Source organism: Ostrea edulis, chromosome 8 (assembly GCF_947568905.1).
Source record: "Ostrea edulis chromosome 8, xbOstEdul1.1, whole genome shotgun sequence".
Lineage (NCBI taxonomy): Eukaryota > Metazoa > Mollusca > Bivalvia > Ostreida > Ostreidae > Ostrea > Ostrea edulis.
The window spans coordinates 30,883,607-30,955,695 of NC_079171.1; the positions used below are offsets into that span (position 1 = coordinate 30,883,607).

At 35.5% G+C, this 72,089-nt stretch overlaps 2 protein-coding genes across 3 annotated transcripts; both read left to right on the top strand.

Annotated features, from left to right (window-relative positions):
• Positions 1 to 13,208: 13,208 nt before the first annotated feature.
• On the top strand, positions 13,209 to 20,576 carry LOC125661526 (E3 ubiquitin-protein ligase TRIM36-like). 2 transcript variants are annotated; one of them, XM_056147347.1, is made up of 3 exons: positions 13,209 to 13,254; positions 15,045 to 15,176; positions 16,201 to 20,576. In XM_056147347.1, the coding sequence occupies exon 3, from the start codon at positions 16,231 to 16,233 to the stop codon at positions 17,887 to 17,889; it is 1,659 nt and encodes a 552-aa protein (XP_056003322.1). In that variant the 5' UTR covers positions 13,209 to 13,254; positions 15,045 to 15,176; positions 16,201 to 16,230; the 3' UTR covers positions 17,890 to 20,576. The 2 variants fall into 2 exon arrangements, with proteins under 2 accessions (XP_056003322.1, XP_048749521.1); XM_048893564.2 differs by having other exon boundaries at positions 13,209 to 15,176.
• Positions 20,577 to 34,996: 14,420 nt separating this feature from the next.
• On the top strand, positions 34,997 to 60,510 carry LOC125661525 (E3 ubiquitin-protein ligase TRIM36-like). Its single transcript, XM_048893563.2, has 2 exons — positions 34,997 to 35,126; positions 57,815 to 60,510. Exon 2 carries the CDS (start codon positions 57,846 to 57,848, stop codon positions 59,505 to 59,507), a length of 1,662 nt encoding a protein of 553 aa, XP_048749520.1. The 5' UTR covers positions 34,997 to 35,126; positions 57,815 to 57,845; the 3' UTR covers positions 59,508 to 60,510.
• Positions 60,511 to 72,089: the final 11,579 nt, after the last annotated feature.

A 72,089-nucleotide genomic window follows, 5' to 3' on the forward strand; every position in this document is an offset into this window, starting at 1 on the left:
AGAATTTGCACTACCTAATAAAGCTTATCTATAAATTTCATCTTTTCTGGCCCAGTGGTTCTTCAGAAGAAGATTTTTTAATGACCCTACCCTATTTTTACCTTTTCTTGATTATCTCCCCTTGGAAGGTGGCCTAGCCCTTTATTTTAACAATTTAGAATTCCCTTTACCTTAGGATGTTTTGTGCCAACTTTGGTTGAAATTGGCCCAGTGGTTCTTGAGAAGAAGTTGAAAATGTGAAAAGTTTACAGACGGACGGACGGACGCCGGAATACGGGTGATCAGAAAAGCTCACTTGAGCTTTCAGCTCAGGTGAGCTAAAAACGCGATTAAACAGCTTAACAGTTGTATTAAAAAGGTGATTTTAAGACCTTCTATATACATATAATATTGCTCAGCATCTCATATTCTTTGCCGACTTCCATTCCCGGGGAACTTTTGCGAATAAAGCTTCAAAATATTTTGTTTGACCCTCTATTGAATTAATTTTAATTATAAAACACAATATTTACTTTAGAAGTTATGAATAATCAATTATAAATGAAATCTTAAAGAATTAGTGTCAATTTACAAGGGGGAATTACGGTTGTTAAAAAAGAAAGTATGGAAAGCCATTCGGGTTAAAAGTTTCAGTTATTTTGTATCTTCATCATTTGAGCAAGCGTTTTGTATTAAAATTTTTTATAAAACTAAGTAAGTAAAGTATTTTTGCTTTTCTTTTTCAAATTCAGGTTTGGGGAGTCATTCATGGGTAATGATAATGATAATAAAACATTGATAATATAAATAATAAAAATCAAATGTAAGTAAACACTTGCGCATAGTATCATGATTTGATGTAAAATTGAGTAGTTACTCTTTCCATTAGTCTTGGGCTCACGACCTGCGGAACCACATCTCCTAGCAGCATGCGAACAGCGCGCTAGACCGCCCGGCCATCTATTCAAGACAAAACTTGTTTTCGATGACGATGGAATTCTCGCCACGCTGGCACACGATCATTGAGAATGGAAATGGGATACAGTTATTTATCGTAAATTTTAGAGGATCATACAAAATGCACATTGTGTTTGAAATGTCTATATATAAAGCACAGAAATAGCAACGAACTCTGAAATAAACATAACTGCCCTAAGGGACGAAATCAATGTCGGATGAAAATTTAAATTCAATTAGTTAGGGGGAGGGGAATAAAAACTCCCGCAAGTTTCTGTCATCCGACATCGATTACACTTTAGTGGAAAAAGGAAAAAGACAAGCGACTGTTGAATACCACATAATATTTAAAACATATTAATGAACATTTAATAGATTTAATGTACACTTTCATTTGTGAATAAACAGTAGAAAAGGTATACAGAGTGTTATTTATAATCGTACGTTTCTTTTCTTGTTATTCGATTAGTTTCAACATTTGTCATATTAAGTTTTAAAGGGGGAGGGGGGGGTTATTGGTGAAAATATGTGAACTTAGTTTTTTGTGAGACATTGAATTTTTGATCTTGCCCCTAAGTGAAGAATATCGTTAAAACCAGACGTCTTTTTAGGAAACGAAGTTTGTCAATCCTTGCCCTTTCTACATGCATTCACAGGATGCGACACAACGTCAAGAATGTTCGGCATCGAAACAGGTCCAGTATAGTCAAAATGTAGACGAATCGCGAAAAAATTCTGTATATGATTAGTTTTTAAATGGAGGCAGGCTACTGACAAGCAAGTTGATGGTGAAGAGGTTTCAACTGTTTCGTTTAAAGTCAGCATTTCACGAATTATATGGTCGTTATAACAATCTACTTTGCCAATACAACCTATCATTGGGTCAAATATGTCTGACTTGTTTCATATCGATTGTTAAGCCGTTTTTGGCACAATGATATTGAATAAGGGTAACTCCGTTTGCCTTATTAAGATATAGAGCTCTCGGTGGGTGTGACCGGTCAACAGGGGTTGCTTACTCCTTATAGCCCATAGGCACCTGATCCCACTTCTGGTATATCCAGAGGTCCGTGTTTGCCCACCTCTCTATTTTGTATTGCTTATAGGAGTTACGAGATGGATCACTGTTCGTTATCTTCACCTTCCTATATGAGGATTTCATACAGAAAAAAATATATTCTGGTGTCGATGTCATATCGACTTTGTACGATGGAATACCATAGAGACACTTATAAGAGATTTGCTTTGTGAAGAATTGTCTAACACAATATCATTTTTATATGTTCAGTCATTGCCACTAACTACTAACTACAGCTGCAGAAAAGGAGCACTGCAAGAATTTTTTAAGTCATAGAGTGGACTTAAGAAATGATTAATTTGGATCCTTCGAATTGGGGCTTATCACTGCTCTCAGCAATTCTTGTATCCGTTAAAACTAAATTACGAGTCGCGCCAGATAAATTTTTGAACGTTTTTCGCTGTAAATGCAAGGCAAATTGTGACACTAGCCATTGTACTTGTAAAAACGTGGACTGAACTGTACTGCAATTACTCAAATGATCACTTATATAATTATCAGGCACGTAGCAATAATGGCTCTACACCTTTTATCATTACATGCATAGTTGATAATTTTTTGCGTACAGAGGTCGATATTTAGACAGATTGGTTGCCCTCCCTCCTCTTTTTTTTTTTTTTTTAAATAGCATTTTCGTGAACTGTACACAGTGGAAGTGTAAAATTGAACTGAGAGAACAACCTTAGCACCCCCCCCCCCCCCACCACCACCACCACACACACCATCAAGGATTTTTATAACTTTGGATTAAAATTTACTTGTCAATTTTCAGACAATATTGTGAAATTATCTTCACAACCCCCCCCCCTTTTTTTTTTACGATGCTGCGTGCCTGATTCATTTTGCTTTTAATTCTATGTGTCCATTGTTTTTAAAACAGATTACTCCTGAAATTCTCGGTATTAATTGCACAATAATTTGGATAGAACTAAACATGAAATACGGCTATAACCCACCAACCCCCTCTTTCCCAAACTCTAGAACTTGACGAAGTGCACGTATTAAAGATTTCTTTATAAAATCGAAGAAACTGAACCTTGTTTCGTCATAGATGTAGTACAAACTTTTAGAACTAAGCTTAATAAAGAATTTGGTAACGTAAGCTTTACTATACACTGTTTGTTTTAAAATACTACATGTATTTATGTGAAACATAGGACCGGAATGGTAAGCGCGCCTCCAAATTCCGATGTAAGGGGAGTAACTGCAAAAATGTAGGTCATCTTTTACAGACTTGTTTTGTGTTAACAGTTTATTTTAATGTATAAATCTTCGTGGGGTAACTCATATATGCCTAATGGACAGGAAAAAGTATTTTCTTCCAAAATCCAGTTTTTAACGATTTTTGTTGGAAAATGAAGATTTCAGCCCAAAATTCGGCAAGGGAAAATAAATTTTGGTGCAGAAAAGTTTAGTTGTGGATTTGGACGTTTTATTCTTAAATTTATAAGATCACTGTCATCTCCTCTACAAAACAGTCATTTACTATCATTTCCAGTTTTTCACTATTTTTGTTTTAGAAAAAGATAGGTTTTCCTACCTAAAATGGTATTTTTCATATATATTGCCAATAATCTATATATCTTACTTGTTGAGCAGTTTTTAAAATAAATACTAACTTCAATTCTTTATTGGTAGACTCAAATGTATGACAAAATGTGGGTTTTCTTCTTAAAATTTCAACCTTTAACAATTATATTCAAAAACGCAAGATTTTACCCAAAAATTACAGTCAAGGAAAGAATATATTCTGCTGTAAAAAAAAATTAATCGAACATTTCCAGGTTGAAATTTGAGATATGAAACTTATTTTTACTGTATGTTACATAAAATGGACATTTTCTTCAATTTCCAGTTTGTAGCGATTTTCATGAAAAAACACATCCTTTTACCCCAAAATTCCAATTTTCCCATGGAAATACAAAAGCCGATTTTTAATATGTTGTTTGCATGTGTTTTCTTGCATGAATAATCAAAATTTCATTTCTGTTGCAATTAGTTTGAGGTTTTGCTCATTTTTGAGCTAGATTGACTAGACTATTGTATGTTTTTCTGAGTGAAAAGTGTTGACAAAGGCATAATATGGTGTCTTTTACGAAAAACCATTGGGAACTTTGCAAAGCTTTGAAAGAAAAGCAAGATCAAATAAAACCCGTAAAACAGCTTGAGTGGATAAGATGTTATGTATCCAGTAGCATACATGTAGAAGTTATGGTGCATTAATGTTTTCAGGTGCATGTATTTCGAATTATGTTGAACTTTATTACCACGCATTAGATTAGATTTCACATATTTTGTTTGTGATCAGAGTAATGTACAGTTGCCAAATGTTGGTTGTAGAAAATAATACCTACTAGAATAAGCGCCGTAGTAGTATAGAATATTAAATACGTGTTATACTCATAACATGTAACCGTATACATTGTATCTGATACTCAGAAGACGGAGGGGGGGGGGGGCAATTTAATTTTCATTATTTCAAAAACTATGTTTAGATTACATTTATAATGTCTTGACACATAAAATGTATTAGGTTTGCCCTTAGTACTTTGGAATCCTGCAGGTATTTAAATTGCAAATCCACAATAAGAATATATATGTTCTACGTCACGAATGCTGGTATGGAGCTCCGATTATAGGGGAAGTCCCCGCTTGTCGTCTTTTCGCTATTTTAAGGCGAAAAAAAAGCTAATATTATCATTCTGTCGCCTTTTTGTCTTAAAATAACAATTTGAAAAGTAATAAAATTTAAAATATCACAAATCAGCCATCATACCTAGCACCTAGGCTGGCCGCTACGATCATGAACGAAGTCCTGGCCAGGCCTCTGGATGCCGAAAGTCATTTTTACCAGTTACTGTAAGGTATGATATCGACCAGTTTTAATTCCTAATTTGTATACTGATATAAGTCCAAACTTGTTGCATTAGGTAAAGGCAACAAATTAAAAGGAAACTCTAGTAGAAAGAACGTGGAGGCTGTAAGGTATATTATGACAGAAGGTCGCCAACTAAAATGTCATAGGCGGATCCAGGATTTCAGTTTAGGGGCATGATGAAAATTTGAGACCCATGGGATTTGGGGATCGCCTTAAGTTAAGTCCCCAGTGGGTTCAGGGCAAAGTCCTTTTATGTCTCGGGTGCGGAGAATAAAGGGTGATTTCTCTATGAAATGATCTACACACATTCTCAATATTAATTCATATACGCATGCTCCGCACAAATTCTGAATTAAAATGTATTCTGATAAAGGATACGAAATAACGGAAACCTTTTAAAAAATTGATGGGGGGTTTCTAAATAGAAACCTGTGACATTTACAGAGTCCCTACATATTTATTACACACGAAACGCTGGCCAGATTTCTCAATTAAATGCATTTTTAGAATACATACGTGTACATGTACATGCAAATTTGGAACACATTTTGAAACCCCTTCAATGAAGTTAGGCTTATATTCATCATGTTTGATTTTTTTTTCTATTTTAAAAACTTTTACTCTTAGTACTAAGTAGTACTACTAATTTTCAATAAAACTTTAAAAGTACTTTTTAAATATTTCAATATCAACGTCTCACAATGTACACACTATTTGTATAGACTTATCTGTTCAGTATTTTCAGTTCCTTTAAATTGTTAGTTTATAACGCCAGTCAACATTACGTTTTCCTATAGCTGTAACAGGAGTTATCTCTCTTGTCACGTAAACATTTTATCCAAAACTGCATTACTTCCACGTCAACTGTAGATCGCGTGTTCGAGACGAACAGGGGTTTAAAAAGAATCAGAATGATTTCTACTAAACCTGCAATCTTTGACTAAATGAAGATAGATTGAACACAATTTTTGTACGTCTTGATTTCAGAATAAACCTCTATATAATACAACCGACATATCATCATTAAGGAGGTACCCTACATCGTCATAATGGCTGACTTCCCTTTGAAACATGGATGAAAATAATATATCGGCAATATTTATCTATTCATTTCAAATATACATACAATGTAGCTGAGTAGCTTAACATGCACGACTGCTGATCGCGGGTTCTAGTCCAGCAGAGGTTTTAAAATACCAGAATGATTTCTATTAAAACTGCATTTTTTGACTAAATGAAGTAAATTTTAAAGTTTTCAATTTCAAATTATTGTTGCAGATATCTTCCAATTTTTATCCATATTAAATTTCTGTGATGTAACATTCCTCCTGAAATAAATCACTGAAAGATTTTTTTTTTTCTGTTGTAATTCACTAATTCAACAGACTTTCACACATTCAGGAAATAAAACTCAAAACAAGTAATAAAGGAAAACCTCGCATGCGCGAGTGCAACATAAGTTTAATCATACACATGTAAACTAAAACGAACTGTATTTTTTCACAGACTTCATTTGTTTTAATATTCATTACTAAATATTCATTTCACCCTGTAATTCTAGCTCGTCATTTGTTTTAATATTTATTAATATACATTTATTTACCCTGTAATTCAAACTTATTATTTGTTTTATCCTCTGAAAATCTTTAAGATTTCCCTTTTTTTATTGATGTAGTGAACTGCTCGTGTGATCCCGGCGTCAGAAATGCATCCCCGGGGCAGTGCTCAGGAAGTCCTACTGTGTGACCTCTGTGAAACGTTCCCCCGACAGAGTCATTGTGAAGTTTGTAACATAAATCTATGTAAGGCCTGTGTTGGGGAGCACCTCTCGGATTCCTCTAACAGACATCATGACATGCCCTATTTAGGCACAAAATCTAATCTCAACTACCCTAAATGTCCGAAACATGCCGGAAAACATTACGACCTTCAGTGTGATGAATGTGGCTTTCCTGTCTGCTCTACTTGTGTCTCCTCTGGTCAACATGAAGGTCACAAGACATAAGATATTCTGGAAAACCTCAGCTCTAAAACAAGAAGGTTACAAAAAGATTTGGAAGAACTGAAGACCAGAATTGATCCCCAATATGAAGAAATTTCGTCCAATGTCCAAACCGAAAAAAAACCGCGTTAGAAACAAAATACGGGAAACTGACAACAGCTGCCGATGAACAAGGAGACATCGTACACCGAGAGATCACCGCCATTGTCAACCAGCGGAATCTCACATTGAGGAGATGAAAAATAAACTTCTATCTGCCCTCAATAAAAATACAGATGAAATCACACAGAAAATTACTGAACTCAAACAGATCATTCCCGACTTGAAATCAATTCAAAACATGAAAGTTAGATTAAATAGTTCAAAAGATATTTTCAAAGATTTTTCCTATTTATATCAGCATACAAAACTTTGATCCCCTATTGTGGTCCCACCTCACGCCTGGAGGCCATGATTTTAACAAACTTGAATCTGCTCTATAGTGGGAAGCTTTCATCTAAGTTTACACTTTTCTGGTCCAGTGGTTCTTGAGAAGATTTTTAAAGATTTTCCCTAACTATTCGTGTGTAAAATTTCGATACCCTATTGTGGCCGGGGGTGGGGTTGGTGGTGGTGGTGGTGGGGGGGGGGGGGGGGGGGGCATCAGTTCTACAAACTAAAATTAGCACTGAGTCAGGAAGCTGTCATGTAAATTTCAATTTTTCTGGTTCAGTGGTTCTTGAGAGCCAATTTTGTAAAGATTTTTTAAATACATATATTTGCATGCAGACATCGTAAAACTTTGATCTATTCTGGCCCCACCCAGCATCCGGGTCAACAATTTTAATAAAATTGAATCTGTACTGTCAGAAAGCTTCCATGTAAATTTGAACTTGTATCACCTTTGTAGGGGACATGGCCCTTCATTTGAACAAATTTGAATCCCCTTCACCCATCGATGCTTTGTACTACATGTAAGTTTGTTTGAAATAATCCCGTTGATTCTAAAGTAGAAGAGGAAAATGCTCAAACTTTAGACGACATCACAAACGACAACGATGACAATGGAAAGTTTTGATCAGGTGATCCAAAAAACTAAAAGCATAGTGATGTAGAGCAGGAAGGCCTCTGTCAAAATTGTAAAATTCAATGGGTAGAGGTTCTGACTCCAGGGTGGGGCCAAACTTGGTATGTATAGTGTATATGTGTAAAACATTTAAATAATATCTTATTTAATGATATTGATACTTAATTGAAACTAAATAGAGATTTAGAAGGAATAGGCAGTTCATTAACATATTAATTGTAAATTTCATGATCCCAGGAGTAAGGGTTTTGGTTCAAGGGTGTGGACAAAATTATTGTAGTGATTATTGTCTTTATAAACACTAAATGCACATTTAGGAAAAGAATGTACCAAAATTGTGAATTTTGCAACCTCAGGGTTTTAACTCTGTTAAGAGCTGTGTTCAGTTTCCAGGATGTTTTGAAAAATGGTTGACAAAGTTTGAATATTGTCAGAAAATGTTGCCGAAGCTAAGTTAATTCATACATTTAATGACGCATTCAGGTGTTTCTTTGAGCGGTAGCAGGAGTTATCTCTCGTTTAACGTAAACATTTTATCCAAAATTTCAGATTGATTTTATCATTATGATAATCTATTTTTAGTACAGGTGCATTTATTTTGAATCACTATCCATAAGGAGTAAATGTTTTAAAAACTTGTTATAAAGGATTATGTATAATATCATATAGTGACCGAAATGAACTTTAAATACTTGAAAGATTAAATCGAGGCACTTGATCTTCTCTCCTTTTCCCTTTCAACATTAATCAATGCGCTAGCCCTGTCTTATGCAGCGGTGCCTAGGTAACAACTTATGTTTGATTATTCTTTTTTTCGCAGGGGAGGGGGGGGGTTATGTTATTTACTTTTAAAATATCGGGCGCGATACAAATTTTCATTATCGTGATTATTGTCGATGAGCCCTGATACCATTTGTTTTAAATTGACACGTTCACGTTGAGTTGACGCGCTTGGGAACTTGAATTGTACCCCGCCTACCCCATGGGGAGGGGAGGTCACGATTCGAACAAACTTGAATCTGCACCATAATCAGGATGACTTGTGGTACTTGTTTTAGATGGTTAGATTACTTTAGATTACACGGTTTTGTCTCTCATGGCTGCATGTTCGATCGACGAGTTCGATGACACGAGTTGCTGTCCGTAACGTAATATTAAATGAAGCGACAATTCTATCGAAGTGATTTTACACAGATATAATTTTCACTCAGTGGTCACAAAATACGTCCAGTTTAGGTTTATAGAATTAGTTTCTCATTCATAAAACACTGCTCAGAATTTCAGGTTTTCCGAGGGAGGGACATGATGTACATAGAGTCATCAAACACAATTTTTGTACGTTTTTTTTTTTTTTTTTTTTATCTTCAGAGGATTGTTGGTTTCGCTGCTTATGTATAAACCGCCATGATACAAACAACATATCATTATAAACTGGGGGGGGGGGGGTTTGTTGATTTTTTTTTTTTTGTTGGTTGTTATTGTTTTGTGTTCTAATTCATTAGTTCAACAAAGCCCTAATATTCGGGAAATAAAACTAGGACATGTAATATGGGATAAGCGAATATTTGCGAGTGCAACACACGATCAATCATACACATATCAAAGTACATAGATGGCTGAATGTCATTGCACTCACCTTAATCTACAACAGAAAAAAAATTAAGCAAATGTGTGGTGTAGTTTTTTTCTTCTATTTCATATCATTATCTTCATTCTCTCAACAGAAGGCGCATGACTAAAGCTTAGGTAGTTTACCTATTGTTTACGTAAAGGATATAAGTCTCAAATTGTCCATTCTGTACGAGAAAGAACTGATCGAGGCCCGTAGGGACCGTAATGATCAGTTCTTTCTCTCAAAGAATGGACAGTTTGAGGCTTATATCCTACTTAGAACATTACATCTTTTGTTCTAAGAATGGACAGGCGCAGGTACATGTAAACCCATTGACAATGATAATTATGAATAAAGCTATTTTTGAATAGTCTACCAATATAACCAGTCTTGTGTAGAAGTCTGTTAATTTGTTCACTTATTGAACAGTGTCAGGTAAGTAATCTTGTACTGCAGGTTTTATATTTCCTCACTCTGTAGTACTGAGCTACATATATATCAACATGTCTTCCTCTGATGGGGAGAGCATTTTCATTGCACAATCAAAATTTAAGGATTTTAATGAAAGTACTGCGAATTCTATCTTAATGAATGCAATATTCTGGATACGGAGGGTGAGAAAGTTATGGAGCCACATTTTGATTTGAAAAGCATTGTGTTTTCGAATATTTGGATGAGGAAATAATTAAAGCCAGCCAAAAAAACTCAATCCACCCATCTCGTGAAATGAAATTATTCATGAAAGCGAAAATGATAATATTTTTTTTTTTTTTTTTTTTTTTTTATTTATTATTTTTTTATTTCACAAACATTGACATAAGACAGAAGAACATTTGCCATTTTTTTTCTAACCACTTTCACACACTTTCATACTCACACTCATACATTTGTTGGTAAGTGCTTGCATTTTTAATATAATTGTAAGAGAAAAATGATAACAATACAGAGCTTGAGTAAATAGATAAAAGTACATGTGGCTTCAAAAGTAGGGGGAAAAAAAACATTGCTTGAAATAGCAAAATTATGATTTTTTATGTTGTCAAAAAGTGTTTTCCATACATGCCAGGTATTTTCAAATTTTTGTATTTCTAAATTCTGATACGCAATACATTTTTCAACCTTGTATTTGTTGTATAGATAGAACAATAGTTCCAAGAATCTTGGCAATTTGGTTTTTTTCAAACAAGAAAAAATATATTGTTTTGTATACAGGATAAGGAAGTTTACAATTCTGTTGCCTTTCGACAATGGGAGTTCACCTAATGAAATATTAAGTACATTAAAACCTATTCTTTTGGAAGTTGTTTTATAAATGTGCATGCTCAGATTGCTCCATAATATAGATACTTTTTCACAGCCAATGAAAACGTGTTGAATTGTCTCAACTTCATCATTACAAAAGGTACAACAATCAAAAGACACAACATTGATTTTTTTTAAGATAATAATTGACAGGCAGAATTCTATGAAGTAATCTATATTGTAACCATTGGATAGTAGAGTCCTTGGTAGTCTTAAAACATACAGTAACAGCATCCTTAACACATATTTCTATTCCACAAGCTACCAGGTCTAAATTCCACTTTGAAACAGAAGTAGGTATATCATGGTTTACATTTAACTGTTTGTAAACAGATTTAGTACATTTAGTTTGCAAAATCAAAGGTTTATAATATATTGGAATATAAGGTGTAAAAGATCTATTGAATAAACCTTTGTTTTCAAACAATTTCATATGAGTTGATATTGCACTCAATACACTGTTATATTGTAATATACAAACTTGGATATCAAATTTATGTTGAAAAAGGTTATGTGATAAAAGATTCCCTTTGTCATCTAGGAAATCGTCTATGATTTTTACACCTTTTTTATACCAGATTTTGATAAACAGTGTTTTCATACCCACTCTAATATTTGAATTATACCACACAGGAATGCTGGGATAGGATTCCTTGTAGAAATTTTTGTCAAAGGATTTTATTACATGGAGCATAGAATTAAAAACATCTTGCCAAAAAACATTATTTTCTGGAATAACACATTCAGAGATAAATGCATCTCCAAAATCAAGTAATTTGTGAACAAAATCATGACCATTAATTGCTTCAAAAATATCTACCCAGGATTTATTTCCCATCAATAACCTTTTCAACCATGAACATTTTAAAGACATGATAAAATTGTTGATGTCCACCATTTTTAGACCTCCATGATGGTGGTCTTGAGTTACAATAGAACGTTTTACTTTGTCACATTTTCCATTCCAAATAAATTAAAAAATATTTTTACTCAATGAATTAATTATCTCCTTTTTCGATGTTGGTAGTGATAGAAATAAATAGTTTATTTTCGGAATAATTAATGTTTTAACCACTGTAACCCGACCAATTGGTGTTAGAACTCGCCTTTTCCAATGTTGTAGCATGCTCTTTATTTTAGGAATCTGTATGTTGTAGTTTAAATCTGTAATTTGTTGTAAGTCTACTGAAAAGTTAATACCTAATAAATTGAAAGTTGTTGAACCCCAGTCAAGTTTCCATCTAGTGTGATGAAAGACCTGATTTGAAAACTTTTTAGATCCGATCCAAACAATTTTAGTTTTTGAGTTGTTTACCTTTAAACCAGAAAGTTTAGAGAAAAAATCTAAAGTATCTAATGCTGTAAAAAGTGACTTAGGTGTCCCATCAAGAGCAAGTGATGTATCATCTGCATATTGAAAATGATAATATGCTAATTTAGAGAAACATAAAACAAAGCGTTGTGAAGAAGTTTCGGAATGTGCCTCAACGAAATTCAAGTACAGCATGGAAATATGTCTTTCAAATTCCAGTTTTGATATAATAATGATCATTGTAATTTCAAAAAAGATGTGTCTTAAAGTTGGAGCAGAGAATTCTACTAAGGGGAAATATCGGTTTAAGTGTTTCAGTGATTTTTCCGAAATCTGTGATGATTCTTACTTGTAAAGAATCTAATATTAAATTTGTATCTCTTTGACCAATGTATTGTCTTTCTCTTATTTTCAGCATATATATAGACGTTTAATACATTATTGAGTTTACCTGGCACTGTCCAATTCATTTCAATTTATTCTACAAGTGAAGTTCCTATATAAAAGCCCAAAAGACAAAGGATCGCGGAACAAAAATGTTTAACCGCACATAGGTGTGCTTTTGAATTCACAGTAAATGCATAGCTTGCTTAATTCGCCCTCTTGTGAGAGGATTTTCATACAAAATAACTAGGTAGTGATAACAAAGAGAAGATCGTGGGTTTATTTTGTTGCACCCAAAAGAAGAGAAACTTTAAATGCCATTGGACAGTCACAAAGCGACGTTTTTCAAAAGGGAGGGGGGGGGGGGGGTAGCGGGGGGAGTAGATAATCTGCATGTCTCTTCTACAAGGCAAGATCATTTTTGTACACGATGTCTAATTTCAATATAATGGGTATAATCAAAGGCATTATGCATACATATCAATTGATTTTTTATCATGAAAGAAAATCGCACCTTCTGACGTAAATGTTGACATGTATACATATAGCTCTACCCAATATGAACTAGGTCAAACCAAACTTTAAAACCTATTCAAACAGGCAAGTGTATACAGGCTGACACATCGCAGAGGTATTCCATCATAGAATTAGATCGATAACACGGAGGCCATGTTGGATTTTCAGGTTAGATAAAATTATATATGTTCTTTTTAAAGAGATGATTATTTGTCAATTATTAAAAAGTATTGTTACAAATGAAGCTTCAGCAAATTCAGAATTTGATGTCATAAATTAATCACTGAAACTGGTAGATACAGATATATACATTGTATCTGTACATCTTAGACTGATTTCGCAATATCAAAATATTGGAATGATTCAGTTTTATTCATATTGCATTTTTTCGCATGAATATATCCAAAATGATACATATAGTACACAACCTTGAATACGATGTATACAGAATAATAATAATAATAATGATAATAATAATAACAATAATAATAATGATGATAATAATAATAATGATAATGATAATAATAAGGCCTTTATTTATCAATAATTTCATATTAGGTATTTAGCGATAACACTCGTTTTCAATATGGTACAATAATACTGCACTCTTTGTTTTGTTATTTTACTTACCTGTACTTGTATCTATCCGACAAAACACATTCAATACACAAATTTGACTAACATGATACACACGGTACATGAACTTGACTACGATGTATACTACAGCTCTACTATACAGTACTACGGTACTGTTTGTTTAGCCTACATCTGCACGTTACTTACTGTACGAGTTTCGCAAATGCATAAAAAGTAAAAGCAGAGAATGGTACAAAACTCATTGAAGTTTGTATACTTCATTTTTTTTTTCAAGAAAACAAAACAACGTTAGCTTAATTGACCAATACGCCACAAAATCCAGCCATACCACCTCTGTCGACAACACATACCCACCTTCTGTCGACAACACATAACTACCTTATGTTGACAACACATACACACCCTCTGTTGACAACACATAACTACCCTATGTTGATAACACATACACATCCTCTGTCGATAACACATAACTACTCTATGTCCAGTAGTTCATCAACCGTAAGCAAATGTCCATCAACAATTTTCGCTTCCCGGGGAAATTTCAGTTTTCGGCGTCAAATCCAGCACACATTTTCAGAGGGCAACAAAATCAATGATTCACTTATAGAGGGCCGAATATTTCTTCGTGCCCCCAAAAAAAATCGATTTCAAAACCAACAAAATTTGGCATTTAGGCAAAACGCCAATTAGAGTTTCAGTTTTAAAGAAATACCTAGATCAATATCCAAATAGAGCAGTGACAAACAAATTATATTTAGGATTTACCCAGGGATGTCAGTTACATTATTTGGGGCCTAGGTTACATATACAATCGGACAGCTTGATATCAGTATATGAACACCACCGGAAGGTTAAAGAAAAACTTTGTAAGGAAATCGAGTTGGGCAGGATTGGCGGTCCATACAAAGAGTTGCCCATTTCCAATCTTCGTATTTCGCCAATAGGGGTGGTATCAAAGGGGGGTAATTCAGGATGGTGGCTCATAACTCATTTATCCTTCCCTGACCACTGCAGCGTTAATGCATTCATAGACCCCAATGTGACTTCAGTCCAATATACTTTATTTGATGAAGTAGTCCAAATGATAGCTCGCTTTGGTAAGGGAGCATTTATTGCTAAATGTGACATAAAATCAGCATTTAGACTTTTACCCATATATCCTGGGAATTTTGATTTTTTGGGTTACAAATTTGACAATAACTATTACATTGATCAAAGTCTGCCCATGGAATGTTCTACATCTTAGAATACGCTCACATTGTAATTCTGGTGCTGTGGGTGATGAAATGCATTTTCTATTGTGTTATGATAAGTACTAGAAATCTTATAGTTTATAAATGAAGATATTGTTTTATTTTCAGTTGTCTATAAGACTTGGACCAATTTATATGGCTAATGAATAATGAAAACCCAAGAATTCTTCTGTCTGTTCCAAATTCATAAACTTATATTGTGACTAGTTCATGTATGGAGAGTCAACATATTTCGTACAGGTATATGGCTTTTGTATTACATACACATGCATGAAGGTCCTCTCTCTCTTTCTCTCTCTCTCTCTCTCTCTCATACAAATGATTGAATTCTTGAATTGTCGCGGTGGTCTAAAGGTCACAGCGTTCACCCCGCATGCGGAAGGCCGGGGTTCGAATCCCGGCCGTGACAGACCTAAATCGTTAAAACAAGTAGTGACAGTTCCATCGCCTAATGCTCGGCATCAGGTGTGAATGTCACGGAGAGTACTTTAAAAACGGATGACCCGTGTCACAGTAGGTGTGGCACGCTAAAGAACTCTTACTGCTCATTGGCCGAAAGCGCCGAGCAAAGGCCTTTTGAAGCCCTTTACCGGTCTTGGTGACGTCTCCATATGAGTGAAAAATTCTGGAAAGAGACGTTAAACAAGATACATACAATCAATCAATGGACCCCAACTATTGGTACGAGAGGGAACCAATCTATTTACCCTTTTTATGATTTACATTTTCATGAATGAAAAGTGTATGCAAATGGATTTCAAACATTTCGGTTGAGCATCACTGAAGAGACATAATTTGTCGAAATGTGCACCTGGTGCATCAAAATTGGTACCGTATAAGTTTTACATATAGATATAATTATATTTATGACTATATGACAAAGGAAGGTGAAGATAACGAACAGTGATCAATCTCATAACTCCTATAAGCAATACAAAATAGAGAGTTGGGCAAACACGGACCCCTGGACACACCAGATGTGGGATCAGGTGCCTAGGAGGAGTAAGCATCCATTGTTGACCGGTCACACCCGCCGTGAGCCCTATATCCTGATCAGGTAAACGGATTCCCTATGAATCGTCCCTTGGTATCTTTAGTTGTTTATCAAATATGCTGTACTTAATTGCAATGTTTATGTCCCAAGGGGCCCATTATTAGGCAATAAACTATCTGCATCTGTATCTAAATATTTATATCATGCTGCAATTCTTGTAATTTATTTTGACCTGTCAACATGTTTAAGATTCACCTTCTTCATTGACAGTAAACTCCTCGTGCGATCCCTTCATCAGACATGCATCCCCGGCGCAGTGCCCAGAAAGTCCTACTGTGTGACCTCTGTAAAACTGTCCCCCTACAGAGTCATTGTGAACTTTGTAACATAAATCTTTGTGTTAACTGCATGGGGAAACACATCTCGGATTTGTCTAAACGACACAATGTCGTGCATTATTTTTACAGAAAATCTACTCCTAACTACCCTAAATGTCCGAAACACGCCGAAAAACACTGCGAAGTTCACTGTGAGAAGTGTGTCATTCCTGTCTGTTCACTCTGCGTCTCCTCAGGTCAACATGAAGGTCACAAGAAATCAGATATTCTGGAAAACCTCAGTGTTAAAACACAAGTTTTACAAAAGGATTTGGAAGAATTAGAGACCAGAATTTATCCACGATATTTAGAAAGTTTGTCCGATGTCCAAACTGAGAAAGCGGAGGTAAAAACGAATTACGGGAAACTGACAACAGCTGTCGATCAAGAAGGAGAAGTCTGGCACCGAGAGATCACTGCCATTGTCAACCAAAGGAAATCTTACATTGAGGAGATGAAAAATAAACACCTATCTACCTTGAATAAAAATACAAAAGAGATCACCCAAAATATTACTGAACTCAAGCAGATCATTTCCGACTTAAAATCATTACTAAACTCATATGATTTTTCCTTAACCTCTAGATACAAATCTAGGAATTCCGAGTTTAGAACTTTACCAGCTAAAATCGGAGTTACATTACCGATTTTTTCTCCTCTGAAAATAAACAAAGATCAACTGAATGAAATGTTTGGTTCTCTGTCATCATTATCCATTAACACGGAAAATAGTGACACAATGAAGTCGCCAGAAGGTGCATCGTCTCCTCCAGTTAAAACACTGCTTGATGAACCCCTACTGACCGCCACCATAAAACTTGAATATGAAGACAAAATGTACAGTGTTAGCTGTCTGAGTGAAGAAGAAGTGTGGACATGTGATAATAACAAAATGAAGCTCCTCAACCTCCAAAATAAACTACTGATATCAGTGCAAACCAAGTCAGGGAACGCACCAACAGACATAGCAGTGACACGGGACGGAAATCTTGTTTATACTGACACTGATAATAAAACTGTGAACCTAGTGAAGAATAAACAGATACAGACCGTGATCAGACTACAGGGGTGGGTACCTCAATTTGTCTGCAGTGCTTTATCTGATAACCTCCTGGTTATCATGGACAGTGATGATAGAGAACAATCCAAAGTTGTCCGTTACTCTGGCTCCACAGAGACACAAACCATTCAGTTTGATGATTATTGTCGTCCTCTCTATTCGTCTGCTGGTTACATCAGTGAGAACAGGAACCTGGATATCTGTGTGGCAGACCGTGGAGCTAATGCAGTAGTGGTGGTCAATCAGTCAGGAAAACTCCGATTTAGATACGCTGGCCATCCCTTAAGCACTCATGAACCATTTAAACCAGTCGGCATTACTACAGACAGCCAGAGTCACATCCTGACAGCAGACCATTTCCATCACTTTATCCACATCCTAGATCAAGACGGACAGTTCCTTCGTTACATTCGGTGTACTTATCCATGGAGTTTATGTGTGGACATTAGAGACAACCTCTTTGTGGTTAAGTATGTTAGTCATGCAGTAGATAAAATCCAATATCTATCAACACAGTGTTAATTACAAATCTCAAGACAGTGTTTATTACAAATCTAAACACAGTGTTAATTACATATCTAAACAGTGTCATATCTACAGCAGTGTGCTAATTACAACTGCATGTTAATTACAGTCGCATGTTAATTACAGCCCTGTGTTTGTGGTCTGTAACTACCATGTACTGGTATGTCTTTGATATGTGTACTTGTATACCTAGTGAAATATACTTAGTGTTATTTACTGATTTGACTGTGTTACTAGTTACAGACCCTGAAGCGTACTACTACACCACTTGCACGGAACGGTATGAAACGATTCTTGCACGGAACGGTGAACGGTTTGCACAAAACGCTGAACAGTCTGCACGGAACGGTGAACGGTTTGCACGAAACGCTTTGCACGAAACGCTGACCACTTTGTAGGCGTGGCTTGCACGCTTTGTGAGCGGTCTGCACAAAACGATAAGCGTGGCCTGCACGCTATTATTTTTTCGGTAATATTTAGTTCAAATAGTTTCAATATAATTGCAGTATTCTAGATATTAAAAGAAGGTTGAGAAAGAAGTGATAATGATTCATTTTAAAATGATTGCTCATGTACGACGCGGTAAATTTCATTTAATGACTGATGAACACGTTGGAATGACAACAAATGATTTTTTTTTTTCAATTTTGGAAATAAAAGAAAATTATGCAAAAATCATACCGTCATGGAATATTGATTAATCAAATTTTATTGATTCATTGCTCTATTAAATTCTTTGAAACTGAATATGAAATGGTCGCGTCTGTTTCGCTATTTTTGTACATTCATTCTGAGTGTCGTTAAAATAAATTTGCAATTTGTATATTCCAGGCCTCTTCCCAAAGACAGATGTTGAATGAACCTATACATTTTATATACATGTGTACGTGTATGAAAACAGATAAAATGATTTAGAGAAACTTCCCGTCAGAAAAGATTGAAACATTTTTGGGCGGAAAGAGGGTTGTGAACGGTCTGCACGAAACGATGCACACTTTGATTTTTTTCGGCATTATTTGTTTTATCCTGGGGTTATTTTAAACAAGGAATAGTTTAATGACTTACCAACACGTTGGAATAAAAGGAAATGAATATTTTTTTAACTTCGGAAATATAGGGAAAAAGATGCAAAAATTGTATCGTCATGTAATATTCATAATTCAACTTTATTTATTCATTGATCTATTAAATTGATTGAAAAAGTCGCGTTTATATCGCTATTTTTTTAATTCAATCTGAGTGCCGTTAAAACACGTGTGCAAATTGTATATTCCAGGCCTCTTCTCATAGACAAATCTTGAATAAACCTATACATTTTTACATACGTGTATGACAACAGATAAATTGATTTTAAAAATTATCCTAAGACTGGAACATATTCTCGGGCAGGAGAGCATCTAGACATAGAATTAGCCGGTCGATAACAACCTGTCATCTTGGATAAGAAGGGAAGATAAAAACCAAAAAGGAACAATCAAAATATGACTGAAATAGATTGAGAAATAAATCATATGAATGAATAGATAAAACAAATAATGCGATATGCGAACGGATCTAACATCCAATTTCAATTAGATTGTTGCATTTGCCTCAATTTTAAACCTATAGACTAAACTGCATTCATTTTTGAGAGACAAAAGATATAAACACCTCTTTGTCATATTTCAATTGCCTTGCCGATTTTCACACCTTCTGTACGAATGTTAATTTCAAATACCCGGATTAGCTGACCTCTATTGTGGTAAAAAGGGGGGACCTTGGAACAAGACAAATAAATTATTCCTATATACAAAACTAAAAATTAAAAAAAATAACGAGGGCAGAGATATTACTTGTCTCTGCACTTGCTAGAAACTACCAAGGGTGAGAAAGTAGTATCGGATTTTCTTATAGACATTTCGAAATAATTGGTCAAATTCCCACCAATGTTTACCTGTCCTACATCCCATGCCGAAATGACTTGTACGGTTTGTACGTTTCTAAGGGCGTGGTTTGAACGATCTGCACGTTTCTATGGGCGTGGCTTGATCAGGCACGGAACGATTCTTGCACGAAACGATTTGCACGGAACGGTGAACGGTCTGGACGAAACGCTGAACAGTTTGCACGGAACGGTGAACGGTTTGCACGACACACTGAACAGTCTGCACGGAACGGTGAACGGTTTGCACGGAACGAAACGCTTTGGAGATGTAGTAGCACGCTTCAGGGTCTGTATTCATCAATCTTGATACAATCTTTTACATGTGAATCTCTGAACAGAATGTAAAATCTGTTATTGTGAAGTACTTTAGAATTTCACTTTGTCAGTATTTTGTGGAATTATAGTACATGCACTTGTAAGTACTTGCATGTACTCATAGACTGTGGAATGATTTTAATTCTTGGGGGCCAAAGTTCGTGGGTAAAAAAAATTGTGCTGGTTCGTGGTGACGTAATTTCGTGGATAAGCGGTACAATGTCATCAGGAAAGATAGCTCTACTTGGTTTAATAAAATGTTTGAGGACACGTAAATTCGTGGGTAAGAGTTATCCACGATATCTACGAACATTAATCACCAACGAACAAAGATGATTCCACAGTACTTGATTTTGTGTGATAAATGACAGATTAAACATCAATCCTTTAACATGTGTTTTATGTTTCAATGTATATGTATTATAGATAAACATAATTTAAAGTACAGTCTTGCATTATTATTGAGTTGTACAACAACAAAGAGGTACCCCAAACGTCTGGACTTTATCACAGATCTTTAGATTCAGGGTCACAATCTTCTGATTATCATCAATAACTTCACGTATCTAAATCTCCACAGTCCTACAAAATAAATAAACACAGATAAAGTGTTATCGTGTGAACCTGAATTGCCAACGATAGTCTGTGGTATATTTACGTGTTTATGTAGATGTAATGGGAAGAAGAATTTTTATTGCTTAACAGAGAATTGCACCCAAGACCCCTGTATTTTTAATCATGTGTTTTAACCACTGAGCTATTCAGGCTGATATCCATCGCTTGGCTTGACCAGGAATCAAACCCGAGATCCCTGTGTTACTACATTCTCTCACCAGAGGGCGCGTTACGCAAGCTTCACATACACCTCTGTCAACGCTTGGAATCACGTGACAATATAATCAGATGATATAAACAATAATTCTCGGTTTCCTTTCAGTTTAAGGTTGATCGATCCTCTTGTGATGTCATAGGTTTTTGCAAAATCTTTTTCTATTTAAATTTTGTACGTGATTGAAATATGTCTTTCAGAGGAACTTTATTCACTGAATAAAATAAAAAATTTGGTAAACTTTTGATACTGAAAAAGTTTTAATTTTCCATATATAATCAATTATCTATAATTTTAAAAATGTTTTCAAGGGCAATAACTCCTATGCTGGAATTTCCTCTACTGCATGTCTATGACACAATGATTTCCCTAATATCCACATTTAATTTTTATATATCTATGAATTATCAGATTTCTTAAACTGTTGACATTTAAAATTTGTCATTTCAACAAGTTTTTATTAATTTTCATCATTCTGTTCAACGAAAATGTGCAATTTTTTTTATGTTGATATATACTTCTGTTTTTGTATATCTGACATCTTTAAAAGGTTGGCAACATACACATTTTCTTTGGTTATTGATTAGATTAAACTATATTGAGTGGAAATTAATACAGTTTTTCCACTTTTAACCATTAATATTGATAAGTCATATGAGGATCGATCCACCTTAAAAGTTCTGGTAACAGGTGATGACATCTGGCTCTTTTCATGGCCCACTGGCACTTTAATAAGTACATATTTACCATTTAGCTGTTTGTCTCTTATTTTACAAGTTTTATCGTATTTTACAACCTTTCTTACGTTTGATTCCATGTTTACATGCAAATCTTCACCACGTGGGTGTCTTACATTCATACGCATATTACGAAGTAGCTCCAAATTTAGGATTAAAAATGGCGATTTTAAACAATTTACAGTAAGCATCAATTTAATTGCACAAAAAAATAGTTCATAGTATGACTAATAGACTTGCTCAAGTCTCTATGTTGTTTTTATTACTTTATCATTTCGTTCAAATTTTTCTGTGTTTCAGAAGTCTAAATATCTGCTCTCTACCATACTTAATGTCACCAAACATATGTTTGGCATTATTAAAAGTATTAAAGAGAGCAATGATTATTAAACATAGAGACCTGAGCAAGTTTATATGACTAAATATTTAGTCGAAAACATAAATGTTGGATATTAGAAACTTTCTGTAAAAAGCCGTTGACAGAGGTGTAGTGCGAGGAGCGCACGGAACTCTGGGTAGAGAATGGTGACCTCTGGGTAGAGAATGGTGTTACAAGTCAGATGATCTAACCGCTGAGCTATCCAGACTGAAACCCTTCGCTTGGCTTGACCATGAATCAAACCCGAGATCACTGTCTTACTATGGACTAGTAATGGCAATGGGGGATCCTCAAGGGATTTTCACAAATAAATATTTTTTTGTAAAGTACATAGTCCATTGATCAGTTGTTTGACATTTCTATGTGAGGGCATTTACGAATTAGGTACAAAAACATGAAATTTGTACAAATAAAATAAAAATACAACAACAGGAAACCCTATTCAGATCCGATATATAGATACAAACACGTATTTTGTGGACATATATAACCTTTTGATTATACATGTATAGAAACTTATTTAACATAAATATGAACTTTGGGGCTAAGCATGATTCTCCCTATCCCCCCCCCCTCCCCCCCCTTAAAATGGAAAATATCCTCATATCCTATATGGATGATATGGACCTTTGAAAACAATTATTTTCTGAACGTATGGAACCCTTTAACTGTAAATCAGATTGTTTGCATGGGGACTTTTTCGAGTTTTGGGACAAAAACATGAAATTTGTAAGAATAATTGCCGAAATAGGGAAAATTCGTCAGATCCGAAATAGATGCCATTAGATTTGCAAACAAGTATTATGTGAACGTATGTAACCCTTTTATTGACAAGATGTTTGACATAAATATGTGGAGACATTTACGACTCTTTGGGCTAAAATAATTTTATATCATTTATAGATATGGACCTTTGAAAACAATTATTTTCTGAAAGTATGTAATCCTATAATTGTAAGTCAGATTGTTTGCCATTAATGCATGAATACCTTCTCAAGTTTTGGGGCAAAAACATGAACTTTATCTTTGAAGTATTGTTCAATATTTGGGGGGAAAGCCTTCCAGAGAATCTTACAAACAAAATATGGACATTTGCAAACATGTATTATGCTTTAAACAACTTAACCCCTTGTTTGTATATCAATGTTTTGACATTAAGATGAGGTATGTGAATTACTGAGTTATTTATAAGAGATATCCTTGCATGCAGTATTAATCCAGAATTTATGATCGCATCGCAAATAGCAGTTTCAAGCTCCAACGTCTGTGGGTAACTTCTACAGTGATCTAACATGTTTAATAGTGTAATTAATTTAGTGTTTCTTGTCAGATGATGCATAGTCATTTCAAATGTGAGGTGCTTAGTATTAGGTACATGTAATATCCATTTGCCATTCATAGCTGAGGCAATTGTCCCGAGGGTAAACCTTTTTGCCCTTGAAAAAAAGATCTCTTCTCTGATACGACTTGAAAGAGAAATGCGGTAAGAATATACTATACGCATGTATTCAGAGATGATAGGAAGGTGGCCATGGTAGGTTAATGGCAATTTGTGGCAGTCAAAAATCTGCCTCATGATTAATAAATCAAATTATTTGACTTCCCCTTTGGCTGAAAGGGAATGTGAAGATAACTAACAGTGTGATCCATCTAAACGACTAACATGATCTTGCTGTTCTGGATAAGATCAAGGTCACAATGTCATTGATCTTAGTATGATATGAAGACCTTGCCATAAGAAATCGATGTACAAAATATGAGAGCTCTATCTTAAATAGTTCAGGACATATTATATTGCTAAGATTTTCAAGTAGGTCAAACGTCCAGGTTCAGGTCACAGAGGTAAGTTTAACACAATGATAAGAAATTGCTATAAAGAGCATATATACAAAATATGAAAGCCCTCCCTTATATAGTTCAAAATGTACTGAAAAGGTCATGAATTTTTTAAAAGGTAGGTCAGACTCCAAGGTCAAAGGATCAAACACAATTGTGGACAAGATATTACCATAAAGAATCTATATACAAAATAGGAAAGCCACACCTAAAATAGTTCCGAATATATCTAATACGTTATGTTTTCTTAAAAGAAGGTCAATGTCCGAGTTCAGGTCACAAGGTCAACGATCACGATATCAATTGAAAGGTCTTATCATAAGAAATAGATATACAAGATATGGATAATCTACCTTAAATAGTTCAGGAGATATTTTAAAAATAGGTACGACTTTACCAAAAGTAGGTCTAGGTCACAAGATCACACACCATTGCATCACATGAAAGGTCTTTGTGTAAAAAATGTATTAATACACAAAATATGAAAGCTCTAGCTAAAATAGTTCTAGAGATTTTTTAAAGAATATTCCTATATATCAGCATTTTACACGTTGACCCTCCATTTCGGCCACGCCCAACCCTCGGAACCATGGATTGGACATTATTGGATCTAGTCTATGTCAGGAAGCTACCATATAAATTTGAGCTTTTCTGAACACTTGGTTTTTGAGAAGATTTTCACTATATATTCAAATGTAAAACGTTGATCCCCTATGATTTGAATAATCGTGAATTTGCACTATGTCAGGAAGCTTTCATATAAGTTTGAACCTTTCTGGCCCAGTGGTTGTTAAGAAGATCTTTTAAGATTTTCCCTATAATATTTGTATGTAAAACTTTGATCTCCTATTGAGGTTCCATCCCATCCCTGGGGGCCATGACTTGAACAAACTTGAATCTGCTCTATATCAGGAAGCTTTCTTGTAAGTTTCAACTTTTCTGGCCCATTGCTTCTTGAGAAGATTTTTAGATGATCCCATCCTATTTTAGCATTTTCGTGATTATTTTCCCCTTTGAAGGGGGCATGGCTCTTCATTTGAACAAACTTAAATCCCCTTCGACCAAGGTTTATGTGCACCAAGTTTGACTGAAATTGGTTCTGGAGAAGATGAAAATGTGAAAAGTTTCCAAACAGACGATCGGACAAACAGACGACGGACAACCAGTGATCAGAATAGCTCACTCAAGCTTTTACCTCAGGTGAGCTAACAAGGTTACAGCAAACGGTACATCGTACTCTATAAGCAATACAAAATAGATAGTTGGGCAAACACGGACCCTGGACATACATTGTACTAGTAGAGTTGGGATCAGGTGCCTTGGAGGAGTAAGCATTTCCTGTCGAGCGGTCACGCCGTGAGCCCTATATCTTGCTCAAGTAAACGGAGTAATCCCTAGTCAAAATTAGTGTTTAAAGAACGGTCTAACAATTGGTATGAAACACGTCAGATACCATTTGACCCAATGAAAGATTGTATTTGCAAACTAGATCGTTATAACGACCATATAATTTACGAAACGCTGACTTTAAAGGCGACTACTTGAACCCCTATATCATCAATTTATTTGTTAGTAGTCTGTTTCGATTGATATTATAGTCATACGCAATTTTTTTCTAATTTTGTTTTCAAAAATGACTCAAATATCATTTAAACCAGATTAGATAATACTATATTGAAGGTATAAATACGGTTCACATTTTCTTTCTGGTTCCGACTTTGAAATCAACAGACTTGTTTGCGATTGTTCCCGCACTGATATAATCAGTGGATAACTCCGCAGACAGCAAAGTGGGGACATCACGTCTTGTTCTATCAATCGGGACGTGTCCAAAATGTACATCGTATCACTCATCCACAAGATAAAAGGATCAATATATGTGACTACTTCTACTTACTATTTAGTTATCAGTTCATATGATATATATGTCGGTCAGGCCGGGTACGTGAGGTACACACGTAAATATTCCCGTCCTGATTGACTTTGTAGATAACTCAGCAGACATACTATTGCGGGCAGACATCACTTTTTGTACTATCAGGCGAGATGTGCCCAAAATACACACAACATCACTCAACAACAAAATGACAGGATCAAGACATGCGACTACTTTTATCAATCAGTTAGTTTAGGATATGTAGGCCAGGTTGAGTACTTTTTCAAAGTATTGCAGCAGTGTTTTGGCCATGAATACAATCACCATATGTATACATGTACGGTCATTTGCTGTTTCTATATTATTTTCGCAATATCAAAATATTTGAATGATTCAGTTTTATTCATATTGCATTTTTTCGCATGAATATATCCAAAATGATACATATAGTACACAACCTTGAATACGATACATACAGTATAATAATAATAATGATAATAATAAGGCCTTTATTTATCAATAATTTCATGTTAGGTATTTAGCGATAACACTAGTTTTCAATATGGTACAATAATACTGCACTCTTTGGTTGTTTTTTTTTACTTACATGTACTTATATATCCGACAAAACACATTCAATACACAAATGTGACTAGCATGATGCACACGGTACACGAACTTGACTACGATGTATACTATACAGTACTACGGTACTGTTTGTTTAGCCTACATCTGCACGTTACTTACTGTACGAGTTTCGCAAATGTATGAAAAGTAAAAGCAGAGAATGGTACAAAACTCATTGAAGTTTGTATACTTCACTTTTTTCAAGAAAACAAAACCTAACGTTAGCTTGACCAATACGCCACAAAATCCAGCCATACCACCTCTGTCGACAACATATACCAACCCTCTATTGACAACACATACCCACCCTCTGTCGACAACACATAACTACCCTATGTCGACAACACATATCCACCCTCTGTCGAAAACACATAACTACTCTATGGCTAACCATAGGACCATTCTTCATCGACACTATATGACCACTCTCTGTCGACACCACATACCATTTCCCTGTCGACACCACCTAACCACTCTGGCGACACCAAAGAATTACCTACAAGTATATCACCACTCATCATTCTAACTTGTAATTGGCAATTTTCTAATTGTAACGACTGATGTACAGAAAATCTAATAACGACCCCTAAAGGAAGCATCACACTGTTCAAAAATAAACATTGATACAATTAAAATTTGAAAGATCGATTTCATCACTGCAATGAGCCATTCGTCTGGTACAATCCCAACAACATAGATATGTCCTTTTCAATTTGTTCGATTAAGCACCTGAAATCTTGGATATCGTAATACTTCCTAGTTGGTTGTTTGTTTCTTTCACGTCCCGTCGATACTTTTTCACTCATATTGAGACGTCATCAGCTGTAGGTGAAGTAACAAAAATCTAGGCATAGGCTTAGCGCTTAGGGTCGTAACAGTTAGTGTTCTTTAATGTACCGACGTCTAACGCAATACGGGGCCTCCGTTTTTAGGGTTATATCCTAAAGACCCGTGATTTTCATCTCTAATTGCCGAGCTTTTGGTGAAGCAACAATCACTACTTATACTTATGTCTAAGTTTTTGAAGCAGCCATGACACGAGCGGGCTCGAACTCATAACCTTTCGGTTACGAAGCGGCCGCTATTCCACGGAGATACTGCGATAGATTTAAATAGGTTTTTTTTTTCAATTTATTCGCTTAAGTACATCATCTCTTAGTAAAAGTTCTTCGGATCATAAATATATAAGGCGAAAAGAAAGAGACACACATTTTAGTCTTGCCTGACGCCTAAAGTACACATAAAAAGCCATATATCATTGGTGGTCTATTTCCACGTAAACGTTTGTCCCATTATGCACTCTTCATAATTCTAAAGCAGTCACCATCTACACTACATCTTAAAGCTTTTGTCTATAAATCGTGTGTCCAAACAATATCAAATGCCTGCCTAAAGTATATAAATCTATAAAATAAATTTATTGTTATTATTAATTGCAAATTTGCCAAGAAATCAAGCAGAAATATATCATCTATGGTGTTGTGCGATTTCTAAAACTTTACAAGTCTCTCATCTTCTACAAAGATATTCCATCTCTTACCCCGTGACCAAGTTCCCAAACAACTTCAAAAAGTAATTGGATAGTAGTTTTCTGGTATTGTGGAATCGTCTTTATTCTTTAACAAAATCGATTTAATCACCTCGATGAACCAATCATCGAAGATTAGATTGGAAAAGTCCTCATGAAAGGTGAAGATAACGAACAATGATCAATTTCACAACTCCTATAAGCAATACAAAATAGAGTACCGTACAGTGATAACATAATTTTAACAGTTCACCGAATATATTCATCGTGTCAAGATGATTTGTAATTTGTCAACTTTGCAATATTTTGTGAGATTTCAAAACAAATAATCGGTTGATATAAACTAGGGTCATCTGCGATGCTGATACAAAAATGTTTCTTATTATATATATAATTGGCTATTTTGATATTCGTGTGACGTAACATCTTATATTATTAATGGGTTTTTTTTTCCATTGCAAAGTTGTAAATTCGATAAAAGTACAATCATATTTACTCACATATTCACGTTGAAAGTACCTTTTCATGTAGCTTAGTGTCTGTTATAGGATTCCAATATTTATCTCAGTATCTAGATCTTCGGCTTGAACTTTGCACTTTTTCCACCCCAAAAGCTTTATTAAAATTCAGATCCGCCAATGATAATGAGTTCGATCAGAAGTAACTTTTGACACCCTAAGAGTCTTCTGGCAACCACATCTCTCACCTTTTCATTATAGTCACGGTGGTTCTCCGAAAAGTACGCGAATAAAGGTTTTGTTTTAAAAGGGTCTTGGTGAAGGGTGGGGAGATGAAACATTTTACCAGTACTTCACTTTACACAGATTATTTTGACTAATATTTTTTTATGTAATTGTTGCCACTAGTTTTCGTTCTGTTCGCTACTACTTCCAACTCTAACATTTGAATTTTAGACAATAACTTCTTTTAATGACATTTTGTATTTCCTAAATGCATCTTAAATTACTTTTAATACTGTTAAATTGTCCTCCTCGCTGAATGTAATTTTGGCATTCAGAGTAGCACTAATTGTGAATACATCTCCTATACAGAAACGTTCTTATTTATTTATATCAAAATAAAGAATAGAGAAAATGGATACTAGTATATGAAAATGAACTAACGACGAATAAATTATAATTCTTCTTAATTCATATCTTCAAAATATCAAGACATTATGAAAACATCAGAAAACGTGAGAACATATCCCTTGTTTGCAAAATTATGTCTTGCATCGTGTCTGCATTGTCGTTGAATGGAGAAAACATAAAATTCTTATAAACGTACGATGATCAGATGCAATTGTGGACGCAAACGTATTCAATCCCAACATGACGTAATCTACTCAAACCAGGCCCCGGAATCACTAACGTCTTAAGTCAAACTCAAGGGCTGTATTTTACTCAAATCTGAGAATGTTTCTAAAACCTCTGAGTTGAACTCAATAAAGTGTGCCACAAAACTTGAGTCTTGCTCAAGTTGAGAAAATGCTCGAGTTTTTCTCAAAAAACCTGAGTTTGCTAAATACCTGTCTCATTCATTGGCATTACGATATATAACAAACGATGGACATTGTTCCACCCCATGATGTATTTGTAGAATAATCTTCCGATAACTGAATCCTCGCGTCTTGGAAGATGGGTCCGCGAAATAAAGTTGTAAGAGGTAGGTAAAGCAGCGACACCAGCTGGTGTCGCTGAATTCCCACTTTTCAATATGGAGTCCGCTCTGACTCTCCCCCGCAGAAGTCACAAAATAAAAGCGGGGTTAAGAGTCAGAGGAATCTCGGATTAGTTTCCGTATTGCTTAAACCTAGGTCGTAAAGTAGTTTCAGTAGTGCGTAATATCTGCGGAAACCTAGTATGGAGACTACTTTGAACCGGGCAGAAACCTATCGTTTCAGGAAGTTCCCGCTGCGTAAACCACCTGGAATCGGGGACGGCCTTGCAGTTGTACTTAAAGTTTTCAAAATGAAACCTAACATAAAGCATTTTTTTCTAAAGTTTTCGCATAGTTTTCGAGCAATTTACGCACCATGGAAACAATATTTTCATGTTTCATATTTTATGTTAGCTAAACGTAAATTGACATACAGTAGCTGACCATACGTATCTTCCCATAGAAAATTTCCACTTCATATTTCATACAAAACCATAATTATATTTTCAATTGATTTTCCTAAACTCATTTCTCGATCAATTTTGATGAAATAAAAAGCACTGATCTCAGAATTATATACAGTATCATCTAATAATTTCAGAATTATTATAGAATTAAACATTCTTTTTGAAGAATGTATCGATGTGTAAACTCTGGACATTTTACTCACAAACTGAATAAAAGTGCAAAGCACTTTTATGTTAAGTTTGTGAGTAAAATGTCCGGAGTTTACACATCGATACATTCTTCAAAAAGAATGTTTGATTCTTATAATTCCAATTCATTCACTTTATTAACAATTGCAAAAATTTGAATAGTTTCCCCGCACTATGTTATTTGTTTTCAGGCGTGTATGAATACATCACGTTTTCGGATTTATTGATGTGTAAACTCTTGTTCAGCTTTATTTTTGTCCAATCAAAACAATTGTAATAAATAACATTGAAATTATTATATCATAATCTAATGTAAAGATATGACAATTCTAATACAAAGTTTGATTTGAAAGTACTTACTGTATTATGTGTAATTTTGGAATTAAAAAACCAACATTACGAATAAAATGTTATCTCTCTGCAATATTGCACTGTAACATTTTTTTTCTCAAAATTATGACAATTACTTCTGGTATTTCTAAACAAAATGTTGTTTATTTCATCCAAATAGAGGAAAAATTGGGTCCAAGCGAAAATGTTGAAAATATATGGTTTTGTATGAAATATATAGAAATTTTCGTTGGGAACATACTTATGGCCACGTACTGTACGTCCATATCTATGCATATTTTACCTCACAGTATGCATGCGTAAATTTATTAATGTAATACATGTAGCTACCACCACCACCAAACTTTTTTTCTCTCCAAATATGTTTGTTCCATCGCACTGTCATAGCTTGTCCAGCCATTTATTCTCCTGTTTCGCTATTTCAGGGTAGTTTATAGAAAATGAAAATACATTTTATTAATTTGATGGAAATTACTAATCAACTAAAATTCAGTTACGTGTATTAATAGGTTATGAACTTCACTTCACACATGAAACAATATTAAGTGTACAAGCATTAAATCTAGAGGAAGCGTTTCGGAATTTATTGGCAAAACTTATTACTCCTTCTATGCACCTGATCCCACCTCTGGTGTGTCCAGGAGTCAGTGTTTGCCCAACTCTTAATTTTTTATTGCTTACAGCAGTTATGAGATTGATCACTGTTCGTTATCCTCACCTTTCATTCATACATTCTTTCTCTACTTGAAATTTTTGCGAATCTTTTTTCACAAGAAATGCGTTTGAATTAAAAAGGGATTTCAAATAAATAACTTTTCATGTGAAATATAACAAAAATTCATATAAATGTCACGTGAATCGTTTTGGAAGTGAATTCGTGTGATCTTTTGTTGTTTTTTGTTTTTTGTTTTTTTTTGGTGTGAATTGCATCTAAATTGCTTTTCACGTGGAATTGAATGCGAAGTTTTCAAAGTGAATGATGCACCAATCGCTGTTCCCCTAGAATCTTGTTTGTGTACGTGGCAACTCTGTATGTCTTTCAACTTATCAAATCAGTAAGAATGTGTATATTTTGTCGCAGTGTAGATCTAAAATCCTTCAAACGTTGACTTTTTTCTACGGGCTGCTTTACATATGTTATTCAGGAAATTATTCTTAAAAACATTCTTGATAACCAAAACGTCTGCCATCTGCCTGGTCAAATGGATATTCCAGACTCATTCCACAGTACAAATGTAATTTCCCTCGCTCCAGAGTAGCCATTTAAAACTTCTGATAGTACTTTAAAAGCATGTATATGACAAATGTTCAAACTTTACGTCTTCAATTAAAATATGATGTTCTAGTCTCCAAATGTGTTTTGTTTACAGAAATTATTCAAAGACTTTTACAACACATTCACATATAAATAGATACCTTTATTCATATTAAGCACTATATAAAACATTGGTTTTTATTTTCTTGTTTGTATACGTTTTAAAATATATCTATTAGGTTAAGCTTGTTTGTATAAAAAAGCACCATATAAAACATTGGTATTTATCAGCTTGCATGGTTGTATACATAAACACAATATCCTTGTTCGTATTTTTCATACATGTACGTCCCATTCTAAAATTTATCTCGATGTGGAGACGTCTGTCACCAGCTTTAAATTGAATGCTTCAAATTTTGATTTGTGTGTGGTGCTTAATTACAGTCGTTAGCAGCAGTGTTTCTCGTTATCATGCTGTTCAATATCGTGACACCAGACTTGAGTTTGGAAGGTCCCGGTTTTGTGTAGACATAGTATGATAACATTCACGTGATGAGTCATAAATAAAGACGATATAAAGTGTTTACTTGTGTTTTGATGCAAGGCAAAGATAACGAACAGTGACCAATATCATGCATCCCATAAAGAAGATACAAATTTAGATTAAATCAATCACTTCACTTTCTTCAGATTTCAAAACTTCACAGTCACCATCGTACACTATGCCGTCCGTATTAGGCAGGAATGGAGATATTTAATAGATACATGCAACTTTACATATATTAGAGTGGGCAGGTAAGGGACGAAATCAAAAGTTCAATGTCTGACAAAAAACTAAATTCACATAGTTTTCACCAAGACTCCCTTTAAATCTAAACATGATGAATGTTGAAACTAATCAATTAGCAAGTAAAAACATACCATTATAAATAACACTCTGTATACCTATTATACTGTTTATTCACAAATGAAAGTGTACATTAAAACTGTTAAATGTTCATTAAAATGTAGTCATTATGTAGAACTTTAAAGTGTAATCGATGTTGGATGACAGAAACTTACGGGAGTTTTTACCCCCCACCCCCCCCCCCCCTCCCCGTAACTATTTGAATTTAGATTGTTATCCGACATCGATTTTTTGATCTTGCCCCTAGATATTATTTCCTTGAAAGTTTCTAATCTATCAGAAATTCTTACATAATTGTAATCAAATTAAAGTCTCTTTAAAATCTACTCCAAACCTCCTGGACAAGAAAAGTGAGATTATGCGACAATGAGATTACCAGAGGTAGCATAAGGTGTCTAAGAGAAGTGTGCACTCCCGTTGATCTGTTTTATTTGTTTTGCTGTTTTCCGCCGCACTCAACAATTTTTCAGTTATATGGTGGCACCCAGTTTTTATTGGTGGAAGAGAGAACCCAGATACAATGTACCCACAGGCACTCGACGTTTTAAATATCTATAATAAAAAAAAAATGTCTTCCTGTAAACATAATATTGACAAGGTATTCCACGCCGCCATCTTGGTTTTCGTTTTTACCACCTGCATCGCTTGAAAATTTCGGCGAAAAGTTCGATATAATACAATAATTAGAACCCTACCGTTTAGAAGCAACTCTGTCAAGGTCTTACCTCTCGCATCGTCATGGTGAACTGGAAATAAAGTCCATTTATCGGTTATAATCAACCGTCAAACATCGTCTACTGCTTCTCAAATGCGAGAAATCGCTGAAAGGTGGACGTACGTAGACATAATTTTGGGATAGCCCTTTTTTCATTGGTCGATAAAATTAAAAATAGTAAATATTATAATTAGCAGTAAATATGTTCTAGTGAGCGAGGTAATAGATCTTGAACATTATTCTATTAATACATACTTTATTTATTTTTTTAAACGTTAAACATGATAACTTCACTTATTCATGCATTCGTTTCTGTTGAAAGTAAATTTCATAACGTAATAAGAAAACTTCAAAATTGAATTCACACACACGCACGCGCGCCTACACGTGGGTATACTCTCAAACGTACACAGTAACATTTATACATCCAAATGCCCTGTCCTGCTTATCTGTAAATTTTCAGTGTTGTCACAATGGGTGACAAAACGTGGGTTGGAGTCGAAGCAGGGGGGGGGGGGGGGGGGGTCATGAACATTTCCAATGTTATTTGGTAATGTGATAGATTTACTAAATTTCCCGTGCCAGCCTGTCCCGAAACCACACAATTGTGCCGAGTTGTGCCCCCCCCCCCCCCCCCCCCCGGCACAAGCGTCAGTGGGAACATTTGCAAGGGAATTCTCATTTGCATAATGATGTCAACTTCCGTCCCTATAGATCAGGAGTTATCGCATTTTGAGGAGCAGTAGACGATAGTTGATGCTTGATTATATATGATCAATGGACATTATTTCGAGTTTTCCATAACGATGCGAGAGATAAGATATTGACAGAGTTGTTGCTAGACGGTAGGGTTCTAATTATTGTATTATATCGAACTTTTCGCCGAAATTTTCAAGCGATGCAGCAGGTAAAAACGAAAACCAAGATGGCGGCGTGGTATACCTTGTCAATATTATGTTTACAGGAAGACATTTTTTTTTTTATTATAGATATTTAAAACGTCGAGTGCCTGTGAATGTACCTGGGAAGAGACCACCGACCTTCCGAAAGTAAACTGGGAAACTTTCTCACTTACCGGCGCGAGCGGGATTAGAACCCGCGCCGACAGAGATGAGAGGCCGTGTGATTTTGAGCGCAATGCTCTAACCACTCCGTGGTCCACGGAGGCCCGTCACCATTTATGTAAAGAACGGCATAACAGATCAAAATCGACCCAATGACAAATATGATCATTCCAACAGCCATATAATATGTGAAACGAGGCTGCTATCTATGTTTTACCTGCTTATTTGTCAGTAGCCTGATTCGGTTTTTTATATATTTAATCTGTATATGCATTGTAATATCTTGTACAAATAGTGTCAAGTAAAATGCTGAAGTACACACAGTCCAAGATTATACATTTATCGATGTGAATTTGTCTTGGTTTTGTGTACACACGGTATGATAATACTCACGTGGTATGTCATAAGTAAGAAGGGTATATAAGGAGATGATTACGTGTTATAGCGACTTAATTCACTCTAGATCTCAACACTTCACGGTCAGCATTTCCCAGTAAGCTAAAGCAAACTACGCAGGAATGTAGTTCTTCAAAAGACTCCATTATCTTTGCAGCGATTAGAGTGGACAGTGTGAAGGTAAATGTTATTTTTTGCAACAATGATTCTTATGATCAATCTCATAATTGCTATATGGAACACAGAATTAATAGTTTGGTAAACACGGACCCCTGGACATACCAGAGATGGGATCAGGTGCGGAGATATTGGAATCACGGCGGGTGTGACAGGTCGAGAGGGGATGGTTACTCCTCCAAGGCACATAATCCCACCTCTGGTATGTTCAGGGGTCCGTGTTTGCCCAACTTTTTTTTAGTCCCCTACCGAAGAAGTCGAAGGGGACTTCAGGTTTTCGCTCCGTCCGTCTGTCCGTCAGTCCAGTTTTCCGCACTTTTTTCTCTGTTCTTGCAGATACTCATTTTATATTTGGTATGTCGCTTTGCCATAACAAGTTACAGATCAAGTTCTAATTGCGTCTCGGTCCGTTGATTTTTCACTTAGTTATGGCCCTTGGACTTAGAAAAATAGCCTGAATTATCAGTTTTCCAGACTTTTTTGGTTGTGCTTGCAGATATTCATTTAATATTTGGTACATTGCTTTGCCGTAACAAGTTACAGATCAAGTTTGAATTTAGTCTCGGTCCGTTGATTTTTCACTTAGTTAAGGCCCTTGGACTTAGAAAAATAGCATGAATTGTTAGTTTACATCCAAGTTTCTTATTTCTGTAGATAAGAATACTACACTCATTAAAACTTCTAGCATAGTAATACACCAATATAGCTAAATTATTCATGATCATCTACAGGTCACAGTTTATTGACTTGGTTAAAGACCTAAACCTAATTATGAATTTGTCTTTTTTCTTGGTCTAGTCTCTACTCGAATAGTAGTTGATTTCCAGCCATTCCTATCCTGGTTCCTCAATTTCCCCTTTTACCATAACCTACGTAATGAACTTTGAATATTGCTTTGGTACAGTAATTTTTACAACCGGTAGGGGACTATGTATTGCTATGCAATACTCTTAGAATGCTTGTTTGTATTGCGTATAGGAGTTTTGGGATTGTTACCAGTTGTATGCAAGGTGAAGATAACGAACAGTGATCGATCTCATAACTCCTACAAGCAATACAAAATAGATAGTTGGGCAAACACGGACCCCTGGACACACCAGAGGTGGGATCAGGTGCCAAGGAGGAGTAAGCATCCCCCGCCGACCGTCCACACCCGCCATGACGTACCACAAATTTAGACCTATGCTTAAATTGCTCGCTCAACATCAAAGCAATGAGAGTTCTTTATCATGCCAACGCCCGCTCTAATCAACGATGTAGGGGGGGGGGGGTTAAATATTTTTATAAAGTTATCAAGTTTTCCCAAGAGTTGTTTCAGAACTGAAAAAAAAACCACTCGACTCCGAAAAAGCAACAAATTGAGGTGGAAATGAACTAGAATGTGCTCTCCGTTACTTTGATTTCCGGAATTATTCATGTACATGTATGAACTGTTTTTACTATTCACTATAATGGTATTTGCTTCATTCATTTTCTGTTCCGGAAATGGTTGCCTCTAAAACCAAACTTTTACAGTGGATATCGCGCTACTACAATTTAATTTGGGAATAAAAAATGTACTATTTTGAGAAATTTTCACTCATACGGAGACGGCCTTGAGCAGTGAGGGTTGTTTAGCGTGCCACACATACTGTGACAAGGGACATCCGTTTTTAAGGTCATCTCCGAGGACCAGTGACATTCACACCTGATGACTTCATTTTTAAAATAGTATCTTTAAAGTGAACAATGCAATCCACAACCACTGAAAATGGCGAAAGTTGAGGCTGCTAACAATGTGACAATTGTAGCATTATTGTATGCTTAAATATAACCATCGTGACAAATCGTGGGACATCACATATACATGTACCTATTTTAAGGTTCAATTGTAGCTCAAACAGTGATCATCTTCGATCCTGATCGTGAAAGATTGATTGAATATTGTTTAACGTCCCTGTGGAGAATATTTCACTCTTATGGAGACGTCACCACTGCCGGTGAAGGGCTGCAAAATTTAGGCCTATGCTCGGCGCTTAGGGCCATTGAGCAGGGAGGGATCTTTATCATGCCACACCTGCTGTGACACGGGACCATGGTTTTTGCGGTCTCATCCGAAGGACCGCCCCATTTAGTCGCCTTTTGCGACAAGCAAGGGGTAATGAGGACCTATTCTAACCCGGATCCCCACGGGATGATCGTGAAAGACATCGTGATCACAATCGTATCCTATCGCAACATATCGCATCGGTTCGTGATTAGCGTATCAAAACGTATACGAACGTTTCAGGGGGCCTCCGTGGCCGAGTGGTTAGAGCATTGCGCTCAAAAATCACACGGCCTCTCTTCTGTCGTCGCGGGTTCCAATCCCGCTTCCCAGTTTACTTTCGGAAGGTCGGTGGTCTCTTCCCAGGTACATTGTATCTGGGTTCCCTCTTCCACCAATAAAAACTGGGCGCCATCATATAACTGAAAAAATGTTGAATGTGGCATCGAAACAAACAAACAAACGAACGTTTCAACACGTACATGGTCGTCTCCGATCGGTAACACAGTTTTATTATCATCTATTTATAGAATGCATCTCTATACGAACGATTCTTATTGATTTGTTGAGCCTTCCTTGGGGGAAGGCTCACTCTAGAGCAGGAGAAGCCCCGGGGAAGTTTCACTCTAAAGCCAGACCTCCCCGTGGGAAGACCTACTATATGAGTCAGACCCCCCTCCCTCCCCCATAACAGGATTCCCCCTTCATTAATTCCTGGTAAAAAGCTATCACTTTATGGAGATTGTTTAGATACATGTACCAAGACCTGTTTTAGCAGGGTATTAGTTCAGTTCAGTTTATTTCTCTGTGCCATCTGGCACATCAGGTATACAATTTTATACATAATGAAATATAATATAAGGTGAACAACATACACATAATCAGAGCTATAGATCAGCATACACATACATATAAGTATAAAAGATAATATTTGTAATATAGATGATTGCGTGAGAGTTGTATGAAAATAAAAATAGAAGAAAAAAAATGTTAAATGAGAAAAAGAAATGGGGTGTTATTACAATTATGAATTATCCTTTCTTATTTTCTCTGCTAGGAATAAAAATTTTCCTAAGTTTCGCAATTCTTTAACATTTTGTACACTTAATAATTGAATTAATTTGAAAACGCTTGGACGTCTAAAATAATACTTTTTGATATATAAATTGCGTGTTTCTTGATTAAATGATTTTGCTTAAGTCGTTCATTAAACTCAAGAGAAGAAAACGGTGAATAAAACACATTGGAATTAATAAGTCATTTTGTTTGACCCATAGACCTTGAACTTTGTCCCACAAAATACCTATGCCTTGGTTAGTTTTAAAAGATTGAACAATGAAAGGAGGGAATTTCGAATTTATGTTTCTTGTCATCTGCGTACAAATATCGGTTATGCTTTTAAACTTGTACAACTTCAGGTACGTAGGTAAGTAGAGAGGTAGGTAGGCAGATAGGTATAGGTAGATAGAGAGGTAAGTAGGTTGGTAGGTATAGGTAGGTAAGTAAGTAATTCCCTGTCCGGTAAACTAAAATTTATTTCATAGTTTGTGCAAGAAGGGATGAAAGCGGGGGTGTCCCTCTAGAGCGAGACTTCGTGAGGGTTGTATGGCTCGAGTGAGTCTTCCCCCTGGAGGTAAGGTTTATTCTAGAGTAAGTCTGCTAGGGGGAAGGCTCACTCTAGAGCGAGACTACCGGGATAAAGCTCATTCTAGAGCCAGAATTCCGGGCGGAATTCTCACTATGGGGGGAAGTCTGGCTCTAGAGTGAGCCTTTCCCCTGGGAGAAGGCCCACTCTAAAGCCAGAATTCCGGGCGGAAGTCTCACTATGGGGGGGGGGGGGGGAGTCTGGCTCTATAACACCGGTCCATTATGATAATGAAAATTTGTATCCCGCTCCATATTTTGAAAATGTTACCTTAGATCCCCCCCAATAAAAAATAAAGGATTAAACTTTAGTTGCTAACGCCTGATTCCCATTGTCTTGCGTTCCGTTATTACACACCACGATTGACTATTCATACATTTAGCTTATCGCGGAGGTTTTTTGGAATTTCAGGTTTTGATACGAGTTCTTGTGCGAATTGTTGCGCTTTGATATGGAAAGGCAACAATAGATACATTTCAGGTGACACGATCTAAACACCTACGTTCTGATAAGATTGTCCCGATCAAGTTCACGATTGTACCTTATTACTCGTTATAGAACCTCGTCACATTCATTATGCATAGAAACCGGTAGACATAATAATATTCCCAAAGATATGAGGATTTGTAAATACTGTAATTTAAATTATATTGAAGACGAATTCCACTTCATTTTAAGATGCCCTCTTTATAAAGATTGCTTTATGTAAATCAGTGGTGAACCCTTTTTTCCATATATTCTTAAGCTACATAGTTTTGCACTGTAGTAAGCTTCACATGAAAAACGCTGAGTTTTATCAGGTTACAAACTATCTATGATATAAACGATATTTTGTGGAGAACTCTTTTTGAAATGGATATTTCGTCAAATTGTAGGGTTGGGGAAGTGGAAGGGGTTACAGTTGTATTTGATGTTTATATCTGTACAAGTTGTAATACATTGAATCCCGGGAATTTTAGAAGTAATTTGTTAAAAAAAATAAGAAAAACACGATGAAATCGTGTGATGATATAAATATTTTCAAACACGTTGGATTGTCTTTTCTTAAAGGGGGGCTGCTCTAGCTGGAGAAGAAGTTGGCTTTATGATTGTCTGAAAATTCTTATCTAGCAAACTTTGAAAAGAAATCAAACCTCTAAATCCTTTTTTTAAGGATAAGGGGACAAGGATTGATCCTTTATTTCAATACTTCGGGTAATTTAATTATATTTCCACTACAATTCATTATCACTATCTAAAAAAGGTTGGAAACCAGCCTAGAAATCGAACGTTAGAAATAGCCAACTTTGCCTGTGATAATAGCGGGAAAAGGATGTCAAAAAATTATGGGGCTAGTCCCCACCCCCACCCCCTAATGCTACGTAACTGTAATGCAGATGGCGCTGTGCAATATTAAAGTTGATATACATAATTAAAGTACTGAAAGTTCTGATGGGAGTTGATTTTATGTAGAATTGCACTAGATGCGTCTGGGATTGATCGATTGATTGTGTTGCTGTTTTCCGCCACACTCAACGATTTTTCAGTTATCTGGTGGCGCCCAGTTTTCATTGGTGAAAGAGAGAACCCAGATACAATGTACCTGGGAAGAATCCACCGACCTTCCGAAAGTAAACTGGGAAACTTTCTAGCCGACCAGAGGTGAGAGGCCGTGTGATTTTGAGCGCGATGCTCTAACCACTCGGCCACGGAGGCAGTCTGGGATTGAGAATTATTCTCAAGATATAGATTAGGTGGAGATAAATTTTTCTACAACTTTCTTAAACCATGTAAAACAATGCATTCCGGAAAAAACAATCACAACTAGTTCTAATTGTAACGGGGACCGTTACAGATGTTCCCCAAACCTCCCCCAATTAAAAAATGATGTCCTTGTGAATCTATAGGAAAAAATCATTTTATTTTATCCTTTAATTACATGTAGTACGTTCAATATGGTCATTTCAGTACCAAAAAATGAAAGCAAGCGTTGCACGCGCATACACGCGCACGCGTGTATGATTCCGAATTTTTGTTGATGTCGTTCAACAGGCATTTGTATCATATACCCAGAGTGTGAATTTCATAACGTTTCCATCAAATATAAGGAAGTTATAGCGATTTTAAAATCGTCCAATCAGAATTCAGCACATGTGCATGCACGTGCTGAGGAATAATTCTAACCACAGCAATTTGTAAGGAGCACCAAGACACATCTAAACCATTAATATCAATAGAATATGATGAAAAACAAAAACGTTATCGTCCTTTAAAAATTGAACATTTAAAAAACGTTGCACGCGCATGCGCGTGTGCGTTGGCATTTTTTTGTTACACCAATATATAGATACCCATATTGTCTACGTATGCTGTGAATATCATCTCATTCGCTTTATAAATAAGATAGTTACAAACGTTTTAGTATTATCCAATCAAAATGAAGCGCACGTGCATGCGCGTGCAAATTGGTAATTTTGACCATGCAGATCAGTTAAGGGTCTCAATATCTACCTATGATATGAATTTCAAGCCATTTCAATGAACAACAAAAAAGTTAGACTGATTCCAAAGTTAGCGTACAAATTTTGTAATGCGCGTGCACGCGCATGCGTGCGCGTGCTGGCAAAATAACTATTATTTTTCATATGTACAAATGATATACTATCATCCTATTTAGGTTTTATATCGCTTCCTTCAATATTCTGATTTTCCATTTTTTGTACCAAAATTGCAATGCACGTGCGCGCGCGTGCATGCACGTGCAAACAAAATGACTATCACTATGCACATCTACAAACGCTATACTATCATCCTGGAAAGTTTCATATCGATCCCTTTTGTAGTTTCTGAGAACACTACCGGACAAAAAAGTACCGGAGAAAAAGAATAATAATAATAACTAGTTCTAATTGTAACGGGGACCGTTACAGATGTTCCCCAAACCTCCCCCAATTAAAAAATGATGTCCTTGTGAATCTATAGCAAAAAATCATTTTATTTTAGCCTTTAATTACATGTAGTACGTTCAATATGGTCATTCCAGTACCAAGAAATGAAAGAAAGCGTTGCACGTGGATACACGCGCACGCGTGTATGATTCCGAATTTTTGTTGATGTCGTTCAACAGGCATTTGTATCATATACCCACAGTATGAATTTCATAACGTTTCCACCAAATATAAGGAAGTTATAGCGATTTTAAAATCGTCCAATCAGAAATCAGCACACGTGCATGCACGTGCTGAGCAGTAATTCTAACCACAGCAATTTGTAAGGAGTACCAAGATACATCTAAACCCCTAATATGAATAGAATTTGATGAAAAACAAAAACGTTATCGTCCTTTAAAAATTGAACATTTAAAAAACGTTGCACGCGCATGCGCGTGTGCGTTGGCATTTTTTGTTACACCAACATATAGATACACATATTGTCTACATATGCTGTGAATATCATCTCATTCGCTTCATAAATAAGATAGTTACAAACGTTTTAGCATTATCCAATCAAAATGAAGTGCACGTGCATGCGCGTGCAAATTGGTAATTTTGACCATGTAAATCAGTTAAGGGTCTCAATATCTACCTATGATATGAATTTCAAGCCATTTCAATGAACAACAAAAAAGTTAGACTGATTCCAAAGTTAGCGTACAAATTTTGTAATGCGCGTGGACGCGCATGCGTGCGCGTGCTGGCAAAATAACTATTATTTTTCATATGTACAAATGATATACTATCATCCTATTTAGGTTTTATATCGCTTCCTTCAATATTCTGATTTTCCATTTTTTGTACCAAAATTGCAATGCACGTGCGCGCGCGTGCATGCACGTGCAAACAAAATAACTATCACTATGCACATCTACAAACGCTATACTATCATCCTGGAAAGTTTCATATCGATCCCTTTTGTAGTTTCTGAGAACACTACCGGACAAAAAAGTACCGGAGAAAAAGAATAATAATAATAATAATAATAAGAAACAGAGTAAAAACAATATGTTCCCAAACTTTGTTTGGGGAACATAACTAGATTCGATCTCGTTGCGAGCAACGAGTGGGTCTTCCGTCCAAATTTAGATGTGATTAGATAAGAATTTGACTGACATTTTCGTTCATAAATAATTATACAAATATATTGTTTAGACGTACAATTTAGCTTTGGTAATGTTTTACAAATATTGATCATTTAAATGTTATAAATTAAAGACTCTCTCTACCTCTCGGCAACTAATTAAAGGGGTCAGCTTTTTTTCGAGAAAAAAGTTAATAATGTTATTTACTGCGATACAGATTCGACTGATCAGGCGAGTCATGCCGCCCGGAGGCCTATTTTTTTTATATCATTCTAGATATATCTCGCAAAACTGAACAAATTTTGTTCTACATGTCCTATGGAAATTTTCTTAAGAAAAAAGTTATTGATTGCGAGATTTATCAGACTGTTAAGGCGAGTCATAAGGCCCGTGGGCCTTTTTCTTGATATCGTTTAAAAGATCTTGCAAACCTGAACAACTTTTGATCTACATGTTTTATCAAAAGTTTCTCCAGAAAAAAGCTATTGATTGTGACACTAATCAAACTCTTCAGGCGAGCCATGAGGCCCGTTCGCCTTTTTCATGATGTTTGAAACATCTTGCAAAACTGAACAACTTTTGCTCTAGATGTCTCATTAAAAGTTTCTTGACTAAAATGTTATAGATTACAACAATAACCCAACTGTTCAGGTGAGCCATGAGACCCGCAGGCCTTATTCTTAACATCGTTAGTAACGCTTGCGAATCTGAACAACTTTTGTTCTACATGTCTTATCAAAAGTTTCTCGAGAAAAAAGTTATTAATGTTATTAATTGTGATACAAATTCGACTGTTCAGGCGAGCCATGACACCCGCAGGCCTATTTTTTGATATCATTAGATATATCTTGCAAAACTGAACAACTTTTATTCTACATGTTTTATCAAAGTTTCGTGAGGAAAAAGTTAATCATTGTAACAGAAATTCAATGGTTCAGGCGAGCCATGAGGCCCATGGGCCCATTTCTTGATACGGCACGAAAGATCTCAATAAACTGTACAACTTTTGTTATATATGTCTAAAAAAAAATATTTACGAGTATAACGTTATGTGACATTTATCACTGTTAAGGCGAGTCATAAGGCCCGTGGGCCTTTTTCTTGATATCGTTTGAAAGATCTTGCAAAACTGAACAACTTTTGTTGTACATGTCTTATCAAAAGATTCTCGAGAAAAAAGTTAGTAATTGTGACACTGATCAAACTGTTCAGGCGAGCCATGAGGCCCGTTGGCCTTTTTCATGATGTTGTTCGAAAGATCTTGCAAAACTGAACAACTTTTGTTCAAGATGTCTTATCAAAAGTTTCTTGACAAAAATGTTATAGATTGCAACAATAACCCAACTGTACAGGTGAGCCATGAGACCCGCAGGCCTATTTATTAACATCGTTAGTTAACCCTTGCGAAACTGAACAACTTTTGTTCTACATGTCTTGTCAAAAGTTTCTCGAGAAAAAAGTTATTAATGTTATTAATTGTGATACAAATTCGACTGTTCAGGCGAGCCATGACGCCCTGAGGCCTAGTTTTTGATATCATTAGATAGATCTTGCAAAACTGAACAACTTTTATTCTACATGTCTTATCAAAAGTTTCGTGAGAAAAAAGTTAATCATTGTAACAGGAATTCAATGGTTCAGGCGAGCCATGAGGCCTATGGGCCCATTTCCTGATATGACACGAAAGATCTCAATAAACTGTACAACTTTTGTTATATATGTCTAAGCAAAATATTTACGAGTAAATAGTTATGATTTAAAACGTGGAGAAAAATGAGACACTTTTTTAAACCCCATTTTCGTCCCCTACCGAGCTTCCATACTAGGCACTTCCGGAAATTTTGAAAACCCAGGTGCACAACTACAACATGTCGTCTAACATCACTGAAAATTTCAGCACTCTAGCTTTTATCGTTTTTGAGTTTTTGTCTGGACAAAATGGTCATCTGAAAATCGATAAAAGGGGGATAACTTCCAACCGGAAGTGATTTTTAAAAAATTGAAACGGCGGTACAAACTTCAAATGGCAACGCATCAATCCTGAAAATTTGAAGCAAATTGATCCAGCCATCTCCGAGAAATCTTCTGCACAAAAATCGGTAAGGAGAAAAAAAAAGAATAATAATAATAACTAGATTCGATCTCGTTGCGAGCAACGAGTGGGTCTTCCGTCCAAATTTAGATGTGATTAGATAAGAATTTGACTGACATTTTCGTTCATAAATAATGATACAAATATATTGTGTAGACGTACAATTTAGCTTCGGTAATGTTTTACAAATATTGATCATTTAAATGTTATAAATTAAGGACTCTCTCTCCCTCTCGGCAACTAATTAAAGGGGTCAGCTTTTTTTCGAGAAAAAAGTTAATAATGTTATTTACTGCAATACAGATTCGACTGATCAGGCGAGTCATGTCGCCCGGAGGCCTATTTTTTGATATCATTCTAGATATATCTCGCAAAACTGAACAAATTTTGTTCTACATGTCTTATGGAAATTTTCTTGAGAAAAAAGTTATTGATTGCGACATTTATCAGACTGTTAAGGCGAGTCATAAGGCCCGTGGGCCTTCTTCTTGATATCGTTTGAAAGATCTTGCAAACCTGAACAACTTTTGATCTACATGTTTTATCAAAAGTTTCTCCAGAAAAAAAGCTATTGATTGTGAAACTAATCAAACTGTTCAGGCGAGCCATTAGGCCCGTTCGCCTTTTTCATGATGTTGTTCGAAAGATCTTGCAAAACTGAACAACTTTTGTTCTAGATGTCTTATTAAAAGTTTCTTGACTAAAATGTTATAGCTTGCAACAATAATCCAACTGTTCAGGTGAGCCATGAAACCCGCAGGCCTATTTCTTAACATCGTTAGTTAACGCTTGCGAAACTGAACAACTTTTGTTCTAAATGTCTTGTCAAAAGTTTCTCGAGAAAAAAGTTATCAATGTTATTAATTGTGATACAAATTCGACTGTTCAGGCGAGCCATGACGCCTGGAAGCCTTTTTAAAGATATCTTTAAATAGATCTTGCAAAACTGAACAACTTTTATTCTACATGTCTTATCAAAAGTTTCGTGAGAAAAAAGTTAATCATTGTAACAGAAATTCAATGGTTCAGGCGAGCCATGAGGCCTATGGGCCTATTTCTTGATATGACACGAAAGATCTCAATAAACTGTACAACTTTTGTTATATATATCTAAACAAAATATTTATGAATAAAAAGTTCTGATTTAAAACGTGGAAAAAAATTGAACACTTTTTTAAACTCCATTTTCGACCCCTACCGAGCTTCCATACTAGGCAAATCCGGAAATCTTTAAAACCCAGGTGCACAACTACAACATGTCGTCTAACATCACTGAAAATTTCAGCACTCTAGCTTTTATCGTTTTTGAGTTTTTGTCTGGACAAAATGGTCATCTGAAAATCGATAAAAGGGGGATAACTTCCAACCGGAAGTGATTTTTAAAAAATTGAAACGGCGGTACAAACTTCAAATGGCAATGCATCTATCCTGAAAATTTGAAGCAAATCGATCCAGCCATCTCCGAGAAATCTTCTGCACAAAAATCGGTAAGGAGAAAAAAAAAAGAATAATAATAATAATAATAAGAAAAGTGAAAAATCAACAATAGAATAATAGAAGGGTCTTCCGCTGAAGACGGAAGACCCTAATAATAAGAAAAGTGAAAAATCAACAATAGAATAATAGAAGGGTCTTCCGCTGAAGACGGAAGACCCTAATAATAATAAGAAAAGTGAAAAATCAACAATAGAATAATAGAAGGGTCTTCCGCTGAAGACGGAAGACCCTAATAACTAGACACTCATTACTAGTAATGAGTAGGTCTTCCGTTAGACCACTTCCGGTTAAGAGCTTTCTATTCCTACAAAAACCATTTAAATGTATCAGAAAATGTGCCTTAACAATGAATGAGAAATGTATTATCGAAAATTTTACTCCTTTCTCGTAACTTCCGGTGACGACCGGAAGTACTATTCAGATGCGTTTTCCTATAAATGAGAGCGACTCTTTACTGTTGATATTCCCTGAGAATTTCACGTCTCTATCTGAAAGAGTTCTCAACAAAAAGAAATAGACTAAAGAAAGAAAAAGTAGTAGGTTACTACCGACCGGAAGTCAATTTTGAAAAACAAAATTATCAAAACTTTAGAAGTTGATACTTTTATTAAGACATGTGAAAATCATATGAAAGACTCCAAATATAAGCGAGATTTATGGGGACAAAGAGACGAAAAGTAAAAAGTCATTTTATCAAGAAACCGGAAGTAGTCGTTTTGACTACCGACAGAGTCAATATTCTTTTGACACTTTGAAAGAGAGTTAATAAACTAGTATAGGTTTCAATTTAAAGGAAAAAGTTTGAAATTTGCGATTCTTTCCCTCACTTCCGGTGACGACAGGAAGTGAGGGTCGACATGTTCAACCCCCTACTGCACTCTTACAAACGGAGATTGATCATCCCTGAATATTTGATGAACCTATATTTTACCTTTTCGAAGAAAAATGCTGCACAAAATTCCTTTTGAGAAACAGAAAATCAGCCATATTTTCCGACCGGAAGTGAATTTTGTAAAAACAAAAATAATTATAGCAAGGTCATTTCATCAGACATTATTCCTGAAAATATCAAGAAAATATATCCAGACTCGAAGAAATCAGAAAATCGACATTTTTTCAAATACTTCCGGTAGAGACCGGAAGTGACGGATAAAAAAATTGAATGTATGTGTACATTGTACTAATGTTAGTTGATCAACTCTAGAAGTTTCAAGCATCTATCTATATTCATTATTGAGAAAGTGAAAAGACAAGGTTTGAATATGTCCACCCCATATCTCACGACCGGAAGTGAATTTTACAAAAATATTTAAATATACTCTAGACATTTATAGTATCTATAACATATATAAAATTCAAATCATTAACTTGTTTCATGACCGAGATTTATGGCACTGAAAAATGAGAGAATGAATAGTCTTTCTTTGATATAACCGGAAGTTGGAAATTCAACTTCCGGTGGGGTCAACATTTTTTGAGAATTAGAACAAGACCTAGAAAACCGATATAGGTTTCAATTTGAAAGAAAAAAGTTTGAAATTTATGATTCATTAATCACTTCCGGTGACGACCGGAAGTGACGGCCGACATTCTTATCCCCCTACTGCACGCCTACAAAGTGAGATATATACACTCTGAAAATTTGGTGACTCTATCTTTTATTGTTTCTGAGAAAAACGCTAGATAACGAAAACAGCTAATAAGCCGTATTTGCCGACCGGAAGTGAATTCTACAAAAATATATGACGTTACTATAGACATTTATAGTGACTATAATATATGTAAAACTCAACTCATTAACTAGTTTCATGACCGAGATTTATGGCACTGAAAAATGAGAGAATGAGTGGGCTTTCTTTGATATAACCGGAAGTTGAAGATTCAACTTCCGGTGGGGTCAACATTTTTTGAGAATTAGAACGAGATATAATAAACCAAAGTAGGTTTCAATTTGAAAGAAAAAAGTTTGAAATTGATGATTTATTTAATCACTTCCGGTGACGACCGGAAGTGACGACGACAAAAAATAATACGTGCATGCACCATAGAGAAAATAGATCTATCATCCCTGAAAGTTTCATTCGATTATCTTTAGTGGTTTTCAAGTTTACCCCCGGACAAAGTTTCTTTCAAAAACCGGAAAATCGGACGTATCTGACGAACGGAAGTGAATTTTGAAAAAATGAAAAAAATGCCTCGAGGTACCATCGTTGTCTATAACCTGTGAAAGTTTCAGGAAAATCCATCCAGCGGTCTCGGAGACGAAAGGGAAAAAAAAAAAAAATAATAATAATAATAACTGGACACTCATTACTAGTAATGAGTAGGTCTTCCGTTAGACCACTTCCGGTTAAGAGCTTTCTATTCCTACAAAAACCATTTAAATGTATCAGAAAATGTGCCTTCACAATAAATGAGAAATGTATTATCGAAATTTTTACTCCTTTCTCGTAACTTCTGGTGACGACCGGAAGTACTATTCAGATGCGTTTTCCTATAAATGAGAGCGACTCTTTACTGTTGATATTCCCTGAGAATTTCACATCTCTATCTGAAAGAGTTCTCAACAAAAAGAAGTAGACTAAAGAAAGAAAAAGTAGTAGGTTACTACCGACCGGAAGTCAATTTTGAAAAACAAAATTATCAAAACTTTAGAAGTTGATACTTTTATTAAGACATGTGAAAATCATATGAAAGACTTCAAATATACGCGAGATTTATGGTGACAAAGAAATGAAAAGTAAAAATGTATTTTATCAAGAAACCGGAAGTAGTTGTTTTGACTACCAACGGAGTCAATATTCTTTTGACACTTTCAAAGAGACTTAATAAACTAGTATAGGTTTCAATTTACAAGAAAAAGTTTGAAATTTGCGATTCTTTCAATCACTTCCGGTGACGACAGGAAGTGACGGTCGACATGTTCAACCCTCTACTGCACGACTGCAAACGGAGATTTATAATTCCTGAATAATTGATGAACCTATATTTTACCTTTTCCAAAACAAATACTGGGCAAAATTCCTTTTGAGAAACAGAAAATCGGCCATATTTTCCGACCGGAAGTGAATGTTGTAAAAACAAAAATAATTATAGCAAGGTCATTTCATAAGACATTATTCCTGAAAATTTCAAGAAAATCTATCCACCATCTCTGAGAAATCACTCGAAGAAATCGGAAAATCGACATTTTTCAAATACTTCCGGTATAGACCGGAAGTGACGGACGAAAAAATTGAATGTATGTGTACATTGAACTAATGTTAGTTGATCAACTCTAGAAGTTTCAAGCGTCTATCTATATTCATTATTGAGAAACTGAAAAAACAAGGTTTGAATATGTCCACCCCATATCTCACGACCGGAAGTGAATTTTACAAAAATATTTAAATTTACACTAGACATTTATAATGTCTATAACATATGTAAAATTCAAATCATTAACTTGTTTTATGACCGAGATTTATGGTACTGAAAAATGAGAGAATGAATAGTTTTTCTTTCATATAACCGGAAGTTGGAAATTCAACTTCCGGTGGGGTCAATAGTTTTTGAGAATTAGAACGAGATGTAATAAACCGATATAGGTTTCAATTTGAAAGAAAAAAGTTTGAAATTTATGATTTATTAATTACTTCCGGTGACGACCGGAAGTGACGGCCGACATTCTTACCCCCCTACTGCACCCCTACAAAGTGAGATCTATTAACTCTGAAATTTTGGTGACTCTATCTTTTACCGTTTCTAAGAAAAACGATTGACAACGAAAACAACTCATAAACCGTATTTGCCGACCGGAAGTGAATTTTACAAAAATATTAGACGTTTCTCTAGACATTTATAGTGACTATAATATATGTAAAACTCAACTCATTAACTAGTTTCATGACCGAGATTTATGGCACTGAAAAATGAGAGAATGAGTGGGCTTTCTTTGATATAACCGGAAGTTGAAGATTCAACTTCCGGTGGGGTCAACATTTTTTGAGAATTAGAACGAGATATAATAAACCAAAGTAGGTTTCAATTTGAAAGAAAAAAGTTTGAAATTGATGATTTATTTAATCACTTCCGGTGACGACCGGAAGTGACGGCGACAAAAAATAATACGTGCATGCACCATAGAGAAAATAGATCTATCATCCCTGAAAGTTTCATTCGATTATCTTTAGTGGTTTTCAAGTTTACCCCCGGACAAAGTTTCTTTCAAAAACCGGAAAATCGGACGTATCTGACGAACGGAAGTGAATTTTGAAAAAATGAAAAAAATGCCTCGAGGTACCATCGTTGTCTATAACCTGTGAAAGTTTCAGGAAAATCCATCCAGCGGTCTCGGAGACGAAAGGGAAAAAATAATAATAATAATAACTAGACACGATCTCGTTGCGAGCAACGAGTAGGTCTTCCGTCCGATTTGTTGATGCACTCGGAGTTAAAAAAAAAAAAAAAAGACAAATGAGTTCCAATTTAGTTTCCGACTTTAAGACACTTTAGATATAATCAATTTTTCATATCATAAGCTTCTGAAGCAAAGTTGCGGTGAAATTCGTTTGAAATTCGACTCTCCAGGCGAGCCATAAGGCCCGCGGGCCTATTTCTTGATGTCATTTGTTAGCCCTCTATAGACTCAACAACTTTAGTTCTATATGTCTTTACAAAATATTTACCTGTAAAAAGTTATTGAGATCGACCGATATTGACAAAAAATCGACTTTACAGGCGAGCCATTAGGACCATAGGCCTATTTCTTGATATCAATCGATAGATCTCGATAAACTGAACAACTTTTGTTCAATATGTCCTTACAAAATATTTACCAGTTACAAGTTTTTGAAATCGACTGATATCGACAAAAATCGACTCTACAGGCGAGCCATGAGGCCCACAGACCCATTTTTTGATATTGATCGATAGGTTATGACACATTGAACAACTTTTGTTCAATAATGCTTTTCAAAAAATATGTCGTTTTAAAGATATGAGGCGTCAAATATTTACGATTTTGGCCCTTAAAATCTCTAATTACGTAACATATGACCTACTTTTTGATTTGATAAGATCAAGCTCGTTGAGATGAACATTTCCGCTTCTACAACTTATTATAAAATATTAATAGTTTCTGAGATATTCTCAAAACCATTTGGACCCTTCTGAACCCCTAATTTAAAGGGCCAGCCCGTTTTGCTTGATATCGTAAGAAAGGCCTTGTTATTTGAAACATTTTTTGCTCAACAAGTATTTAGAAATTCTTTACCGTTCTCGAGTTATCTCTACAAGAAATATTTAGGGGCCAAACTGTAGCTCCCTAACGGGGCCACATAGGGAAAAAACGAAATGTACATATTGTTTAGATTATCATTCTGAACAACTTTTGTTCAATAATGCTTTTCAAAATATTTGTCGTTTTCAAGATATGAGGCGTCAATTATTTATGATTTTGGCCCTTAAAATCCCTTATTACGTAACATATGACCTACTTTTTGATTTGATAAGAACAAACTCGTTTAGATGAACATTTCCGCTTCAATGACTTATTACAAAATATTAATAGTTTCTGAGATATTCTCATAAACCTTTGGACCCTTCTGGGCCCCTAATTTAAAGGGTCAGCCCCTTTTGCTTGATATCGTAAGAAAGGTCATGACATTTCAAACATTTTTTGTTCAACAAGTATTTAGAAATTCTTTACCGTTCTCGAGTTATTTCTAGAAGTAATTTTTAGGGGCCAAACTGTAGCTCCCTAACGGGGCCACATAGGGTAAAAACGAAATATGCATATTGTTCAGATCATCATTCTGAACAACTTTTGTTCTTTATTGCTTTTCAAAATATTTGTCGTTTTCGAGATACAAGGGGTAAAAAATTTATGGTTTTGGCCCTTAAAATCCCTTATTACGCAACATATGACCTCAATTTTTATATGAATAGATTTGGATTGTTGAGATGAACATTTTTTGTTCTTTGACTTATACCAAAATATTAACGATTTTTGAGATATTTGATGTAGACTTTGAGCCCTTCTAGATCCCTAATTTAAGGGGCTAGTCCCTCAATCTTGATATTTTCGAAAAGATCTCGTAAATGTGCACAACTTTTGTTCTACATGTCTTAACAAAATATTTGCAAGAAAAAAGATATTGGAGATGAAAGGTCAAAAATCGCCGAAATCGGCGAAAAATTTTGGCATCCATTTTTTCAGGTCCAGGCGAGCGTTTAGGCAAATCGCCTCCGGTAAAATCGAATCTCCCACAAATCTTCTAAAATGTTTACTCTATCTTGTGTAGAAATTTCAAGACTCTAGCTTCAAAACTAACGGAGGAGATGTGTGGACAACAAGGCCCTTCAAAAAGTCACTAAAAGAGAGATAACTCATGACCGGAAGTGACGTCAAGCACGAAATTTTGCAAGCAAAGTCTCGTCACCAAAAGACATCTTTCCTGAAAATTTCGTGAAAATCGATCGAGAAATGGCTGAGAAAAACGCGTGTACTACCAAGGAAAATAATAATAATAATAATAATAATAATGAAGAAGAAGAACGCGAACAATAATAGTAAGGTCTTCCGCAGGAGACGGAAGACCTTAAATGAAGAAGAAGAACGCGAACAATAATAGTAAGGTCTTCCGCAGGAGACGGAAGACCTTAATAAACAGTAGAATCACTAGAAGGTCTTCCGTTGGAAACGGAAGACCTTAATAAACAGTAGAATCACTAGAAGGTCTTCCGTTGGAAACGGAAGACCTTAATAATAATAATAAGAAACAGAGTAAAAACAATATGTTCCCAAACTTTGTTTGGGGAACATAATAATAATAATAATAAGAAGAAGAAGAAACAGAGTAAAAACAATATGTTCCCAAACTTTGTTTGGGGAACATAATTAGACCTAAAGATAAACCATGATTCGATTCAGCACTGCGGAAAACAATCCGTCTAAGAAACCGCGCGAGAAATAAAGCGCTCAAAACAAAAAACAATTCTGATTGGGATATTTTTTTTTTTAAAAAACTACGTAACAAAGTTAACAATATGAAAAAAAAATAGCGATAACAAACTATTATGATAATATAGAAACGAATCTTACTGATGCAAGTATCAAAAGTTCTAAAATGTATTGGAAACTTCTGAAAGATATACATGTATTTAAAATTAAATCCAGGACCATTTCGGTTCAGGAAATGGTGATGTACATATTACATACAGCGATACCGACAAGGTTAAAAAAGACTTGAATTATGATTTAACCCCTTTCAAATTGTATTACCTTATTCTGGCTGCCACCTTAAGAAAAGATTTTATGAATCTATCCAATGAATAACCACCCCTCTCCCTCCCTGAAAATAACATTGCAAAAAAAATAAAATAATTTTTCAACAATTTCCCACAAAAATTGTCTTTATATCGAACTTGTTTTTCATCGAACTAAATATTTTTAAGATAATTGAATTTGAATTTGAATTTAGTTCTACGCCTGGTATAATATACATGTATGTATTACATCAAATTTTAAAGCGAACGAGTCCGGTGTACATAAAACGTTTGCCTCATTTGGGATGAATTTATGTGAAAGTTCGTGCATTTACCGATATGCTGCGGATTAGTGTTGAACCCAAAAAGATACAAAAGGAAAGTAGGATTGAGACAGAATCAATGGAAACTAAGGTGAAGTTTACGACACATAGTGATTTATTTCATTATGTACAAAATAGCTAAAAGGTTAACAGATAATTTATGCTTGAATGGAATTAAAAGGTGATCACATTATTAATCTAAATGTGAGAAACACGTATTTAATTTAAAAATAGACTGACAGAAGTCCTCACTTATTAAGGATTGAAGCGCTGCAGTCACAGAGTCTCTGTTGAATAATGATAAATTAAACACAAGATGTTTAACTTGTTGACTTTAAATTCATAAGATCACGAATTATACCACACTCCCTGTTGTAAGTAAACACATACATGATATTATTTGTAAATGCATATACGTGTGCGTTCACGACGTTTTTAAAAAAGGGGGGGAAGGGGGAGGGGGCATAGAGAACGTGTGTTCTTTCCATTCTCTATCCATAGGTGCCGCTGCACGCCAACACATCTGTCAATGCCGAAATTTCAAAATTCTTGTAAAACGCTTCGTAAATTCTTATGTTAACGTTTGACTTAGCTTAATCATTTTAAAGTACAGAATGTTTACCGCTTTTAAACAAATTTCCTTTTTTTAAAATCAAAATAAAGTTTTTCCTCGATTGTTGGTGTTATCTTAGTTTGTGAATAACTGTCAACATCTGGGTTTTAGCAACACCTAGTTTGTGAATAACTGTCGAAATAACCGCAACACGCGTGAAAATGACACGCTCATTTTGAGTTGACGCGCTTGGGAAGATGTTGCAGATGTCATTTAAGAAACCAGTTTCATTTCTGAAAATACACAAGGTCATCAACTGCAACGCTTGAATATGTCAGCATGCTTGATGGCGTGAAGCGTAGCTGTGCATACTTTGTATCTTTATTGTGGCTTAACCCTACCCCCGGTACCATAATTAGAACAAACGTATAGCTATACTACCTGATGATGCTTGTATATTAATAAGCAAGGCTCTGTTATTCTTGAGAAGATATTTACTGTATACCCACAGGTATATAAAACTTTGATCCTCTATTGTATCCCTGGACCCCCCCCCCCCCCCCCCCCCCCCGGGGGGGGTGGGGGGTCATGATTCGAACAGACATAAATCTGCATCATAATCAGGATGATATGTGTGCTTCTTGTTTTGATAACAATTATAGTTAGCTCTTACTTCAAATTACAAGGGTTAGTCTCACATGGCTGCATGTTCGATCGACAAAGCGCACGGAGTTGCTGTCCGTAACGTAACGTCAACATTCTAACGTTATAAGGAAATAATTTTACACACAACACACATTATTTTCACCCAATGGATACAAAATTATATCCAGTTTAGGTTTGTAAAATATGTTGTGTTATATATATGTGCTATATATATATGCTCTATATATATATGCTCTATATATATATATATATATATATATATATATATATATATATATATACTCAAGAAAAAAAGAAACGCATATTTTTTACTCATCAAAGAAATTTTGAAACAGTACATGGAATAACTATCACGTCTATCAATGGATACCTGTGGCCTATTTAAAACACAGCATGGCCCTTTCAAACCCCAGTGTCGAAATGTTTCGATTGGTTAATCATGTTTATAAAAAGAGTGTTTTGCACGATTTCTTGTACATCGGGGGTCTATTGTCATTAATATTTTGGATTTAGGGAAACAACAAACACTCCTATCAAACCGATATTTAAGATTTTATGGCTTGATTCCGCGCCTAAACAAAGATGAACGCAACTGGGCTGTAACGATGCTACTAGCCGGAGCTACGCAACAGGATGTTGCAACTGCATTTGGAGTACATCAATCGACTGTGCAGCGGTTAAATGTTCGTCTCCACCAGCTGGGAAGCACAGATGACAGACCAAGAACTGGCCGTCCGCGGGTTACCACTCCCAGGCAGGACCGTCAGATCCGCCTTCAGCACCTGCGCAGTCGATTCAAAACTGCTGTAGAGACTGCTGCTACAATTGCTGGACGAGGAAATCAGCGTATAAGTGTTCAAACTGTTCGTAACAGACTGCGAGGAGCTGGAATTCGTGCACGACGTTCATACATTGGAAATCCACTAACGCCGAGACGTCGCCAGGGACGAATGGATTGGTTAAGACAGCATGATCCTAGAATTTTGAGGCGACGACAATGGCATCAAGTTCTCTTCACAGATGAGTCGAAATTCAACTTGTATAGAGCTGATGGTCGTCCATGTGTGTATCGTCGGAAGAATGAGCGTTTTGCAGACTGTTGTGTAATTGAAAGAGATCGCTTTGGTGGTGGAAACGTTATGGTGTGGGGAGGTATTGCTTACGGAAGGCGAACACCACTCCACGTAATTCATGGCAATATGAATGCACTAAAATATCGTGATGAAATCCTTGCTCCTTTGGCTGTTCCATTTGTTCATCAGCACAATCTGACTCTGCAACAGGACAACGCAAGGCCGCATGTGGCAAGGGTGTGCTCGGATTTTCTGCAGACGAACAACGTGGATGTTCTTCCATGGCCAGCTTTCTCACCAGACCTTAATCCAATTGAACATCTATGGGATGAGCTGGATAAACGAGTTAGACGCCGTCCCAATCCACCAACCACCATCCAGGATTTAGAGCAGGCCTTGTTGCAGGAATGGAACAATATCCCTCAGGTTACCATCAACAAGCTTATTAACTCTATGACAAGACGTGTTAAGGCTGGAATTGATGTAAACGGAGGACATACGCGATATTAAAACTCACTGTAATGCAGTCATTAAATTGTTACCTTTTATGGACCGAAAGAAGCTGTGATATTATTCTTAACTGTTCAACACAGCAACATGAGACATGTTTGATTTTTATCACAGGACGGTTTACTGCATTTAAACTTTAAAAAAATAGAAATAAGATGTAAACTGAAGAATTAAATTATTATGTATAATCTGAATATGCGTTTCTTTTTTTGTTGAGTATATATATATATATATATATATATATATATATATATATAGCACATATATATAACACTGTCCACAATATCATGTTTTCCGTGTGAGGGGCATGGAGTACATGTTCTTGGTTTCAGAGGATTGTCGGTTTCGTTGATTATGTGTAAACCTCCATAATATAATCATATCACCATTAAATAAATCACAGAAAGAAAGTTATTTGTTTTAATTTCCTTTTAATTCACTAGTTGAACACACCCTCAAATAATCAGAAAATAAAACCCGTACACGAAATGTTAGATAAGCTTGCATCCACGAGTGCAACACAAGTTTAATCATACACGTGTGAATGTACCTATATATCTGGAGGTTCATTATTCCACTCAACTCATTCTACAACAGAAAAATAGACTGTCAAAACACAAATCTGCACACCAGTGTGCTTTTGAATTATATGCGACTTACCTACAACGCAAGATTTTTTGTACACGAGTTTGAATTTCAATATATAAGGGGCATAATCAAAGAAATTATGCATCCAGATTCGATTGATTTCTTTTCAAGAAAGTAAATTGTATGTGATCAATGAGATAGATCTTCTCACTTTAATAATAATTTCAAATAATTCTGAAAGGGGGGGGGGGGTATTTGGTATATTATCAATGCCTTGTACATATCATTCCATTAAAAAAATATCAATATTAATGATACATCAATCCATATATTATATTTATATCTATACCAACCTCTACTTTAGTTTTGACCTGTCAACATTTTTGATTAAAATTCTGCTTTTTTATTGACAGTAAACTGCTCTGTGTGATCCCGGCGTCAAAAATGCATCCCCGGCGCAGTGCTCAGGAAGTCCTACTGTGTGACCTCTGTAAAACTGTCCCCCTACAGAGTCATTGTGAACTATGTAAAATAAATCTCTGTTTTAACTGTGTAGGAAAACACATCTCGGATTTGTCTAAACGACACAATGTCGTGCACTATTTTTACAGAAAGTCTACACCTAACTACCCGAAATGTCCGAAACACGCCGAAAAACACTGCGAACTACACTGCGAAAAATGTGACATTCCTGTCTGTATTACCTGCGTCTCCTCTGGTCAACATGAAGGTCACAAGAAATTAGATGTTTTGGAAAACCTAAGCTATAAAACACTAAATATACAAAAAGATTTGGAAGAATTAGAGACCAGCATTTATCCCCGAAATAAAGAAATGGCGTCCGATGTCCAAAGTGAGAAAGCCGAGTTAGAAACAAATTACGGGAAACTGATAACAGTTGCCGATCATCAAGGAGAAATCTTGCATCGACAGATCACCACCATTGTCAACCAGCGGAAATCTCACATTGAGGAGATGAAAAACAAACACCTATCTATCCTGAATAAAAATACAGAAGAAATCACACAGAAAATTACTGAACTCAAACAGATCATTTCCGACTTCAAATCAATACTAGAATCCGATGACGTCTCCTTAACCTCTACCTACAAATCTAGGAATTCCGAATTTAGAACATTACCGCCTAAAGTCCGAGTTACATTGCCGAGTTTTTCTTCTCCGAAAATAAATAAAGATCAGCTCAATGACATGTTTGGTTCTCTGTCACCACTATCCATTAACACAGAACATGGCGACACAACGAAGTCAGCAGAAGCTGTATCGTCTCCTCCAGTCAAACCACTGCTTGATGAACCGAGACTCACCGCCACCATAGACACTGGGTATAACAGAGTATTCAGTGTTAGGTGTCTCAGTGATGATCGAGTCTGCACATGTGGGAACAACAAAATCATGAAGCTCCTCAACCTCCAGGGTACACTACTGAATTCAATACAAACCGAGTCAGGGGACGCACCACAAGACATGGAAGTGACACGGGACGAAGATCTTGTTTATACTGACACTAAAAGGAAAACTGTACACCTAGTGAAGAATAAACAGATACAGACCGTGATCACACTACAGGGGTGGGAACCTTACAATGTGTGCAGTTCCTCCTCTGACGATCTCCTGGTTACCATGATCAGTGATGATGAAAAACAATCCAAAGTTATGCGTTACTCTGGCTCCACAGCGACACAAACCATTCAGTTTGATGATCAGGGTCGTCCTCTCTATTCGTCTGGTGTCTCCAAATACATCTGTGAGAACAGGAACCTGGATATCTGTGTGGCTGATCGCGATGCTAGTGCAGTGGTGGTGGTCAATCAGTCGGGAAAACTCCGATTTAAATACACTGGTCATCCCTCTAATACCATGAAAGCATTTTATCCACGTGGCATCACTACAGACAGCCAGAGTCACATCCTGACAGCAGACTATGACAATAACCGTATCCACATCCTAGATCAGGACGGACAGTTCCTCCGTTACATTAACAACTGTGGTTTACGCGCTCCGTACGGTCTATGTGTGGACATCAGAGACAACCTCTTTGTGGCTGAATATAAGACTGCTAAGTTGAAGAAAATCCAATATCTGTGAACACAGTGTTAATTACACATCTCAAAACAGTATTAATTAAAACTCTAAACACAGTATTGATTGCTTATCACGCCTCAGACAAAATTGTTGAAATCTAATTGGTCAGATCTTGGTCACATGACGCCGTGAAAAAAACCGTATCATGCGAGTAAAATCCGTATTGGGCGAGTAATTTTATTTATCGTCGGGTTCGACTTGCAGCCGTGTCAAAAGGAAAGACATTTGACTAAGTTGTATGATATAGACCCCCCACATATACAGTTAAAGGTCTTCGACGTGATAAATTCGTTACACAGTTAGTTAGTGACCTGATACGGAAAAATACATGGTGTGAAAAGAAAACCCGTATCGGGCGAGGCGAAGCCAGTTAGAAGCCGAGCCCGATACGGGATTTCTTTTCACACCATGTATTTTTCCGTATCAGGTCACTAACTAACTGTGTAACTAATATTATCATGGTGTTGATTACATATCTAAACATAGTAATATCTACCGCAGTGTGTTAATTACAACTGCTTCTTCATTACAGTCCTTTGTTAATTTGTGTTTGTGTTGTGTAACTACATGTAACATGTTGTGTTTCTGTCTTTAATTGATTGAACATTTATGGCTCACTGTTGTTTAGTAATTATATCTTACAATATCTGTATTATTATATTTAGTGGAACTTTATTAATCTTAGTATATTAATGGCTAATTTAACTGTGTTACTAGTTATTTATCTATTTATATACAATTGTTTTCAACACACGTGAATCACTGAACACAATTTAATGATTATGAATCGGTTATTGTGAAGTAATTAGGAGTTTCACTTTGTCAGTAGTTTGTGTGTAGCTATGAATTATAGTACATCCACTACTGAGTACTTGCATGTATGCATGTATTTGTTTTAGTGTGGTAAACTACTAATTCAACATTACTCTGTTTGTTAATCATGTCCTTTAATACATGTCCGTGTTGTATGTTTCATTGTATATATAATAAATACACATGATTTAGAGTACAGCCTTACATTATTACCGAGTACTTACTTAAAGATATAGTGCTGTAACAAAGGGTGACCCCAAACGTCAGGACTTCAGCACAGATCTTCAGACCCAAGGTCACAGTCTTCTGCTTTTCATCAATAACATCACGTATCTAAATACCCACCGGTCTACAAAACAAACACAGTTAAAGTGTTATCATGTCAAACCGAATTGTCAAGAATAGTCTGTAGTTTACATATGTCTAAATGTAATGGGAAGGAGAAAATATATTGCTCAACAGGGAATCGAATCTGAAATCCCTGTATTACTAGTCAGATGCACTAACCACTGAGCTACATGTACCCAGGCCGATCTCCATGGTACTATACCCGAAATCACTACAAAACATTTACTTGTGATGCTGTACTGATATGCTTTATCTATCTATAGTGAAAACACTATATTTCTGATTTTAGAAAGTTTATTTTTTTTATTAGCTCACCTGTGGAAAAGGCTTAAGTGAACTATTCCAATTGAAATTTGTCTGTTGTCGTTCATTAATTATGTTAATATGTTAGCATCCCCAGATAGTGCAGATTCAAGTTCGTTCAAATTGTGGTCCCCAGGGGTAGGGTGAAGCCACAATAGGGATTAAAATTTTACATGAGGGCTGATAGGGGAACATCTATAAAATATTCATTTCAACAACAGCAGGGTCATGATTAGTCATAACAGGTTACCATCTGCATCTTCACGTACTGCAAATTCAAGTTTGTTTAATCAATAGGCCCCGGTCATAGGATCACAATAGGAGATCGAAGTTATTTGAGATGATGCAGAAAATTGATTTGAACACATTCCTTGCAAGTATTATAGTAGGGCCACACTTAATCATATAACAAGAGGCTAATGGGCCACATCGTTCACCTGAGTCACCTTGGCACTGTCATATTCACGTTACAAGGTAAAACACCAAAGTCTAACAAGGTCTTGCTCTTGTCACAAAGAATCTATAAGCAAAATATGAAAGCCCTACCTTAAAACCTTAAAAGATCAAGAGACATATAAATAGGTCAAATTTGTTATGTAGGTCAATCTCCAAGGTAAAAAAAAACCAAACACTATTGTGTCTCCAGGACTTTCTATAAGGAATCGATATGCAAAATATAAAAGCCCTATCTAAAATAGTTCAGGACATACTTAATAGGTTATGTTTTCTGAAAAGTAGATCAAACTCAGAATTCAAATTCGCAAGGTCAAAGGACATGGTATGAAATGAAAGGTCTTCCCATAGGAAATATATAAACAAGATACGAAAGATTTACCTTAAATAGTTCAGGACATATCTTTATCAAAAGTAGGTCAAACCTAGATCACACTCCATTCGAAAACATGAATGGTCTTTCTGTGTTTGCCCAACTCTTTTTTGTATTGCTTATAGGAGGTGTGAGATTGATCACTGATCGTTATCTTCACCTTTCACACAAAACATGAAAGTCTAAGTTAGATGAAATAGTTCAAAAAATATATTCAAAGATGTTTCCTATTCATATCAGCATATAAAACTTTGATCCCCTATTGTGGTCCCACCTTACCCTCGGAGGCCATGATTTGAAGACATTTGAATTTACTCTATAGGCCAATCCAAAAACATGAGTTATCTTTCCTTGATCCGGAACGTTGTACGCTTGCGTAACAGTAGGTTAAGACTTCCGGGTAGTATAATTCGAGAAGCGTCATTATCAACAGTGCAGAAGGCCGCATATATATTGCTGTATAATTTTACAGTAATCACGCCAACAAATATGTTAACATTAATAAAAGATCTCAATGCATAGGTTTACTTCATACACGTGAAAATAACCAACTTTGCCTGTAAAAATAATAGAAAATTAATGTTGTAAGTAGAGGAGGACACCCACCTCTCCGATAGGATGTTCTATCGTTAAACTGATGTAATTTCCTACGACGGGCCTGTCTCGAGACGCAGTAAGATTATTCTAACTAACCCCCTTCCCCTCCAGGATTTCACGTGTTTTTTAACTGAAATTAGTATATATCATATATTGCATACATTTCCTCAGGATCTTTAGCCCGTGTTTTAACACAGTCAGATTTATAATAAAATATCAGAAGCTACTTGTTCAATATCAATGTAGTACATGTACATTCAGCGATGAAAGTTCTGCCACGATGTACGTCTAGGTATGTCGGACTGACACATCTGGATTCTGAAAATGTTCATCTCCTTCGATTGGTGAGTAAAATTTAACCCAGCCTGTAGGCCTACTTGTAAATGAAACAGAGGCCGGCCACTGACAGATTTCCAGCTGTCTGCCCACAAATTTTATACAGTTTCAAATACAAGTATAACCATAAAGAAATTCGTCGTCACAAATCATCTTTAAACTGACATTTAGACATGTAATGCTTTGAAAATAAAATAACGTATAATTGAACACCCTGAATTTATAGTCGACAAGAGTATGTACCTGTAAATACAGCCATTTTGAGTAAAATATTTGGAGTTTTACTCAAATTATTTTGTAAATTTGTGGCTAAAGGGGGTATCTAAATCTGTCATTGCAATTTCTTTTATGACACGATACGTGCCTATACATAATCAAGTAGATTTCAAGGGGGCTAAAACGAATAAAAGAGGGAAGATACAGAGATGTCAAAAGCATTGTATTAGGGGGGGGGTAAACTTACCTATCCCCCAGAGAGTACATTTGAGAATAACCCCTCCCCCGGGATCACACAGGTCTATGAAAAATAATTTATATCAGTCTAGGAATATTCAACAAAATTAATAAAAAATATTATTTAGTTACCTATTTTACTGCATTTTAAACATATCAGTTGATATTAACAATCCTAGCTTCATGCTGCAGTGTACAAAATGATTTGCACGTCCAGGTACTTTGGAGAAAGTTACCCTATGATTGCAATCTGGTTTATTTTTGAAAGAGTCGATTGGTGGTGGTGGAATAAATTTAGCCCTGATAAAACAATGAAAGCGTTGATTTCCTAATTTAATTGATTTTTTTATTTTGAAAAGAGGGGGGGGGGGGGGCATTTTACATGTATGCAAGATCTTCTCACCACAGACACTCGACGTTTTAAATATCTGTAATAAAAAAAATTGCCTACAAAATAATTATGTCAGTCGTTATTGGAGACATATGTAAACAAATGAATGTCTGGGTGATTTCCAATTTAATTTTTAAAATCCCCCCTCCCCCCGAAAATCACTCCCGACTCGATCAAGAAATTCTTTTTTTTTTCCATTAACATTTTCTTACTCTCTCGTACAAATGATTGCATCTGTTCTCGATTTTGAACAGCGCCCATACTAATATAACTATATATGCTCAGTCTGACTGTGTTACTACCCGGAAGTTGTCATATTCACACTAAATGTAAGAATACAAAGAGAGATAACTCATGTTTTCGGAAAGGCCTATAGCAGAAAGATTTATGTAAGTTTACACTTTTCTGGTCCAGTGGTTCTTGAGAAGATTTTTAAAGATTTTCCCTATTTATTCGTGTGTAAAATTTCAATACCCTTCTGTGACCCTAACTTACCCCTGGGGGCATGAGTTCTACAAACTAAAATTAGCACTACGTCAGGAAGCTGCCATGTATATTTCAACTTTTCTGGTCCAGTGGTTCTTGAGAACAAAATTCTTAAAGATTTTCTTTATATATTTGCATGTAGACATTGTAAAACTTTGATCTCCTTTTCTGACCCCACTCAACACCCCGGGCCATGATTTAAATAAACTTGAATCTGCACTATGCCAGGAAGCTTCCATGTAAATTTGAACTTGTCTGGCCCAGTGGTGTTTATGATTATCTCCCTTTTGAAGGGGGCATCACCTTTTATTTGAACAAATCTAAACCCACTTTACCCAAGGATGCTTTGTACTAAGTTTGATTAAAATTGCCCCGTTGGTTCTGTAGATGAAAATGCAAAAAACTTACAACGACAACGCAAACGACAAGATGACAATGGAAAGTTATGATCAGGTGATCCAAAAACATAAATGCATAGTGATGTAGAATACGAGGGCCTCTGCCAAAATTGTAACATTCATGGGGTAGAGGTTCTGATTCCAGGGTGGGGCCAAATTGGTGTAGATAGTGTATATGTGTAAAACATTTGTATAATATCTTATTCAATGATATTGATACTAAATTGAAACTAAATAGATATTTAGAAGGAATAGACAGTTCATTAATTAACATATTAATTATAAATTGCATGATCCCAGGAGTAAGGGTTTTGTTTCAAGGGTGGGAACAAAATTATTGTTGTGGCTATTGTCTTTATGAACATTTAGGAAAGGGATGTACCAAAATTGTGAATTTTGCAACCCCAGGGTTTTGACTCTCGTACAGGTTCCAATTATTCATATCGTTTTAATGTTACATATATCATATCATCACTATGTCTTTCAGGCACTAATAAATTGCCGAAGTCAAAGGGGTACAACTCTGTCAAAAATCATTCAAGCAGAACAGTGAAGAACTTGAGTGGAAAATTCCGATGATGTACCTATACTCCAAATTTCAGTTGAATATGTACATCAATAGCAGAGATAATGAACGAAAAATGAATCATGATGGAACGACAAAGGTACAGAATAATGAAAAGAATCAACAATATACGCCCCCGCCATCTCATGGTGGGGCAAATAAAAAAGAAGGAACACTTTACAAACCTGACATTTTCTATAGCAGTTGAGGTTTCCATATCTTAAAATATGTCTCAGGAGAATTATCGTGGTCACATTAGCTGGTCATCTCCATTAACCAGCTGTTATCTGCTATCCTGCAAACTTTATTCTCAAATGAAGGATGACCTCTTCACACCATTAATATATGCTTTTAGAACACATGTCTATAAAAAAAACTATACATGACCTTCGTACTAGCTCTGACCTTGAACTTAAACGGTTTAGTGCTTGGCTGTCAATCCAAAGTGCCTAAGGTTTGATCCTCAACAGAGGCACATACTTCACTCTTTTACACAATATAACGGGTTAACATATGTTAACAGATAGGTCCTAAGTACACATTGTTTGTCATAAGAAGCGACTAGATGGGGCGGTCCTTCGGATGAGAGCATAAAACCCGAGGTCCCGTGTCACAGCAAGTGCGGCATGTTGAAGATCCCTCCCTGCTCAAAGGCCTAAATTCTACAGCCCTTCACTGGCAATGGTGACATCTCCGTATGAGTGAAAAATTCTCGAGAGGGATGTTAAACAATATACAACTAACCATTGATACTAAATTACAGAATGTATCAAAATGAGACCAAATCTGAATTCAAAACCATCCATAACGCATTCATTTACAAGTACAGATTTAGTGATACGCTTCATTTACGGAAATAAACAATTGTAGATCTTCACCTCTCACCTCCCAACATAAAGTTCAGTATTCTTAATTCATGTTTAAATGGACTTATTTTATTTGAATAAATTTATCGCTGGTCAATGAAAGAAAAAGTTAGCAAGCTCACATACCCCTCACCACCACATTGAATGGCAATGCTACACATAATGAGTGACAATGTTACACATAATGAGTGACAATGCTACACACAATGACAATGTTACACACAATGAATGACAATGTTACACACAATGAATGACAATGTTACACACAATGAATGGCAACTCTACACACAATGACAATGTTACACACAATGACAATTCTACACACAATGAATGACAATGTTACACACAATGAATGACAATGCTACACACAATGAATGGCAATACTACACACAATGAATGAAAATGTTACACACAATGAATGACAACTCTACACACAATGACAATTTTACACACAATGACAATGCTACACACAATGAATGACAATGTTACACACAATGACAATTCTACACACAATGAATGACATTGTGACACACAATGAATGACAATGTTACACACAATGAATGACAATGCTACACACAATGAATGGCAATGCTACACACAATGAATGACAATGTTACACACAATGAATGACAACTCTACACACAATGACAATGTTACACACAATGACAATGCTACACACAATGAATGACAATGTTACACACAATGAATGACAATGCTACACACAATGAATGACAATGCTACCCACAATGAATGACAATGTTACACACAATGAATGACAATGTTACACACAATGAATGACAATGTTACACAATGAATGACAATGTTACACACAATGACAATGTTACACATAATGAGTGACAATGTTACACACAATGAATGACAATGTTACACACAATGAATGACAATGCTATACACAATGAATGACAATTCTACACACAATAAATGACAATGCTACACACAATGAATGACAATGCTACACACAATGAATGACAATGTTACACACAATGAATGATATTGCTACACGCAATGAATGACAATGTTACACACAATGAATGAAAATGTTACACACAATGAATGGCAATGTTACACACAATGAATGACAATGTTACACACAATGAATGACAATGCTACACACAATGAATGGCAATGCTACACACAATGAATGACAATGTTACACACAATGAATGACAATGTTACACACAATGAATGACAACTCTACACACAATGACAATGTTACACACAATGACAATGCTACACACAATGAATGACAATGTTACACACAATGAATGACAATGTTACACACAATGAATGACAATGCTACACACAGTGAATGACAATGTTACACACAATGAATGACATTGCTACCCACAATGAATGAGAATGTTACACACAATCAATGACAATGCTACACACAATGAATGACAATGCTACACACAATGAATGACAATGTTACACACAATGAATGACAATGTTACACACAATAAATGACAATGTTACACACAATGACAATGTTACACACAATGAATGACAATGCTACACACAATGACAATGCTACACACAATCAATGACAATGCTACACACAATGAGTGACAATGTTACACACAATGAATGACAATGCTACACACAATGATTGACAATGCTATACACAATGAATGACAATGTTACACACAATGAATGACAATGTTACACACAATGAATGACAACTCTACACACAATGACAATGTTACACACAATGACAATGCTACACACAATGAATGACAATGTTACACACAATGAATGACAATGTTACACACAATGAATGAAAATGTTACACACAATGAATGGCAATGTTACACACAATGAATGACAATGTTACACACAATGAATGGCAATGTTACACACAATGAATGACAATGTTACACACAATGAATGACAATGCTACACACAATGAATGGCAATGTTACACACAATGAATGACAATGTTACACACAATGAATGAAAATGTTACACACAATGAATGGCAATGTTACACACAATGAATGACAATGTTACACACAATGAATGACAATGTTACACACAATGAATGGCAATGCTACACACAATGAATGACAATGTTACACACAATGAATGACAATGTTACACACAATGAATGACAACTCTACACACAATGACAATGTTACACACAATGACAATGCTACACACAATGAATGACAATGTTACACACAATGAATGACAATGTTACACACAATGAATGACAATGCTACACACAGTGAATGACAATGTTACACACAATGAATGACATTGCTACCCACAATGAATGAGAATGTTACACACAATCAATGACAATGCTACACACAATGAATGACAATGCTATACACAATGAATGACAATGTTACACACAATGAATGACAATGTTACACACAATGAATGACAATGTTACACACAATGACAATGTTACACACAATGAATGACAATGCTACACACAATGACAATGCTACACATAATGAATGACAATGCTACACACAATGAGTGACAATGTTACACACAATGAATGACAATGCTACACACAATGATTGACAATGCTATACACAATGAATGACAATGTTACACACAATGAATGACAATGTTACACACAATGAATGACAACTCTACACACAATGACAATGTTACACACAATGACAATGCTACACACAATGAATGACAATGTTACACACAATGAATGACAATGTTACACACAATGACAATGTTACACACAATGACAATGTTACACACAATGAATGACAATGTTACACACAATGACAATGTTACACACAATGAATGACAATGCTACACACAATGAATGACAATGCTACACACAATGAATGGCAATGCTACACACAATGAATGACAATGTTACACACAATGAATGACAACTCTACACACAATGACAATGTTACACACAATGACAATGCTACACACAATGAATGACAATGTTACACACAATGAATGACAATGCTACACACAATGAATGACAATGCTACCCACAATGAATGACAATGTTACACACAATGAATGACAATGTTACACATAATGAATGGCAATGCTACACACAATGAATGACAATGTTACACACAATGAATGACATTGTTACACAATGAATGACAATGTTACACACAATGACAATGTCACACATAATGAGTGCCAATGTTACACACAATGAAGGACAATGTTACACACAATGAATGACAATGTTACACACAATGACAATGTTACACACAATGAATGACAATGCTATACACAATGAATGACAATTCTACACACAATAAATGACAATGTTACACACAATGAATGACAATGCTACACACAATGAATGACAATGTTACACACAATGAATGGCAATGCTACACACATTGAATGACAATGTTACACACAATGAATGATATTGCTACACGCAATGAATGACAATTTTACACACAATGAATGACAATGTTACACACAATGAATGACAATGTTACACACAATGAATGACAATGCTACACACAGTGAATAATAATGTTACACACAATGAATGACATTGCTACCCACAATGAATGAGAATGTTACACACAATGAATGACAATGCTACAAACAATGAATGACAATGCTACACACAATGAATGACAATGTTACACACAATGAATGACAATGTTACACACAATGACAATGTTACACACAATGGATGACAATGTTACACACAATGAATGACAATGTTACACACAATGAATGACAATGCTACACACAATGAATGACAATGTTACACACAATGAATGACAATGTTACACACAATGACAATGTTACACACAATGAATGACAACTCTACACACAATGAATGACAATGTTACACACAATGAATGACAACTCTACACACAATGACAATTTTACACACAATGACAATGCTACACACAATGAATGAAATGTTACACACAATGAATAACAATGCTACACACAATGAATTACAATGCTACCCACAATGAATGACAATGTTGCACACAATGAATGACAATGCTACACACAATGAATGGCAATGCTACACACAATGAATGACAATGTTACACACAATGAATGACAATGTTACACAATGAATGACAATGTTACACACAATGACAATGTTACACATAATGAGTGACAATGTTACACACAATGAATGACAATGTTACACACAATGACAATGTTACACATAATGAGTGACAATGTTACACACAATGAATGACAATGTTACACACAATGAATGACAATGTTACACACAATGAAAATGTTACACACAATGAATGACAATGCTATACACAATGAATGACAATTCTACACACAATGATTGACAATGTTACACACAATGAATGACAATGCTTCACACAATGAATGGCAATGCTACACACAATGAATGACAATGTTACACAAAATGAATGACAATGTTACACACAATGAATGACAACTCTACACACAATGACAATGTTACACACAATCAATGGCAATGCTACAAACAATGAATGACAATGTTACACACAATGAATGACAATGTTACACACAATGACAATGTTACACATAATGAGTGACAATGTTACACACAATGACAAGCAAATTTAAACACAATGAATGGCAATGTTACACACAATGACAATGTTACACACAATGAATGACAATGTTACACACAATGACAATGCTACACACAATGAATGGCAATTCTACACACAATGAATGACAATGTTACACACAATGAATGACAATGCTACACACAGTGAATGACAATGTTACACACAATGAATGACATTGCTACCCACAATGAATGAGAATGTTACACACAATCAATGACAATGCTACACACAATGAATGACAATGCTACACACAATGAATGACAATGTTACACACAATGAATGACAATGTTACACACAATGAATGACAATGTTACACACAATGACAATGTTACACATAATGAGTGACAATGTTACACACAATGAATGACAATGCTACACACAATGATTGACAATGCTATACACAATGAATGACAATGTTACACACAATGAATGACAATGTTACACACAATGACAATGTTACACACAATGAATAACAATGTTACACACAATGACAATGTTACACACAATGAATGACAATGCTACACACAATGAATGACAATGCTACACACAATGAATGGCAATGCTACACACAATGAATTACAATGTTACACACAATGAATGACAACTCTACACACAATGACAATGTTACACACAATGACAATGCTACACACAATGAATGACAATATTACACACAATGAATGACAATGCTACACACAATGAATGACAATGCTACCCACAATGAATGACAATGTTACACACAATGAATGACAATGTTACACATAATGAATGGCAATGCTACACACAATGAATGACAATGTTACACACAATGAATGACAATGTTACACAATGAATGACAATGTTACACACAATGACAATGTTACACATAATGAGTGACAATGTTACACACAATGAAGGACAATGTTACACACAATGAATGACAATGTTACACACAATGACAATGTTACACACAATGAATGACAATGCTATACACAATGAATGACAATTCTACACACAATAAATGACAATGTTACACACAATGAATGACAATGCTACACACAATGAATGACAATGTTACACACAATGAATGGCAATGCTACACACAATGAATGACAATGTTACACACAATGAATGATATTGCTACACGCAATGAATGACAATTTTACACACAATGAATGACAATGTTACACATAATGAATGACAATGTTACACACAATGAATGACAATGCTACACACAGTGAATGACAATGTTACACACAATGAATGGCATTGCTACCCACAATGAATGAGAATGTTACACACAATGAATGACAATGCTACACACAATGAATGACAATGCTACACACAATGAATGACAATGTTACACACAATGAATGACAATGTTACACACAATGAATGACAATGTTACACACAATGACAATGTTACACACAATGAATGACAATGTTACACACAATGAATGACAATGTTACACACAATGACAATGTTACACACAATGAATGGCAATGTTACACATAATGAATGACAATACTACACACAATGAATGACAATGTTACACACAATGAATGACAACTCTACACACAATGACAATGCTACCCACAATGAATGACAATGTTACACACAATGAATGACAATGCTACACA

Bases quoted from the DNA above. Each gene is read 5' to 3' on its own strand.
- LOC125661526 (XM_048893564.2), top strand. From the start codon at position 16,231: ATGCATCCCCGGCGCAGTGCCCAGAAAGTCCTACTGTGTGACCTCTGT.
- LOC125661525 (XM_048893563.2), top strand. From the start codon at position 57,846: ATGCATCCCCGGCGCAGTGCTCAGGAAGTCCTACTGTGTGACCTCTGT.